We start from the raw sequence: 70,242 nt of genomic DNA, 5'->3' as shown, positions 1-70,242 counted from the left end.
AAAAAATACGGTTCAATATTAAGCGATATGAATTGTCTGGCGAAAGTGATTAAATATATTTTATTTGTATTTAACTTGCTGCTCTTGGTAAGTTTTTAAAAATGTTTTATAATGAATAAAATTTTTTATTACAAAACTTAATGAAATTTTAGATAACTTGCATTCTAGATATAACCAAAAATATAAAATAAATGTAAAAATAATTTATTTATAATTAAAATTATTTTTGTACAATAATATTATAACATTATTACATTTTCTATGATATAACTTCGATATATACAATTAAACTATATATTTTTTTTAAACAAATATATAATTAATTTATTATATTATTAAAAGTTATTTTATAAATAATAGTTGTGAAAGTGTTTGAATTTATTGATTTTGTATGCAAAAAGACCGACATGTGTTATTTTATTTTTTTATATAAAAAAATAATATTTGCTTATCATTGATGGGATTATTTAAAAATTTTTTAATTTTTTGTAGAAAGTGTAAATATATATATAATTTTCGTGGCAGAGATAAACATTGCTTCAAACTTGGTTCTCATAAATTTGAACAAAACCAAAATTAAAATATGTTATATAAAATTTTAATTTAATAATTATTTATAATTATTAACTTAGCTTAATAATAAACAATAATAAAATAATAATAATAAAATAATAATCACTATACTATAGAATTATTGACAGCCGAATTTTTCACATAGTAGTTGAACACCAATATATTTAATAAATACTAAAGGTGCTGTTAAAAGTTTTAGGTTTTCACTATAAAAAGATTAAAGTTTCGGTTTTATTCATCATTCTCAATTCTAATACAATTATTATAAATTTTTTTTTAGTACTTCTATATCTTTTTTATAGAAGGATTTATCAAGAATTTCAGAGTAAAATCAATTTTGGCTAGAGCTTCTTCATTACGCCCAAACCTCTTGCTGCGGAAGATCTGCTGGTTATCAGATGTAGACAATACGATAGGGGAGAGCAATTTGTACTGCAATTTGTATAATTTGATCAATACGATAATTAACTTCTGTTACAGTTCATTATCTTGATGAAAGAACACCTTATTCTTCTTATATTCTTTAAATTTCACTTACAAGTTTTGATTGAAGATGTCTTCTCATTTTACTTAGATACCTATGTTGAAATAGCTGTCAAAATCATAAACTTCCTTTTATTTAGATCAAACACGTTACTCACAATACAAAGAGTGTACCAACTTTAATTTTACATAAATTAAAGTTTAAACCTTTTGCTGATATTTTTAAGAGTTCAACAACGTCTTCCAACTTTAATTTATTTACATAAAAATTCGTTTTAAAGAATAAAATGGTTCATAACATTAGTCAGGCTAATGTAAGTGAAATTCGACCTTCGTATACCACTTCGTAGTTAGTCTGGGAAGAGCAAATGTATCCAAACCAATTAAATCAAGAATTGTAACGAAATATTGTTTCTTACCATTTAACAGAGCAACACAATATATTTTTTCAGTTAGTTTCTGGACATATAGATATTGAAAGCAATGAACTAGCATATAGTATAAGAGGATCAGAATAGGTTCCGTAATGGACATAAATAAGACCGATAATTTAATATATACAACGATGCGGAAACTATTTAGCTGTTTATATGGAGTCACCATTGCGTCTACGAATTGTTGAAACTAGTATCGTATGGCTTACATTATTTTAGGTTTCAAAAAGCCTACAGTGCGTGTGATTACTGGTGTGGAAGCCATAAATTGTTTTCCATATATCTCCTTGAAACTACAGCCCAAGTGATTTTATTATCTATAGCGAAGATATACTTATCGGATCTTTTTAACTTAATCTGGAAGCCTGCAAATGGCTTTACAAGAACAATAGATGTACTAAGCGGATATAGTGATACTTTTATTAATACGCCTTCTCTTAAGCTAACTTAACCTAACCTAACTGTGGGCGACTTTTTGTCATTGTAGTATGTAAGACTTCTATTAAATTAAGAATAGTGTCGTTCTAAAATTGTGCAAGCCATTCTTTTCCCTCGTATTCAGAATTTTAAATTTCAAATTCAGAGATCCCATAATACTTAAGCTGTGTAGAAGTTTTTTCAAATTATCATTTGAAGATGCCAATAAATAGTCCGTATTATATATATATATTATTGATTTTAACACGATGTATAATTTCTACATATATTTTAATTCATGAAATAAATTATTTTAAATAATTATCTTCAATGTTTTTATTTCAGATTTTAAGTTTATTTTTCATAATATGGTTTGGAATTGTGTTGGGTTATATGGTGCACGTGGATAATGACGTAGGATACCAAATATTGCCAATAGTTGTCATTGTCATGGCCAGTATATGTTTTATAGCATCTTTCCTTGGTTGCTTTGGCAGCATAAGAAATAATATTTGTCTATTAAAAACTGTAAGTATTTTTAATTATTTAAATTTATATAAAATGTTATTTAATTTTAATTTTCTTTGCAGTACTCTATCGTAATGATCATACTATGCTGTATCGAAGTAATCGTTATTATATTAATATTTGTCACACGTCAACAAATTAGTAAAACGGATGTTAACAGTAAAGATATGGCTAATATAATTGGGGGTATTAGTATAGGTATAGCAGGAATAGAAGCATTGGCTGCTTTATCTGGATTTTATTTAATTAAAAGTATAAGAAATAATCGTATTCAGACATCAGTTGAGGAGTTCCAAAATTATTAGGCCAATTTTTATTTCTTTAGCAACTTTAAAACAATAAATTCAAAGCTTGATTAGAAGATATATTATATTATAATAAATAATCACACAGATAGTTAAATTTGTAATTTTATTCTTGATTTTGTAAGCATTGGAAGTGATATGTATTACAATATAGAGGTACAAATACTATTACTGTATAAATAAAATATTTTATACAATTTTAAAATTATATTATCTGCTTATTTAGTATTTATTATTTAATTTTATCATACATTACTTACAAATAATTTTCGGACAAGAGTTAACACAAGGCCAACGTTAGGCATAGATTTCTGAAAAAAAAACTTAAAAAATGTATTTGATTAAGCATTGTACTCTCTAGACATGGTACGTGAGTTTTTTTATTCTCGAAGTTTAAATTTCCAGGAAAGTCTTTTGAGTTTATTACAGCTGTATAAGAAAATTAACTAAAGGTTATTTTAAAGACCATACATATTTATTATTATGTCAGGTGCAAACAATAACTCTTCATTATACTTCGTTCAGTATTAAACTATTGCATTTTGCTCTATTCGTCATCACTGAACAATTTTTTTTATTATAGTCATATTCAGAAAAATCTTAATCTTTTTCAAATTAGTGTTTAATTTCTCGTCCATCAAATCTTTGTGGAATATTATATACTATATAAGAGAAAGAGATGCTCCTGGTATATGTAAAGATGTTCCTGTATCTTTCTTGTATAGTCTGCATTCATCGGCTTCTTCAGACCAAATCTAACACAACCTACGAAAAACGTGTGGAAGATTGAGTTAAGCGCTGCTGTACTGCACTCCAACGGGTCGATCGATTGATTTATATATATTTAGTGTTTTATTAAATAATTCTAAATACTTTATCAAAAGATTGTATTATGCTCCTGATATTTTTAAGTTAAGTAGAAAAAAATAAACGGCATCTTGATGCTATAGAGAAAGTATGACCGTCTTTCTGTTGTAGAAGTAGAAGTTTACTAACCATGCTCTAAATCGTTGCATAAAATAAATGCAATATAATAATTAATGTAAAAGAATTGTTAATACGATATTGCAAAAATAAAAAAAAAATAAACAAATATGGTTAGTCAAATTATGTTTTTATAACTGAAAAGGAAGTATATTTTTCTTTATGAAATTTATCAAGGTTTTTTCAAATTGTCCGTCAATTTTCCAGAAACCTTTAATTACTGTAAAATTTTTTGATCAATTTTTTCTCTGGTTTTCGTATATCAATATCTTATAAGCGTATAAATATTTTTTAAACATTTTTCATTTACCAGGAACAGTTTTCCCACAGCTCGCCTTTGAAATTAATTACCTATTGTTGTTGACAGGGAAAAAATTATGAAATATATATCTGTTGTATATCTTCAATTATTTGAATAATATGTATAATATAAATAGGTATTATATTAATTATTAAATAAATGTTCAATATAAGTGCAATATTTAATTAATATCATTGGTTTAAAAATTTTTTTTAATTGAAAACATTGCCAATATCAAATAATAAACTTAGAGCTTTTTCATTAATCTGACATATTCAATAAAAGTTTGTGAAACTTTTGACACTTTAGATAATGTCAAATATATATAGCGAAATGATAAAAAAAATGTTTTAGTTAAATTTGTTAAGAGTTTAAGTTACAAAGTCAAATTTTAGTTTAAGGTTTCAGCAGTTCCACACGTAAAGATACTTCATGTATTTCGAATGTTTACTATCGAAATTTAGAATATTAGTATGGGTATGTTTAATGTATAAAAATCTTGTTATTGATAACATGTTTTGGTATAAAACATATTTAATTTTATTAAAAATATTTATATAAATATAATATATTAAACTAAAATTAATTAATTTTTGTCACTGCATACTATTTACAGCACAGACTTTATAATATATTCTATTAATAAAAACAGGTTGTACTTAAACTTTTACCTAAAAATAAAAGGTTCAGTATTTGATAAGTACATTGTGTACCTAACGTTAGCATAGACATAGTATATATTTCTATTACAGTCTTCATACATCTCTACGGCGAATCTCCGGCTAATACCAAGAAGAGATAAACTATATTCAAGGAAGTGAGAAGTGAAAGTGTTGAATATTAAAATGATATCCTTTCTGCTTAGCAATAATATCAAATTCTCATATTATAAAATAAAAATATATATCTATGGTTTTACATGTTGAAGGAGAAGTTGAACTCTATTACGTTCGATTGCACTTATTTGACGTAAAAATTTTTAAAAATGAACAAAAATTGTGAAAAGCAATTACTAATAAAACTGAAATACATTAAATTAAAGCTTCTTGAATTAAGCGATTATGAAAAAAAAACAACAAAAATACACAGATAAATTGTATCCACGGAAAAAAATGCTTGTTATCAATGATTGATACAATCACTAATTAATTGAAAGAGTTAAAATAGAAAATTAATTTTTGTGAACAAGGAAGCTTTTAAAAAGTTCTTCTTTAATTTGTTTACTTCATATCATATATCTGCAATAACTGATAATATTAAACAATTTTTAATTCAAGGACCAATAAATGGACTTCTGTGCCGCATATAAAATGGTTTCCAATATAAATGATCATGTGTGAATCTCGTTAATTTTCTTAAAATAATATTAGAACAGTCAGTGGAGATTATCTTTTTTTACTTATTTTTATAGGCTTTGAACTGATTTTGGATACCTTAATTGAGTAGGCCTTGTGGAATGCCTTAGCATGCATTAAGATTCCCGATGAAATTATTTTTGAAACTTCATAATTTAAAATATGCATTCGTTTTATAAATTAACAAAGTGTAAATGTATCAAGAAAGTATTGAAAAGAAAGCCCTCCATAATAATAATGGAAAAGAGATGGGCATTGTCTCAACTCGTTGTATTTGATATAATTAAAGATAAAGCAAATGAGAACTTACCGACACAAATTTAATGAAGTCCATTTAAGGTTCTAGGAGATTAAAAATATGCGGACTATATTTGTCTGCTAATTAATAGTTTTAAACATATGAAAAATAAACTGTTAATAATTATTAAAATTAAATTTAAAACATTAATCAATCTACTGATAATAATCAACTTTACATAAACAAATAAAAAACAAATATACTTTAATGTTCAAAAACATATGGGATATATCAAAACTTAATCAAATATCAAGGAGTAATAGTGGATATTAGTCTTCTGATAACTAGTCACATCATTACGAAATCATTATCAAATTGCAAACTCCAAATTAATTTTACAAATAAAAGTTGTATCTTGTACATATGATATAGCTCTACAATTTAATATTTTATTATAATTTACTTTAATTTTTTTAAAGTTTAACTTACTTTTCGGACTCTCACTTTCAAATTTATAACATTACTATTAATTTATGTTAATGTTTCTAATTTCAATTTTATTCTCGGAGCTTTCCAATTGACGATATATAGTACAAAAATATTATTAAATAATGATTATAAAACCGGAGACACCTGAGTTATAAAACAAATGTACTGGGGAAGTATTCAAAACTGTTCTATCGATATCCTAAAGAACTGTTAATTCTGATGCAGTTATTCTGCTATTCGTCTATAATCATTTTAATAGTACATCAGTATATAGTTTATAACATATTACCAATCAGAAATGCTAACAGATGACTTTAATGCAAATACCTATATTTAAAAAGTTTTGTTTAGTTTAAATTTCACTCTATATACCATATTAATTCAATTTGTATTCTATATCATTGAATACATTGTAATATTAATTTATAATCGATTATTTTTTTTACTGTCTTTAATTAGATAAGTGGTTTTCTGCAAATTATATTTGGATCCATTATATTGGGTGATTTAGTGGATACATATTCTCCAGATGGTTCGGTACACACAAGAACACTACCCGCTTTAATTGTAGTGTTAGGTTGTTTAATGGTTATAGTTGCAGTTTTTGGTTGTTACACCAGAGATAATGTCCTGTTCACAATACTCGTAAATATAGCTAAATTGTTTTTTTAATAATTGTTTTAATTTTAATAATAATTTAATTTTTTTCTAGTATATAGTTTTTATGTTTATATTATTTTGTTTACAAATTGCTTTGCTTGCTTGGAGTTGCAGTAGCAAAACATCATACCTAAATGCTATATCAGCGCTGTTAACACAAACCTGGAAAGATAATACTTTAGGAAATGGATATCCGATGAATGCGACTCAAATCAATGTAAGTACTCAATATATCTCATTTAATTTCTATTAATTTTTATTAATTAAATATTTCGATTTTTTTTAGTTCGATTGCTGTGGACTAGAAGGTTATACCGATTATGAGTCTAATAATATGGTTGTGCCACCTTCCTGTTGTGGTCATGATACAAATGTCGCATGTCCATTAACCGCCTATCAATATAAAATAGGCTGTGAAGATAGTTTTTTAAATTTCTGGAGTGGAAATTTCGAAATAACTAAATATGGCAGCATTTCTATTATGTTAGTAGAGTTTTTCGCGTTACTTTATTCTGTTTTATTGGTTAATAATTTAAGAAAAACCTTCAGCGATGATTTGTATTTAGTAACTAATTAATACATAATTACCTGTTATAGTTTTTAAGCTGGCCGTCCTTATAAATATACCATACAAAAATATATCATTTACTCATATTGACAAAATAATCAGACTTTTTAATTACTATAAATTATAGCATTAAATAAGAGCAACTAATAGGTTAACATAGACCTTATCTATAGGTTAGCATAATGTAAATATGAATGACCTTAAGTTTCGATAGAAATTTTTAAATTTCTTAATGCAATCATGTTAAGTAATAAAGCTTAATAGTTTTTTAATCATTGTTAGAATATAAAATGTTTGCCGGGGTTGTTTAAAATCAAATATTTATATATTATGTTACAACACATCTCTTCTTTTATGGCAAGAAATGAATTAATAAATAATATCAAGATTATGGTTTAAACTAATATCTGTTTTATTTATTTAAATAAAAAAAATTTTAAATATTTACTCTAAAAATTTCAAAACATCACGTTCCTCAAATGCTTTTATTTTATATATTCTCCTATAATTTCGATTAAGTTACATGACGTACCAATCCAGTGCATAAGACTCAATATTTATTATAAAATTTTTTAATACATATTTTTGAATAATTTTCTCTAACCCCAAAACTGCTGTATACTTAACGATTCCATTGAGAATAACGATTCCTCTGTCTATTCTTCTGTCTAGTTCTCCTACTTCTGCGTTTGGTCAGAATAGTCTACCGACTTATTGCTATGGTTTCCTGCTGTCAGTAAGAATAATAAGCATGTACTGTGTAGCATGTACTAAGTTTGAGTCTTAGTACATGTATTTTTAATAGGCTAACTAATAAGATACAACGATAATCAATGTAGGCCTTATAAACAAAAAGTAAATAATTTAGCGTACATATGTACGAGTTTGCATCTAATAAAAATATTTGAAGAACTGAAATTTATTTTTAATTGCCATATTAGACATAAACTAGATATGATAAAAAAAGATAATAAACATATTTATTATGAGGTGTTGAAAGTTCACCAGTTATCTAAATATATGCAGGCATGTTTTTTTATTTTCTTGGAGTTTTAATATATGAATTTATTTTTTTAATAAAAGTAGTAAAATATATATACTGACAAGATAGATACTGAATATTCTTTATATAAACAGTTTTATTGCATATAAATTATTTATGTATTAAATATATTTTAGCTATATATAGACTAATGCCCTTGCAGCATTTATTTTATAAGGAAACTGTACTATAAGTCAAATATTTCATTATTTTGTCAGTTCTCAATACAGACTGATTTATATAGATAATTTCAATTTACCGTGTTAATTACGAACATATGTATTATCGTTTCTATGATCCCTGACGTCTTCCTTACTTCTTTACAAATATTTTTATAAATTTAACGTGATTACATTTAGCTATTAGTAAAAGTCATGAAGTTTACATTAGCTCTAAGGGAGCTCACTAAATACATAATCAATAAAATATTAATATTAAAAGTTTTTAAAAAAACTTCCATCGATAAAATTTCTTCTAATTTTGTATATTACATATTATTATTTTTTTTTTTTTCGATATAACTGTTGTTTCTGTTGAATGAGTGAATGCAAAAGTATGAATGTATGTAAATATCAAGCTTGTTAAGAAACAAATTTAATATTATTAACTTATTTTAAATTTAAAGTTCTCGTTAATTGTGCATTTAGTTAGTTAAGGTAAGGTAATACCGGCAATCCACTTACGCCGATAGGCCCTCTGTGCTACCGTACAATTAAAAACCTAAGGATTGGAACCACTTAGAACTTAGAGGTCTTGCAGTTCGCCAAGATCTTTGAAAAAGAAAGCCCTTATAGTATTAAGGCGGCGCCGTACATGTGGCAGACAGGCGCAAAGCAGGTGGGAGGCACCATCTCACCACAACTGCGGTAGATATGGTTGAAAGAGAGATTTAGTTTCCTCGCATGGTTACCTAAAATACAATGATTTATAAGAAACCCTACCACAAGTCTGAAATCTCTATGGAGCATCTCAATGAGAGAGTTTTTTCATTGGAACGTGGCCAAACTGCATAGAGATGCTTGCATATCGGTGAGTCTTCCCATTTTTTATTAAAAAGTTTGGCACAGGAAAAGGTCAGTGCCAATTGGTGTGTCAATGATATGCCCAGATTATGTAGGTGTTCCGAGTGGTTTTCTCGGAACAGCACTCCGTCTGCTTTGTAATTGCCAAAAATATCCCTAACACCGGGAACCGAGATTAAAGAAATATTGAACAGCGTCGACATTTCATTTAGAGATGTGTACCAGTCAAAGATTGTTTTAGATGAAAATTGGACTAAGTATGTATATATTCCTATCAAGTATATCATCTACATCTATCTTCTGTTTTAACTTGGAATATCAATGATGCGTAAAGTTTCTTCAATAGATTGTAGATGGTTCTAATATCAGTTTGACGAAACTGCTTTGTTATTTGAAAAATTTTTGTTTGCTCTTTATCCGAAAAGCTGGTTTAAATAATATTATAGGTCAGGTTAGAATAGGTTAATCTAATTGACTAAACTGCTAATATTTTATATCAGTAATTTCTGCGTTCCCATAATGGAGTTCCCATAATGGTTATTTCTGAGATAAAGCAAAGTTGAATCCAGACCCAGCAAACCTTGAATCCAGAACTACTATAAAAACAAAAAATTGTAATAATTATACTTATTTGTTATTGAAATATTTTTTCAAATAGTATTATTTATCATATTTTTTCAAAAATGTCTTGGAGTTATAATAAAAATTTTAAGTTGTCTTCAAAGACTTATTCAAAGAATCAAAAAAGTTATTATAAATTAATGTGATCTTTATAAAAAGAAAAGTATTGGTTCCATCCGTGTATAATTGTATCTGATCATTTTAAAGATTAATATTTCTAAAATCATATCATAAATAGAGTTACTTCTTAAAAGCCGCAGTATAGGAAAAAAAAATAAATAGATTTTGGACAAAATATATTAATGATCATTTTTATAAATGAAAAAAAATTTGCCCTACTCCTCTGTGTATAAGAGCTTTTTTAAAGTTTTTTTCGTTCTCATAAAGATAAAATTGATAAGGAAAGTAACTAAAAAATGAGTTCAATACATCAATTTCAGGTATTCAGTTCAGTAATAATTGAACCTTGAAAAAGTAGGTTTGTGTATCGACAGGAAAATTTCCAATAAAGGTTTTAATAAAAGTATCTCAAATTTAAGTAAATTTTTTAAAAATTAATTTGCCGAAATAAAAAAATTATTTTTGTTTGATCCAAAATAAAATTTTTATAAACAGTAAAAATGGACTGCGGTGGGGTATTCGTTAAATACGTGCTTTTCATATTCAACATACTTTTTGTGGTGAGTAACTAAGTTTAATTCTGGATACTTCCGTGGTTGCGAAAGGCAGTTAGTTTACAGATACTATGTTATATAATATCGCACTCTAACCAAAATTAAACAATTGCTTCAATTGAAGAGTTTTTATTAAATTTTATTTAAGTTTTTATGTAAAAAAGTTTGCAAAAGTCTCAACTAAAAATGTGTGTTATCATTAGGCGTATGTAGAAATCTGTTTATTCCATTTTTTATTGATAGATACTAATACTTTTGTACGCAAACTTATCTTATCTTTGCCTTAATGTTAATTGAAAATGTTTATTTTTGATAAAAAAATGTTGTTAGTGTAAACAAATAATTTTCAGTTAGTAGAAATGGCAATTTCTATTGACTAATGTGTTATGTGACTAATACTCATTATTAATACTAGTCAAATTACTCGTACATATTTCCCAGCTGACGTCATAGAACTTCATGTCGGAAGATATATTTATTTGTTATTAGTGCAATTAATTCTTCGAATTAAAACGGAATTTCTTTGTAATTTTTTTTGATCAATGCGACAAAAATAGGTTCAAGTAGTAATAAAACCATGAATAGGAGTCATTGCACTTAAATATTACTTTCGTTTTTCTCTTTTCAATTGTATCTAATAGCACTTTTGATCAGTTTTTTTTATTAAAATTTAAACAAAAAATAAATTACATTTTGTTTAACTTTCTTTTTTAATCAAATTCTTGATTCATTTCTTTGATTTACTAGACTTTGATTTTAGTAAATCAAAGTCTTTACGTTAACAGTCTTCATTGACTCAAGCTTGTGATGCTTAATAACGATCAATTATAAATAAAATTATAATTGTCTTTTTAAGTTATATTTGTATTATAGATATTATAAATTTATATTATTATAGATTAATATTATAGATTTATTAGAACAATAAAGGATCTACGTTGTGGGAAATTACTCATATTTTCGACTCCCATTCATGCCTTCTGTCCCTTTTTCTTTAGTCAAAAAGAACGGCGATCATCCCTTTTCAAAGTCTGATTTACAATTCTTTTAAAAACATGAAATCTATCTAAAAATTCATATCAGAATATTTTGATCTTCACATTTCATTTAACAAATTCTACAGATTCCATGCAAATAATAATTTACATAATTACATAATTTACCCTATTTTATCTATTTTATGAGTACTTCATATTATATCCAACCGAAATTTATATCTTCATTAATTTTCAATTTTCTGGTCCAGTTCAGCCTGTACTTTCTTGTCACTGAGGTACTCTAATAATATTTTTGTTATATCCATGTTATTAAAAAAAATCAATAATCTTTGAACTCTGGGAATAATAACATTAAAGTCAAATTTTGATTTAAATATCTATTTATAGGTTATAATCTATGATCTTCCTCATTTTTTTAGTCATATCCTGTTTCTAGTCAGCTTTACTTTACGGTATATTTAGATTCGATTAACCGAGGTTCTCTATTCGTTAATTTAGTTGTTAATATTATTTTCTCTCCGGCAATACCAGAGAAGACGGATTATTGCAGTTTTATGGCGATAGGAAAAGAATATATATTTCTACCATTATTTAATATTATGTTGTTTTAGTTACAATAAATTCTCCCGTTGTTAAAAATTCTGTTGATGTCATCTTCTTTGCGATATTTAGAGCTCTAACGAGTATTGTAAGCGGCAATTTACCGTCAATGACAAGTGGGTCTGAGATATATACCTAGTCCCTCCAGATTTTCTCTTACTCAAAGAATAACGAAGGTATTTTACTCGAGTTGTGATTGACTAGCCTGAGCATAGTTCCATATCGACCTGTGATGCAATATTCCAAAAGAAGGAATATCATTTTGGATATATGGTATTCATTTTATTCGATTATTCATAGCTTTTATCACACGTATTCAGTGCATAAATAAAAAAACAACTGAACAATCATTAAATTAACTTTTATTCTACTTTGCTTTTTATCTACTACCTAATTAAATACTTTTTATTCACTTCTATACTTTAATTTATATGATTCGAACATAAATTTAAATAGTCTGCCACAGTTCTGCGGGGAGAAAGAGAGAGAGAGAGTTGTGCAGATTATAAGAAAGACTGTCATCTTAGCTGTTGTCAATATTTTTAATCGTCAAAAATTACTAAATCTTTTCGTAGGATCAACATTCCGTTAATGTACGTCTGTTTTTATATGGGAATACTAGGAAATCAATACGTATATTAATATGTATTTATATTTCATATTTCCCATACTATTACAACTGTTGCTCAGATATGAAATGGAGTGATGACATCCAGTTTAATATGACTCGTAGACATATTACCTTCGTGGTGGGCTTGACATAATATTTTTCCTGCTCAATGTTGGCAATATTAATAAATAATTTTATCTGTCACATAACATAAATAACAGTATTGAATACAGCACGACTGATAAATATGTATATTTCTTTAAATGCGATAAGAAGTGTTTGAGTGTTATTTAGGTAATATATTATTTAGAAATTATTTGCAAAAACACATTTGCAATAAAAACAATGTCTCTCCTCAAGTTTCATAACTAATAAAGTTAAATATTCACTTGTAAAAATAATTTTAATTTCATTCGTATATATGGGGTTTACTTATTTGGGTATTCAGATTCAGTATTTTTTGGTTCCTGTGCACTTTAGGTACAATGTTTTTTCACTCAACATTATTCATAAATTTTGGAAAAATATGAAAAGAGAGTTAAATAATGGAATATATTTATACTAAAGTGTTACACATACACTTATTATATCGATGATGAGTAAGAATTGCTTTAATATATCAATTCATGAACTTTGTTCTATTAGAGTTTTTAATTGCAATACAATATACAATCGAGTTATTCATATTTTGATATTAAAAGTTTTCGCATGGTAAAGGAGCAAGTTCAAAAGAGGAGGGGTTAACATATATATGAAAGCTGTAGATTGTGATATTTTTAATAATTCTATATCAAGAATGAATTGGTAAAATTACTAAAGATTACATATTCATATCTAAACAGGTTTTATTAAGATACAAAAATATTTTTAATTAAAGATATAATTCCAAATTATTTTCTTTGAAACTAAAACTAAAAATTTTTTTTGGATGTAAAAGCTACTTGAAGCTCTATAAGTTCAAGCATTTTTTAAAGATTTTAAAGCGTATTTTTAGACACGAACTTAGCGGAATTTAAGCGAAGAGCTATTTTCAAAAAACCATTTTTGCTTTATTAAATTCGAATTTATATAAAAGCATTCATTGACTCGGAATCTATTCGTTTGCTTATTATTCAAATCTTTCCATATTTATCTGAATAAAACAGTTCCTTGTAAGTAACGTGGTAAGTCACACAATAGCAAAGTTAAAGTAAATATTTGGCTAAAAATTAGATGCCTAGACTGTTTTTACCTTTTTGAGTTTTCGGTTGATTTGAACTCTTTGACTATTATTATTTCCTTTTTGATACATGTAAAAATTGTCACTTATTATGGTTGCATTCTTAATCCGATTAATTGCTTATACCTTTTACAAGCTATATAATATTTATGCTATATTATTATTTCTATAGTAAAGATTGTGTTAAAAATTACATGTATATAAACCATTTTTTATTTTTTAGGTATGTGGAATTTTATTAATAGTTTTTGGATCAATAATGCTTTCGCATATAGGCGAATTCGATGGTTTTGAACAGACTTTCCAAGCACATAGTGTACCTATAGTGATTGTGGTACTTGGATGTGTTGTCTTCATTATAGCATTTTTGGGTTGCTGTGGTGCTATACGTGAGAACTCATGTTGTACAATGACGGTAAGTATTAATGTATTATAGTAATGTCCAATTTTATAATATAAATTATTTATTTTTAGTATTCCGTCTTTATGTTTGTCTTGTTCTTATGTCAATTGGCTTTGATAATTTATGTGTGGTGTGAACGTGAGAAATTCTTAGCAGATATGAAAGTAGTTGTGTCAAAAATATGGGAACAACGTCAAACCGATCAGAAAGTCATGGATGCTTTGCAATTGAGCGTAGGTGTCATAAAGTTTGAATTTTATTTTTATTATAGTTAATTTCTTACAGTTCAACTGCTGCGGAAAGAATACCTTCTTGGATTATTATAATGAAACTATACCAAAATCATGTTGTGGACCTAATGCTACATCTTGCAGCAAAGTGGAAGCTATGCTTAAACCTGGTTGTACCACTGCCTTTGAGAACTTCTGGAAGAAGAATATAGATATCATACGATATGCGGGTCTTGGAGTTGCTGCTGTTGAAGTAAATAACTTTTATACACTTCTAATGTTTCCTTATTATTTACGTATTGCTTTTATTTTTCAGCTCATTGCATTTATATTCGCCTGCTGTTTAGCAAATCAAGTTCGTAATAATATTAGAAGATCCAATTACTAAATTTTCATTCATATTGATATCGAAAATATTTTCTAAACGAACAATTATTTTATTTATTCATAATTATTGTTTAAATTTACTAAATTACTAAAGTTGCTATATCATAATTCATAAAATATTAAAATTGTATATTTAAACGTGCTGACTTAAGTGGATTCTTCATATATGTATAAAGAGTATAAATATACAATTTTCAAATAAAATAAATCTTTTTCTCAAATAAATAACAACAAAAAATTTTGATAAAAATTTCAATTTTTACAATAATATTTTATTTATTTTTATTAATTTTTCTAAAAACCAATTACTAATGGCTTTTTCTTTAATGGTACGTTACAAAAATATAAAATATCATATGAAATTTTTTTTTTATGACTAATAAAGTACTATCTAGAAAGTATTCCATTGATAGTAGAACTGAGTATTTTTATTCCGAACAAGTTTCCAAAGAGAGTTTCTATCTTCTATTAATTAAGTTATTTATTAAGTACTTATTGTGATAAGAGTTCACATGATCATTATTCGTTATAAAAAGTTGTTAAATACATTAAAAAAGTATATTATTTTTTATAACACAACATCTCAAGGGTTTACATTACCACTTACCTAAGCTGACTTTGTCATATAGAAATAGGCACAACAAAGTTTGAACTTTTACCAAAACTTAGCGTTATTTAATACCTTTCCCTGAATACAGTGCAAAAAATAATACGTTGTCGATAATTTTTTGGTACAAAAATAGCAAAATGACAGATTTTGAAAATATTATATTCCTAGAGCCAAGTTAACAACGTTGCTGTGAAAATTGGGTTGTTATATATGAAGAAATTTTAAAAAATGATTTATTTGTTGAACTTATTCAGAGATATTTAAAATTTGAGTTGAAATATTGAAATGATATTTATTTATTCTATTTCTTGAGCATATTTTTTATACTTTGGAAATTGAAATTGTTTATAGAGCTCAAATTTAGCAAAATTGAACTACTCTATCTTTGAGTTCTTTATTACTAATGATAGCTCAATTAATATTTGCGTGCAAATTGGTACCGTTTCTAGATTTTTCTAAAAATAAACTTTTTCAAATAATCTATATTAGCTAAATTTTTTTTCTATAAATTTAAAAATAAGCATATAATTTTTATATACAATTGGAAAGATTTTTCAAAATTCTGTAAATATCACGCATTTTTATTCAGTTTGTTTATTTAAAAAAAAAAGCCATAGATTTTTCAATATATATTAATATATAACAACCCAGATTTTCATAATAACGTCTCCAGCTGATTGCTCATCAATATATTAAAAAAAAGTAAAAACTGCCCGAAACGATATTGTAAATGTTTGACGTTTGGAAATCAACTTTATCATATTTCGTTCACTAATGTTCGTAATGTAAACATAGTATAAGCATAATAAATTCCTTTTAAATGTAGGCACAAATAAAACATATTTAAGTTGTGGTAAAGGTAGGAAATTAACAATTAAAATATGAGTCTCTATAATAAAACATGTGTTTTGGTCAAGGGCAGAGAGACAGAGAGAGAGAGAGAGAGAGAGAGAGAGAGCACCAAATTGCCGTACCCATTCGTTATATGACTGTAATACAGATATTTTTTAAATCTTCAGAAAAATTAAAAATTCTTCTATAACTTTATATCGTGAAATTTGATGTTTTAGGTTTTATTGACTAAGATATAAAAAACGATTTCACAATGTAACTATCACAGCACAAAAGAGAATAAAAATCGTTAGTACTTCGAAAAATTTCGTTGATTTCGTTAAATTTTAATATGTAATAAATTTTAAGTAATATACATTCATACACAAAGCCAACCAAAAAAAGTTGTATTAACGAAAGTTTCCTTTATTAATTTTAATTTTTGTATGCATGCATTGTATTTAAATAATAAATCCTTATTAATTAAATTATATGTATTTTAAAATATATAAAATATTGTGTAGATCATATGTAGTATTATATTAATAACATGTGTAATTAAGTTTTGTTTAAAAAAGTAGTGTTACTTTTCATGCGTGCAACCCTGTTTCATTTTCATTCTCACATATTCAACTTCACTTCAACTAATATTGAAAGTGGTTTCTGCTTGAACAAAACAATTTTCGTTTTCAGTTCGTTTTTGTACGCAGTTCGTATCAGTTGTTGGACGGTTCGTTCAGGCGCGTTGATTAAAAGTTTTTAAACAAATTTTGAATTTAAAAGGTAAGAAAAAAAATTAATTAAGAGACTAAACTATTTTTTTTTTGAAACTATAATGTGGTACAAAATTATTTATAAAGTACAGATTTTATAAAATAACCTAAAAGCGAAATGTAAATTACAATCTCTGTCAAGGATGTATGGGAGTCATGCTTAAGTGCCGTTAATTGCAATAGAACATAAATGCAAAAAAAAAACTCTTCCGAAGAATAAAAAAAAATAAAATTGTGCATAAATATGTGTGAAAATTAAGAAAATAAAAAATAACAAAGGAAACAGTAATTTAAGTTTTTTTGTTTTAATTTTTATTGTCTGCCTGCAAGCAAGTGTCAATGAACGTGTGAGTGGAAGCTGGGAAAATACGACAAAACCTTTGAAAAACAAATATTGCGTTTTAAATATAATAAGAAAATCGTGCAACATGAATTGAAAATCTAGAAAACAATTATTTTTATTTAAAAATAAAGTGGTTTTTTATAATTAGATATGTATGTAATTGACTACTAAAAGGAATTTGATTAAATAGTGTATTTAATGTTTTTTTGCGCTAAATGATTTCCTACATACTTTTCAGTTTGAATTTGCTTCCAAAACGATTTAAAAATTTTTTAAATTGATTTTTCTTATAGAAGACTCAAGCTGGTGCTGAAATATAAAAGAACATCTGCCCTTAAAATTATTTCATGAAAACATCAATTTCACAAAAACAATTTTATTGTCTTAAGTTATATTTCTTTACCTGAGCAATGCTAAGAATATACAGAAACAAAAAAGTAAAAATACAAAAATCAATTTTAAAACTATAAAAATTTTGTCGTAAATTTTTTTATTATTCACGTTTAATTTTCATTTTTTATTGCTCTTATATTAATAAATATTTATTTAAATAATTCTATTTTAATTTTAATAATTTTATTTTAATAATTTTATTGTTTTTCAATTAAATTATTTCCGCTAAAAACGGTTGTGTGTTGAAATAAAATAAAAAAAAAAATATTTAGCATCCTTGCTTATCTCATTCCCCTTTTCGCTTTTATAACAACAAAAATCCATAATTTTGTTGCTAAACTTGTTTTTGTTTGTTGATTGTTGACAGCGAAATAGAACACTATTGAGTTTCAATTTTTCGTATGTCAATATGTATGGCAAAATGCGTTCTTCTCATTAGCATTCATTCACTTTTTGTAAAATTATTTCGCTTTAATCCAGAAAAAATCATATGATGTGACCTTGTCCTGTTATTGCATAATTGTACTAATGAGAAATGTATCTGTTTATTAAATGTCTGACTAATCCCCATATCAAAAGACAAGTATAAATATACTTAGAAAAGATAAGAACAGCATGGAAAATCTTATGCGATGAACACTGGGAAGAAGTGATTTACAAGGTACTTGAATTTCATGTGCCCGTGTGGAACGCAATAAGAATGAGTCATTTAAGTAAACAACTTGAGGATTTAATTGGTTTATGTTCTACAAGCTTAACAAAAAAAAAACAATAATTCATGCATGGCTTCCGTATTTTTCAATTAGCAGATTAAATTTTTATTAAATTTCCTTTGCTAAGTGCACTGGATGAGATTTAAATTATCTCGCGCGTATAAACTAGAAGAGATAATAAAAGCAATCAATATTTATTTTATTAATAATGAATAACAATTGTATTAATTCTACGTATAATCAAAATTCTACATATTGAATTCCTATTTAATCTTATTTAAAAGATTTAAAATTAAATAAAAATAAAAAATTAAAGTAAAAAATGTATTTGATTCTGTGGATGCTCATATATATTACATATATTACACAGTTTAAAAACAAATGCAATCTATTATATATGTATTTCACAAAGGTAATACACTTTTATAAATTCACCTAAATGATTCAATATAATTTTTAAACGGAACACTTATTACTGTGAAATGTACTCACAGTTATGTTTAGGTACTGTATTCTCCTAGTTTTATAAACTATTAATCGAAAAAACGCTCTAACATATATAGGTATAATTTAACTAGTTTTTAATGTTTTAATGGCTTAGATGAATCTAGCTCGCTAGGTATTAAGTCTATTTTTTTCTCTCTCCTGACTACTGAACTAAAATTTTCACAATGCTTCTCCATACATTTCTAAGAGGTGGTTTAGTAGGTTCAAATGTGAAGAGAAAACAAAATTTAGTCAAATTAGTATGCTTTGCATATTTACCCGGATTAACTCTCTTCTTCTCGCTTTGCAAGGTTCTTGCACACGGCTTACGATTAAACTACAGTAACTTTTCAAAAATTAAGTTGAGCCAATGGTTACTCATATATGACAGTCGTTAGTAGCGACAGACTAGTTTGGTTCTGCGTTGGGGATATATATGACCTCACATTATTGCTAAGATAAACTATTGAGAATATTCTGGACACAATGCTCTGTTTAGTTGATTACTTAAATTTAATATTGCCTTATTGTTCGCCCTGCCTTATGGAATCACATTAATATGGTTTGTTTAGCGAAAATCTCCAATTTTGTTACAACACATATATAATATTAACTATGTTTTATTTTAATCCTATATGCATTTGTGCTTAAAAAGGAATGCTTGCCATAATGCGGAACGTGGGAAAAAAATGGGTTTTAATAGAATATAAACATTTTAAGCAGTTGTTGGAGAACATTGAAAGAAGCTTCAGCTTATTTTGCTTTGGCAGAATATCGTGAAAATATATGCAATGAACATTCTGTTTTATTTAATCTTAATGATAATGACAGAACAGTTCATGTTGAGTTTTTCTGCGATGACTGATCTAAGATCTGGGTACCGCCCCGTGCGGCTAGAGATTATTCTGAGATTAGTTAGTGCTAAGTAGGGTAGGGTGCTCACTAATTATTGCTATATTCAGACATCAAACATTTTGATTTTGAGATCAATTAGATGAAGATATTTGCGAGTTGTTCACACAACTCTAAAAAGCATATATTGTTGACATTTTAAAACTTCCAATGTAGTTTTCACAACTGTACCGGTTTTATAAATTTCTTATGTTACTAAAAATATATGCCATTATTTCATTATTGAATATCAATTCCATCTTTGCTTCATATATATCTTCATTTAAAATAAATGAATTAAAATAACATCACTAATTTTTGAGACTTTATGCAAATTTATATGGAGAATACTGTATTAAGATTTTTAATAAAAGAAGCTGTGTCTGAGCAAAGTAGAACAAATGTTGATTAATTTTTTTAGAAATATGTAAACATTGTTATAAAAATGAGGCATATTCTTTTCCATATTTTTATTATATTATGTTATTAAATGTTATGTGAATTTTTTTTTACTAATTTTTATGTGCTGACCATAAGTATTTCTTCAGCCAAAATTAATAATCAACATCTAAAAATATTTCTCGCTTCACATTTCTTGTGGATCCCTTGTTAGTTACCTTGAAACTTTTTATATAATTATGCAAATTCAGTTGACTGGTTTTAAAGTTCATTTCACAAGAAATATTAAATTACAAATAGAAATTCAATATTTCTGAAATTTTCATTAAATGAAGATATGAACTGGATAGCACATAAATTTATTTCATTCATTTTAAGTTCTTGTAAATTACTTTAAATTTATATGTATTTTTGTTTTTCAGCAATTAAGGATTAAATTAATAAGATGGATTGTGGAACATCTACCGTTAAATATATTCTATTTATATTCAATACAATAGTGTCGGTAAGTAAATTAATTTAATTTAATGCATTAAATCGGTTACACATATTTTTTGGTTATTTTTGAGATACATACAAACTAAGAACTCAAATTTAAGTTAAACAAATTTATTTAAGATCTAAGTAGCATTATATAGATTGTGGAAAATTAGTTTAATCTATTGTTCTGAAATGTGTACAAATAGATGTGCAATATATTACTCAGGCGAGCAGACAAGAGGTATAAGCTTTAACTCCTTAACCCCCAAAAACCAATCATAGAATTTATTTATACATATGTATATTTATTATTAATGCATTATGACTGTTTAATAAGATAAAATTTTTTTAAAGTTACTTCAATTACCTAAAAAAAGTAATCAAATTAAATTTCTTAGATAAATACAATTTTTGCAGTCAGTTCATATGGGAGCTAAACCTGTCATATAGATTACCATTTTTTTTCTATTTCTTACTCTTATTTTTCAGTTAATGTGTTGAATTATAGGACCTCATTTATACCAGAAATCTGTCTATTGTTTGAACTGACACTTTATTTATTTCCCTGAACACTGCCCATATAAATTGATCGGCCTATTGTGGTTTTTGCCTTTTATAACATATATGTTTTTATCGTATTACCATTATTATCTAATATATATTTTATTTAAACGTTTTCTCTGATTGGATCATATATTTTTTATAAGATTTTCATTATAAAAATGACCAAATTGTTCGTGCCTACTTTTGTTAGCTTCTAGATTTCGCATCTTTTGGTAATAACGGATCTAATAAGGTTTTTGTATACTACCGTATTTGCTTTTATATTACTTTGCGTGAATAAAATAATATCTTAAATCGGCTTATACTTTATTATTTAAATCATTGAATCGCTGACTTTGTGCTCATTATACACTGGCCCTATCACTGAAGATACTGGATTCTTCGAAACAGTGTTTACCAATGATTATAGAATTAGTAGTTTTTTATCTTGCGTTATGTGCTTGTATTTCGTTTCTGTTTTTTATATTATTCTTCTCGTGGTTTTAAAATAAACAAATAATTTAATCATATTTTTATTTAAAAAAAATATAGATAACCGGTTTTGTTAATATTATTGTCAATATTTATAAATACATGCAATACATTTGCCAATTATTTCCATTTAAATTGCTTTGGAAATATTTTAAATATATATGTATATGTGCAAATACATAGATATGATGCAATTATATGTATCTATGTACTTTACCAATAATCGAGAATAATTTATTCTTAATGCTATTTGAAAATTCCCATTGCGCATACTACTCTTATGAAACCCCTAACCGTAATTACGTCTAATGAATTTATAAAGAAAAAAATCATGAAGCAATCAAGACGAGAAAAACTAAATAAAAGTTTTAAGAAATTTCGAAAAAAATGTTAAATGAATTTTATACGAAATACTAGAAGAAACTGTTTTATAAGAAAGAGGCAAATTAGATGGCTTAGGGTTGATAAAAAAATTTATGTTCACACAAGTAGGTACGCTTGTTGTCCAACATGTAGGGCAACCGGTAAGCTGTCGTCAAACCACTTGTGGCGTAATTTCACACGCTTTAGCGGCTTTTTTTGGTATTTTTATTTTATGTTCTGTCTTTTTAGATTATAAATTCTGAATCAACTTTCAGATTTTAGTAGTTTTTAGGACACAAATCACTCTGCAACATTTTTGTGTATGACTAGAATGATTTAGGGTTGCGTGTTCTATGTAAATATTTTGTAGAAATTATTTTTTGGTCGTAACATAAAGTTCTTTTTAGGTTAGGACGGCGGTGCTAACCTAAAAGTTGGGTTCCAACTTGTTTAGATTGCCGATTTTTAATATTTTTTTTTGGCTAAGTTAATCTATATAGGTATTTTTTTGTTAATTTATTGCTATAGAAGAACTTTTCATTTTTATATTTCATATATGTATGTAGTTATTCAAGCAAAAATGTGTCTTGATATTTTTATTAAACTTCAAACTTTTATTAAATTAAAAACTACTTTAGTCAAAAATAATATTTAGTCTTTATAAATTTATGTTTAACTTTAACTTTGCAAACTTATCAAACTTATTTAGCAACTCCTATTCTTTTCTCTCTTCTCTTATCTTATTTCTTTCTTTTCTTCTTATCTTGCTTTCATTTCAATCTGCTTTTATTTCACTGCCTTATCTCCCCTATTACACTACTTTATCCACATGTACATTTTTATATGTGTATATTTTTATATGTGTATATTTTTATATGAGTATATTTTTATAAGTATATATTTTTATATGTGTATATTTTTATATGCGTATATTTTTATATATGTATATTTTTATATATGTATATTTTTATATATGTATATTTTTATATATGTATATTTTTATATGTGTATATTTTTATATGTGTATATTTTTATAAATGTATATTTTTATATATCTATTTCTATATATATTTTTATATAATATAGAATAAAGTAAAATTTAATAATATAATATATACTATATAATACTTTAAAAATACTAATTTTTACTGATTATTGATTTTTATTATTTTTTTGTTGAGAAAATAATTAGGTGTTAAAAATATTAATTATTATTAACTATTAATTTTATATATATTGTTAAGAAATGACTTGAGTGTTTTGTTTATACATTTTTTATGTTAAATAATATATTTATTACTCAATCCCATAAAAATCCGGTTTAATTTAATTAGATGGGAAATTGGTTTCACATGTTTCTGTAGATTATACCAAAACCCGTCTTTCAACAAGAGACTGATACGCACTTCAGAAATATTTTGTCTGTGTACTTTTGTTGTCCAGACAACTTCATAAAACAAAATAAAACTTCATAAAATTACTGACATACAATACAATACTGTTTAGAATTTTTACTGAAAGTAGTAGAGAAGCGACTATATTTATATATAAAAAATGTTTGAATTTCAAGTTATATACTTTTATCGTATTTAGGTATTTATTTACACTTCATACATTTATATAGCAAACCATGAATTTCCGTTTATTTATTATTTTTGCATTTTCTTCAAATTTGATAAAGGGTATATTTTTTGTATTCCAGTGTTTAAGTTAATATTTATTTTATTTTACATTTAATCTCTCAAACACTTTTACTTTTGTAGACGTTCGCATTGCAGTTTCGTAATTTGAGCCCCATATTCCGTCCAACACTCTAGTTTTATTTTATTTGTTTATAGTAAACTAAAATTTTTATAAACATTACAATTTCAATAGTTAAATCCATTGCAGTATCTGCTGAGTTCTAAGTTTATTGAAAACTTAACGATAGTTTTGTTTATATAAAAAAATAACGCTGGAATGAATTTTAATATTGCCCAGCAAAGTATCTAACTAGCTTAAGCGGCTTCTTTAGTCGAGCTCTTCTTTTTGTTTTATTATTAAAGAATACTACAATTTCAAAGATTTTGTTTATATCTAAATCTTTTTGTTTGGAAATGTACATTTTTGTGATTGTGTTGAAGTATTCGCTTATTGTCTTTGCCTGTCTACCCATGATAATATATTGTATTTGAGCTGAGTTGCTCGCATTTGGGCGTTAAAAATTTTCAAGAGTAGCTGGATGACATCATCGCAACTTTAAACTCAGAATTAGCTTTTAAATCAGCAAAAAAAAAATAAATAAATAAAAGAAAAAAATCACAAAAATATTTTACACATCACAGTTTTTCTTTAATAAGAAACCAATTAGAATATCAAATGACTCTTATTTTTACTAGGAACACTATAATGAAATTTTGTGGTGCAATGAAATTTGCTGACTTTGACTGGGTTTAAAAGTGGGATTTTGTAGTTTTCAATACTTTATATTGAGGAAAAAAACAGACAAAAAAAAATTGGAGAAAACATTTTGTGGGGTCCTAAATACACTGGATTAATTTTGGGGGATCAATATTGTGGATTAACTTTTACTTGAGAACACAATAGATGAGTGATCATGTTAGGTATGTGTGTATAAAAGCATAGACCATAAAGCATAGATGCGAAAAAGTGTTATAAAACCCGCTTCAATCTGCTGCATTATTCTAGTAGGCCCAAGCACTACTAGTATGTTTAAGAAAGCACTGAATAACTCCAATAAATCGTTCCCTTATTGTGTTATTGTATGGAGATAGTGTGTTTAAATATTAGGTATATTTACGTTTAATCGTAATAGTAATAGTCTTTCGTAACAGTGTTAATAAATTTTTTATTTTTTAATTTAGAATTTATAATTAAATAATAAAGTAGTATAAAATGCATTTCAATATGCAATATTTTCAGTATTCATGGCTAGCAAAATGCTTCATACATTTCGCGTCAATATTTAATTTTCTATTAATAATTTTAACCTAAATAAAATGATTAAAAAATAAATAGTGAAGTACATATTATTCATTATTATTTTTGTACACATATGCATATGTATGTGGAGTATGAGGAGTAAATATACATATTTTTATAGACGATTCATTGTGTATTTTGGTGATTCATGACTCAAAACGTGTTAAAATGTTCGTAACTTTTAGTGTTAAGTTTTAATGTTAAAAAAGTTGCTCATATAATTTTATTTATAAAAATTAAATCACACACAAAAAATTAAATATCAAGATCAAAGTAGAGATTGAAAACTTCTTAACTTTATAATTTTTTTTTTATTGATTTTATTTATTTTCATATATTATTCATGTTTCTATATATAAAAATATGTATAATGTATTCTTAATTCTATTGAAACATTTTCAAAAAATTTACTATTTTATATAAATGATGGATGTGTAAAGCTTTTTTTTTTAAATTTTATAAAGTTGAATATTTATGAAGCTTTATTTCTGTTCATTTAAGTATCAAATTTAAAATTTGCGTGTATTTTTCTTATATAATTTTTTTAAATTAAGATTTGTTTTTTAAATTAAATTTTTTTTAAATTAGATTTTATTTATAATTAATTTTTTTTTTTAATTCAATATTTTTTGAAATTGAAATTTTTTTTAAATTCAATTTTTTTTAAAATTATTTTGTTTTTAAATTATATTTTTTTATTTATATATTTTTTTAAATTATTATTTTTTAAATCATATTTTTTTTAATTATATTTTTTTTTTGAATTTAAACTTAATAAAAAAGTATTTTTTTCGTTTATTCAATATTTTAAATTTTGTTAAATATTACAACAATAACACGTAGAACCAAAGCTAATAACAAATTAATTTTTTTTGCGAAAATACCTTTTAGTATATTTATTAATAATAAAATGTTTACATGCTACATTAAGTTGGACTAAGATGTGCCAGCGATCCTAAGAATCCATTCATTTAGACCTATAAGATTTTATATGTTTATTAATTTAGCGATAACAAAAAGTCACTTCATTTAGACCTATAAGATTTTATATGTTGATTAATTTAGCGATAACAAAAATTCACTTGTTTTTATTTCACCTGATTTCATCGTTATATATATGCTTTATTTATAATGGTTAGGATTATATAAAGTGTTAAATGATTTTTTTTTCTGAGTTTTCATCGCTACAACTGGAATACCGATTTTTGAGGTGTGTAAGCAAATGTTAAGTGATAACACCTATAGGTATCAGAAATAATATCCCATTAAAAGAAACCTATGTGATTTTTTATATTTCATGCCCAATAAATATTGTTTAATATGTTTGATTTGTCTCATATTTCATCTTTGTGGCTATAACTTTAAATGGGACTATGTGTTATTTTTCTTCTATCTCTATCCATACCCCTACTTATATAATTAATGTAAAATTATTTGCAACTTAAAGAATCCTAAAAAAATTTTCGTATACGAAAAATTTACTGATTTTAATTTCTTCAACCTACGGGCTTTAAGATCTTTTGTTGTATTTGTGTTTGAATTCATAATTCTGTCATTTTATTCATTCTTTCCATCAAGTCGTTATGTATCATTTTTTCAGTTTTAATGAATAGTAATTTGTTTAATTCAAGTTTTTTTTTTTAAATATAAACTCAAATACTCTTGGTATTAATATACGAGTAGCTTAGTACAGTTGAATGTATTGTCATAATTCAGAATTGCTTGAAATAAATTACAGAATAATTGTCATACTTTCTGTGTATAAAGAATTTATGATACTTATATGTTGAAAAAAATATGAAAGAATCTTGTTTATGTGGAGAAAGTTTGGAAAAAAGTTTTAATGTTCCAAATATACATATTTTAAAGTAAAAAACTTACATTGCTAAAATAATTTTTTTTTTTGTTTTAAAACTATCTTAATCGTTCCTATATTTTACTGTGACAATACTTCATTTATACATTTTTGTGAGTTTTGATAGAAACCATCGGTTTTAAATGATTTTCTATTGATTTATGCCATCTAGGGTTATGTCTGCAGTAGCATATCGACTGAAAATTTACATCCAGAATTTAATCAATTTTTTCTTCTTATTGTGTGTCATTTATTTTAATATTTATTTATATTGTAATATCTAAGGGTTTAACTGTTATTATATATATGAAATTTATAAGAAATTTGTAGGAACAAATATTTCCAGTTTAAAGTTTTATATATAAATATATATATTATAACATATGTGAAACATTAAATAAAAACCACTGTCAATTGTGATTCTGTTTGTTCCACTGTAAAAGTGTGGATCAACGTTTATTCGAACTTAAGTCTGGTACAGTCGTACTCAAAGTTGTTTTCAATGAAATAAAAAATGTTTGTGATTATGCCGCGGAACGTGAACAACATTTTTTTTCAATTCACTTTTATGAGAACTGGAAATCCACAACAGACACAAAACTGATTTAGAATATCTGTTACTCCTCCTCTGTTTTTATTTTTTATTTTTTCTTGTTTTATTATTTCTAGCTAAACGTGAAGTAATTTACTAAAACGAAAATTTGTTAAATAGTAAAAAATTTCATTAAATTTTATATTAATGAAATTTTAATTATTTGATTTATAATTTTAAATAAATGTATAAATTTGGATTTTTAGAAATACTATTAAAAATTTAGTGTGTCCATCGTATATCCAATAGTTGTAAAAGAAGTCTTGCAAAGTATAAAAGTTTATTTTTCTGACATCATCACAAGAGTTAAACTATTCGATACAAGTACCAGACTTCTCTGAAAAAATTATGATGAATAGTAAATAAACCTATAGATTGATTTATATATATTATAATTATTAATATTAAAGAAATCTTCTGTACAGCCTTTTATTTACTTCATCCTACTTTTAGATTAATAGAAAATCTTATAATTGGTGTAGATTTGGTTAATTCTTTATCCTTAACATTTTAATTTCTAGATGCTAGATAATTGGTCCAGCGCCTATTTACGATAAGATATGTACATCATATATGACCTGTTGTTTTTTGTATCCTCATATATAAAAGCCTTTAAGAATTATTATCATCTAAACCTGTTTTTGTGTGTGTTCGGTAGGTTTATGGTTTATAGGGCATGTCCTTAGTTTAGTACAGATTTTTATGATTTTTCTAATCTCTTTACTTTAATGTCAGGCAGATATTACTTATTCTGTTTGTCGCATGTCTTTTTGGGTTTTGCGGAAGTAAGTACGACTGTTTTCTTCCTATTTCCATGCTATTGTTAACTTCGCAGAATGTTCGGGTGTTTATTAAGGGATTGCTGGTGTTTTATTTGACTATTTATTTACTTAATAATTATATTGAATAAACACTCCGCATTTTTTAAAGATTATTGTATAAACTTATGAGAAAAATTTAAAAGTTTATGAAAAAAATTTTAACTTTTCCACTCATTTATAAAATGAAAAGAATTTTTAACATTTTCATTGCATTTATTATCTGCTTTGAATTGAAGTTGAAAAGTGCCAATTTATCTTTAGTATAAATAGATAGTATGACACTGTGACACTTGGTAAAAGGATTTTCACTCATGTAAATATATAATGTGTAAACCTGTAACAAATTGACATTTTTACTTGACATGGAACTGTTGCCTCTAATAATATACTCACATATGTCTTTAGTTAATGAAAGCACTGTTCCGATGTGTTGAAAATGAATCTAACGCTAGAAGGACATTTGCGAAGTGAACGTGAATGACACAATGAGTACAAACGTTCCTGTGGCACGACATATACACATAGATAAACTTTCACTAGTTATTACATTTTAAGATTGCCAACTAACAATTATTTATACGTAATTTACGCGATTTACCGATAAAAAATTGTCACTTACATTGAGATAGTATTGTATAGATATATATTAATTATATAAATTTGTGAGTATAATTATTTTAGAAATTCTTACTTTAAATTAAATTGTAGATTTAATACATAAAGAATAAATTAATGTTATGTAGATTTCTAGAGAGTACTTAAAATTAAAATAAATCTAGTGTAAATTCCCTTAAATCACCAGTCAAATTGAACGATCGGGCTGAAGAGGTTAAATTGTTCCAATGATAAAAACAAAATTTGAATTTAAGATTATCCATTTAGGAAGACTTGTCTTTTTGATGGAATTATCTTTAATGTATTAAAATTAAATGGTGCTAAATATGTCAATAGATTAGTGTCAATTATTATTTTTACTTTGTATTATATACACGATAATATATTCATTCGTTTAATAATTTTGATGTACTAAAACTTCAGGCGTTGGTACCTTTCAAAATCCCTTCTGATGATGCAGTCAGTTGATTTATGTAGGACTATGCTATTGAATACTATGGTTTGAAAAAATTTCGCATATAAATTTTAAACTTCGTGAGAAAATGTATTTTTGCCGAAAATATATGTTGTCACTGATACTCTAAAAAGTAATTGAATGGACGTAACAACTTGCTTTAATAATCCTAGCAATCTGTTGCTGGATTTCGTTGAACCAAAATTCTTTCTTAGACGTTTCTGCTTAGTACGTGTGTTTTATATTCTTCTGGAGACGTATATGGGCTTCCACTGTGTCTTCTTCCTTGGACTGCCGTTTCAAAAAACTTTTTGTATCTGTACCTTGATCGTTCGTCTTACTCGCTGTTAAATTTTATCATCGTTGGTGAAGTTTATACAAGAATTGATCCAATCGGGTCATTTTGAGAGTTAGTTTGTTGTTTGGTGTATCTTTAGGTAATACAACATTTATAAATTAAAATAAAATTTTATTTCTTGTAGTCTAAGATTTTTCGTACGGGTAACTTCGTTATGCTTTCGTTACTATTACAGTGGCAACCCTGTTACGTTTGCACTAAATACAGGTGTTTTACTTGCTTTATATAAACTGCTGTGCCCAAGTAAATATGAGCTGAGGTAATTTAGTACAAAAGTACATGAGGAACGAAGAACTGACTATTTACACAACCACTTAATAGCAGAGCAACAATTGTATTTGTAAATAAGGCACATACCGACTGTTGTGGTTGTTTATATATTTTTCGCATTGAAGTGTTGATAAAAAGAAATTCCCTCCTAATTTAATATATTTAAGTATTGTTAAATGCACGCGAAATTAAGTTTAGGGTGTGGTCGTAAAACATGTAATGATAATTCCCTTTTCTCATAAAAACCACCACAAGCCCAAAATAGGCACAAATTCAGATCCAAACTATTTTTATTTATTCTACGATAGCAGTACATATCCTGTATGTAATTCCGTTGTAGTACTCGTCTACTGTATACTTGCGGCTTTCCAGCATTAAATGATTTGTAAGTGAATTTGTCAGCGTCGAAAGTAATTTCCTATGCCACCATTTTTCCAGAATTTACTGTTATTATTTTTCTATTGTTTTTCACATTGATGATTATTCCTACGGGCACATCATTGGCGCCAGTAGCTGACATCAGCTTCCGAAAAATGTAGACTTTTTCAGTTTTACGTTTACGTTTACTGGATTTATAAATTTGTCGCATTTCACATTTTGTTTTTTCCCCCCATTAAAGGCTCAATATATTTTGCTATGCTGCTTCGTTTTTATTGAATTGAAATTTTTGGCTTACGTCATTGTTGAAAAAGTATCTACAGCATCACGTTTCATTCATACATACCATACCAGCATTGTATTGCTGGTACAGTTGTATCTACAGATACAGAGAGACGCTTCGAGTAGAGAGGCAGAGTACAGGCACTGTTGTGCATTGCCACAACAGTGTTTTTGTTATGCCCCAGATTTTTGTGGAGCAACGGTAGTGAATGTATCTACAAACGTGTATTACATAGAGTACCAAAGCTTCAAACAATACAATTCTTAAGTATTAATGTTTATGAGAGATGTATGTGTATGATTCTTATTTGTTTTTCACATGTATCCACTGTTAGCATATCTGCGGCATTTAAGGCATTAACCGAAATTCTGTATACTTTCACTTTTGTTTGTGTTTTGCATTGAAATATGCAAAATACGTGTTGGCATTTGTTTTCCATTTTTGTGTTTAAATTTTAATTTCCATTTTATTGAATGCATTTATCCATTTTCTACTCTAAACTTTTTATTTAGTTTTGCACAAAAGAACAATTAAATTTCTGTGTGCAGTGAAATAACTTTCAATTTTATTTCATTTTTTGTCTAGAAGTTGGTAATAAAAATTTTTGCACGCTTGTGTGCTTAACATTTATTGTATTTTAATAGAACAATTGTTTTTCCATCTGAGTTAGGAAAATTCTCAAAAAGTTTTCTAAAAATATGTTTTCCTTTCAATAGCTGGATTTTAGACATAGGCCCCCTCTCTAAGTACTCTGAAATTTTTATTAAATGCTTCTTTATATTACAAATTTTTTTTAAAAAATAAACATTTTTGAAGTTTATAGATGTTTATAACTGGTAAACGTCTCTTTTTTAAGAATGATTTTCTTTTCTAAGAAAGATGTTGGGATAATTAAAGATGTTGGTATGTTCTAACTACAGTAGCGATTATCGTTATAATCTCCCTGAGTGTGAAATATGGATTGAGGATCCAAAAACTACTTAATCTGAGAATTTGTATCTGAAACCATTGAGTATAAACTTTTGTTGTTACTGTTTTCTTTACTTAAAACATTTCTGATGGCGAACGATTGATCAAGAATATAGCAACCAGTTCATTTGTAGAATCTGATGCCTTGATGTTCTGTTGTTAGTATAACCTTTGATGTTATAACCAGTGTAAGTATAATTCATGTTGTTATAATACTATTATTGAGAAGAGTTACATTTTACCGGAATGTTGAGTGATATTTGGTTGTTATAGATATGTAAACATTGTATTATGTTTTTTAACATATAATATCTATGATAATAATATAATTTTACCCTATTAATCAAAATTTATTTTGAATTATTTTATCAACTGTTATCGCTACACTTATGGGGTAAGGTATCCTTCTGCAGTAGAACAGAGTTGGACTGCGTTATCACCTTAACAAAATGGGTCTGTCTGAAGTGATAGATTGTCACCTCTGCAGACGAGACTTCCAGTCATATTCTCTCTGACTGCCCAGCCTTGATTTGGGCCAAGAGGAGGTCGAGAACTACTTTCTCCTTCTGACATTAGGAGGTCCTCAACTGATGACATTCTGGCTTTCATTTGGAAGGCGGAATGTCTTCTGCTCAGGATTTCTTGCAGCACAAAATATCAACCATGTTCGTTGTGGTCCGCTCCGTTGGTAGCTGGTACCCTGTTGATTCCTTTATATATTGCGAACAACTTCGAATAAAGTTTCGTATGTCTGTTCGCATGCGAAATTCTGAGGTTCCAAGCGGTTAGTAAACTAGTACTCTGTTTTTAGCGTCCACAATGTAATTATAAAAATAATTTTATTATAAAATGTTATCGTTTGAGTGGTATTATTAGTTCTTTTTGCATTGTGCATATATGTTTTTTCGTTTGATAATTAAGCTACCACTCCACGTATTTGAACCAACATAGTACTATGTTTAAAATTGAAACTCTTTAATGTACTGGATAAGTACTGAATTTGAGTTTTTTTAATTTTTTTAGATGTATTTTAATATTTGCCAAATTTAAAATAAATCTAAATATTTTTGTTATTTGCTTTGAATGTACATAAAATAAAATTCTTTAGAAGTTTTGAATCTGGTAATTATTTTAAAAATACTGAAAGCTAATTTTCAATTGATTTAATTATTTTTATTTCATAAAATAGTGGCACAAATAAATTTTTTATATTATTTTAGTTGGAAATATTTCTTTAAAACTTACTCATTTTTTTTTTCTGAAAATTTTTCTGTGAAGACACAGTAGGTTAATTTAACTATAAAATAAAAATTTAATTATTTTTTTTTTGACCAAAAATCCATTTTATAATTGTTAAACTTAATTTTATGTGGAGTTGTGGTCAACGATCAGTTCAAAAATTCAAAAAAAAAAATGATAAGAAAACTTGATAAAGCTTGATAAATTTAATTTTGAATAAATTTTTTTTTGTTACCAAAAAAATATTTTTGCATATACTGAACTTGACAGTTTCAAAAAAAAAAAATAATTATAAAATTTCGCATGTTAATAATAATAAAACAATTATAAAAATCAGTGAATTGTGAAATATTTTCAGTTATTCATAGTTAAATTTTTTTATCATTAATTTGTTATTTCCACATTTACACTGTAATTTAATGCAATTTATAAAAGTACAAGTTCAGAAAGTTTTTTTAATAAATCTATCTGTTTGTTTGTTATACTCGTATGCAATTTTAAAATTAGCAAAATGCATTCAAATAAATTTTTATACTGTTTTTTTTTTTTGTTTTCTATATAAGAAAAAATTACTATCGTATGATATTTGAATTTGCATAACAAAACGAATAAAAATTTTAATAAAATTTATAAGCAAATACAATTTATGAGCAAATAAGATTTATAAAATTTTTACTAAAGGTAATAATAAGTTATTACTACATATACGTTAAGGAATTCAAGGTAATAAGTATAAAAGAGATATTTTTATATATTTATTTAGGGGCTATATTGTAGGTATATAGAAGGAAAAAATAATATCACTAATCAACTTTAGTCTCGGCTGGCAAAGTCCAAACAGTCAGAATGCACTGCATCGAAAAATAGAATTCATACTCAAGATATTTTACTATTCTTAAAAAAGTACAAAATATCCCATAAAGGAACGACTATCACATATCAAAAATATTCAGATACTGTATACCGAAAAGAGTGCAAATATAACTCTTCTTACATCAATATTAAAATCACACAATCCAAAGCAAAGAAAACAAGGTTGGGTTTCAAATTTACTCAAACATAAAGGGTGACATACATAATACCAGATTCTGCAATTATTTTAAATGGCTGTGGATGCGCTAAAAATGTTATGAACGTATTATTAAAAAGATATATAATAAAAACTGATACAAGATTATTCAACGCCTCACATTCTCTCTATACCTTTATACATCGTGTTTGGCGCCTGGATATTAGGACATTGTGACTGTGACTACCAATATAAACACTTGTAGATGACTATCACTCATTATTGCAGTCATGCACAATATTAGTTATTTTTTAGATGCTCACATATCAATCAATCTATCTCTATATAACTATTAGATAGGATTTTGACTAATGAGCGGAGGAATTTCTAAGAGGAAAGTTTACCAAGCTTTCACCTACTGTGGAAAACCGGTAATAAGATTCTGTAAGACCACAAATAATTATCTAAAATTGAATCTTCTTGATATGATATGAATCTTGACGAAATTCTCAAACAAAATTTCTTAATGTAATCAAAGAAGCTCTTGAATTAGAAATGCATGTATTACAATAACCCATTTTACTTAATAAAAATTAAATCACTAGTAGAACCCATAAATGGTCTACTTTAAGTTTGATATACAGATTTACTATTAAAATTTAAGACTATATATTTATACTATATATTTCAAATATCTGAAGAAAGTTTTCATTGGAATTAATAAGTTATTATAAATATACTAATCAGAACCTTTCGTAATAACCTTGGTAGTGAGTTGATGTTTCTCCAACACATGTACAGTAGCATCGTTGCTACTATTAGTATCACGCAGTAAGCTGTTCAATATTGTTTGCGAGATAACCTCAAATAATTGGTCTGGTTCAAGATTTGGTTTCCACAACATTTCAGATAATGAATATGCCTGACAGTTGGGACTTCCACATATAATGTAATCCGGTGGATAGCTTAGACAACCAAGTAAATCCATACCACATATAAGAGGTTCACCTGTGATTGAATTAAGTCCGGCTATGATAGTCTCAACATAAAAGGGTTCAAAACGATATTCATATAAGAAATTTGATGTAAGATTGGCAAAACCTTCAACTGTCATTTTTCGTATTTGATCGCATTCAAAAGACTTCTTACGATTAAGAACAGTATTACGAACTCTCAAAATATCTGCTTGCAGTCCAATCAATCCCATAAATAGTTTTTGATCAACGCGAAATATTTTTTCAAAATGTACCGGCATCACATGGTCAGATGTACCCAAATGATGATCCGTAGCTATGGCTACGCAATCCTTGCCGTACATGGCAACTACACAGCCGCTAGCATAGTCTAGTAACGCCATTATTTTGATATTTTATCACTTAAAAGTAAAATTTTTTTTTATAAGTTTTGAATTCTTAAAAATTTTATTAATTTAAATATACAGTCTTTGTTAACTTTGATAAAAATGAAGTAATTAACTTCAATGCTGTATTGAATATATGTATTTTTTTAATTAATTACAAGTGGAACATGAAGTTAATTAGGGCATGTTCAGCTCTTGGCTTTTAACCCTAACTAATTGAGAAATGTTATAATAAAGTATTTGTGAATTAAAATGAACAAAGGCAAACTATGGGAAATAGAACTCCATGGTAAAATTTCACAGACCAACTTGTTTCGCAACAAGTTGAGTTAAGTATAACCTAACTAAGAATAGACTAATGTGACATATTATATTAGTAAAAATATAACAGAAATTAAAGACTTCACAGGGAACAGAACAGTTTATTCGTGATAAGAAAGTTATGGAAAGGGAATTTTAGTTGTTAAAACTATTTGAATTTTTAGTATAATTTTCTGCAATTTTGGTGCATTCATATTAACGATTATTCAACTTATGGGAGATCCATAAGCCTCCCTAATGGTATTCGTAAAATCTATAAACTAACTCTTTGTGGTAGCTATCACTTCTTTTTTTTAAATTCTTTTTCATAAAAGAATTTTTTAAAGTGTGAGAAGAGCTAGAAATCAGTGAAGACTAGATTTGAGTTTAATACAGTCTAGTTTAGTCTAGTCTTAAACTTATCTCTTAAATAAGTTTTTAAGCTTTGTGAACAAATGAATAATATTTTTTTTGCAGTTAACTGGTCTGTAGAACCAAGTCCCATCAGAAGTATATTATATATGTAGCTACACACACAGTTCTAAATTGGCAAACCTTTATCTTATTTTCCTTAGTTATAAAAATCTGAATCCTGTTGTAACACGATTGCTGTGAAAGTACTGTTCCCAATAGAAAGTTGTCTTAGGTAACTCTGAAACCTCTCTTACTTACTTCCTGCTGTCTTTCTCTTCTCGTGGAGCATAGGGCCGCTTTCTCAGATAATGCGAAGGGACTAGGGAGGGATATTTTTTAAATATATGAATTATATGGCATTTTTATTTCGGATATAAATTAGTTTATGATTTCAAACATAAGTTACCTACAATTGGGATAGATAATCGAAAAATGCGTTTATATTAATATAACTGCAGATATTCAAATTACATTGCTAACGTGATATAATCGATTGTATAAAATATAATATATACTAAAATTGCACTATGCATGGTTTTTATACTATCTAAACTTCGTGCTTTAAATATTGTTTAAAAGTGCATTCCCTTTTAAAAGAAACTTGTAAATAATTTTAAGTTTGTATAACCGTATGTATTACCGACTCTATATGTATATATATATATATAGTATAAATACTTACATATATAACTTGCTGTGTTTTGGTCGTTTCTGTTGTGAAAATATATAATTACTACTACTACTACTACTGCCCACTTTAAACCTTTCCCCATGAAATGAGTTTATTTTTATATTGTTTGTAACTGCGTTGCTGATGTTATTGTTTTTGTATACAATATTTTTTTTTTTTTTTGTAATTTTCATTTTAACAACAGCAAAACTGACCTATTTATCGTGCCTTTAACAAGTCTCTTGATTAATTTACTGCACCAAAAATGCCCTCGAAAAGGGGCTTTTATGGTTCAACTTTAGTATCGCTCAATTCATAATAAAAAGGTCGTTGCCGGGTTATCGCCTTGATAGTATTTTTTTTTCAGTTTTAGTGTAATTTTAATTGTACCCTGTCGAAAATGAAAACACTTTTCTAAAACATTTATATACACTTTTAGCACAGAAATTGTGTACACTTTTAGAAGTAAGTTATTAATTTGCATGTGTTCCTATATAATAGATGTTCAAATATATACTTACTTGTATTCACGGTTCATTATTATTTGAAGATAGTTTTGTTCATGTCAACCAGATATTTATTTATTTTTACTTGCATTTGTTTTTACATAAATATATATATATATATATATATATTTCTACTATAATAGAAAGTAAGTAGTAGAGATATTGTCTGTCAACATGAGCTCATGCCACATATATAATTTTACTCTATATGCATGCAAATTTTATACAGATTATATTTTTCAAGTAATGAAGTTCTTTTTATCACTTATCAACAATTATAAGATGACATAATACCTAAATATAAATAACAATATATTCTGGTAGCTTTGTATGTCCTTGACAGCTGACAAACCCATTTCATTATTTATAAGTATTATTTAAATAAATTTAATTAGACTTAATTTTATTTGAATAAAAAAAAAAATACGTGCTGAAATATTTCTTTTAATTAAATGTAATAAATGTTAGTAAATTTAGTTGGCGTTTCTATTGCTTAAAACAGTCGAAAGGCGTTGCCATCAGTTACGAATATAACCCAAAATACGTGATAGAGTAGGTGTAGTTGCGGGTAATTGAAGAAATAATTAAGATTATGATTTTAATAATTGTTTTATTTAACGTGCAAAGCAAATAATAAGTTTTGTGAAAGCAGCGAAATCTCTCTAAAGTGGACACGTATGGGACTGTCCTGTATTCGGAAAACTGTTAAACTGGAAACTGTTAAAAGAGATGTCTGTTTATGAGAGAATCCATTTAAGAGAGCTTTTAATTCACTAATAAAGAAATTTTATGATTTGCTTTCAGTTTTCATATATAAAAAGACGATTTGATTGATTGAATATATATTTTGGGGGTTTATCTTATAAGTTAATAAGAAGAAAATGTTTTTCTTAATGTTAGGTTAGTAGTTGTGGACACTTTTATGTAATTCTCACGATTACTTAGCATTATAATTAAATTATACATTGAAAAAGTCTTACTGCATATTGTTTGGCCTAGCAATTTAATTCATATCTAAATACTAAGTTAACCTTTTCATTCCAAATAAATTCATATATATGTATTGCATATGTAATTAAATAAGCGAAAGTCAAAATTGCTATCAAACAGCACTAAAAAACGACTGAAATACGTATCAAAAACAAATGCAAAATTGCGAGTTAGTTTACACAACTAAAAGATGGATAAAATAAGTATCAAAAACAAATACAAAACAGTTGCATAAAAAATGAAAAAAAATTTACTGTCTGGTACTAACATCCATATCGCACGAAGAACTCAGATTCCCTATTATAAAAATTATCAATAAAATTTAGACGTGTGAGAAATAGGCTTTAGCTAGCAGTTTTTTTGGTGTTTTGTGAAACAGTTCTTGTTTTCGTTTATGATAAGTATTCTAGTTAGTATTAGTGCTGTTAGCTTGTAATTTTGACTTATACATATATTGATTACATATATTGTGCATACATACAACTTTATTCGAGAGACATTTACTTGGTAAAATTTTGATATTGTAGGACATATATTTTATAAGTAGTTTTATGTCAATTTAAACATAATATAGCATAATAAAAACTATTTAAAAAAGTAATCCTATTATTAAGCATTAAAATTGCTAGCTAACAGCACCAAAAATATTGAATAGAACGTAACACTAATACTACTTAACAGCAGTTTACTTCTATTTCTACCAAGATTTCTACCGAGTAATGTCTGTAAAATGCAGCTGCTTAAAGATTTCTCATTTTCAAATTTGTTGAATATTTAAGATATATGAGATTGAAAGATCGGTGAAGGGTATTACATACTAAAATTATAGTGAATCGTGTTTGCTTGCAGAGTTCATAAAACGCATAAAAGATTACGCATAGGAAACGCAGTAATTATTCATGCCTTAGCAGAAGGCCTCCACAGTCATGGCTTAAAACTGTGACTTAATTTTATATTGTAAATCACAACTGAATAAAAAAAGTATATTCATGCCTGTTAGTTTAATGTTTTACTCATATTTTCTTTCGTCTGTTAACCTGTTGCATCAGTGTTACATATACTCACTGGTTACAATGGTGCTGTGATGACAAAAAAAAAACAATAAAATTTCACTTTTGTTTGGATTGTGGCTTTTGTTACCAAATCAACTCCATTAATATTTTCTCCAATTGTTTCACCAATTCGATCTGTCAATGCTTGAAGGCGGATGTCACAATTCAACAAAATGTAGACTCGTTTTTCTTCGCATTATTATTTATATACTATATGCAAATAAATAAAAAATCTTCAAAAAATATTGCATATAAAATATTTCATCAATTCAATCAAGTTTTTGTGAAATATTATAATTATTTTTTTTAACATATATATATATATATTCTTTTATAAACTTACCATATACTTACATACATATTTGAGACTATTTGAATATTTATTTTTTTTTATATTTATAATTATTTTTTTTCAAGTAAACATTTATTTTGATTAATTTTTTTTATTTGTTTTGGAGACGCTATTTTGTATGCGAAGTGAGTAATTTTTAGGTTAGGGATTTTTAAAAATCCCCATAGTTTATGGCATTAAACGTGCCTAATCGCAAAATTTTTTAATCGAAAACTTTGCTTACAATGTATACGAATTTCAATACAATATCACCTGGTACCTAGTAGGTACTACCTACACATACCATAAGTGAACTCACTTGCTTAAAGATAAGTGCAGCAAATTTTCGTTGTGACTTCTGAACGCTTCGCTTTAACTCGCGTTGACTTTATATATATAAAATGGAGGTTTTTTTTTATTTTTTTGTATTATATATAATTTATTTATCGTCATTTGATCAGAATTTAAATTACTATTGTAACCTTACGAATGGCAAATGGCGTGCTAAAAATGATTGATTTTATTTAAAGAAATTAAAAACATGAAATTTAAAATAATTTTTTTTAATTATCTGTTTAAGTAATAAATAATAATTAGAAATTTAATATTGTTCCAATGTATTAAAATTTTTCGATAACATATTTAGTTATAAATTTTAATTGACTCATCTATTTATATAATATTTTTTTTGTATGAAATATAACTTTTTTGTCATTATAAATATTGTTTCAATCGGGATCGAATGTACACTTAATACACTTAATATATTTATAATATTTGAGTTTTCAATACATGCCATCGATATAGTATGAGGGCATTCTTCATAGGAAAATGAAAAAAGAACTCAAAATTACATAGTAACACACAGTCTAGAGTCATTAAATCCAAAGTGCAACCATTACCTCAATAATGATAGATATAGTGGTAGATATATTATCTTCTGAATACGTTTAATACAGTAGTATTACTTAAAGTTTTAGTGTTTGAGGGACATCAGGGTAATAGATGATTATATTGTAAAACAAAAGCGGTGATCATGCGCTTCATTGATCCTAAGTTCTTCTGTATATTAACTTCAAAATGTTACTAGAATAAAGTCATCAAGAAATAGTGTAGTTTAACAACAAGTAACACAATTTGGCTTCCCAACAGATGCTAAGCTGGGTAAACTTAAAGATTTTGTCATATATATTATATTGGAAATATGTTTGGTCTTTTCAATGCTGGTCGAATTAGTGGATCAGATATTGAAAGGTTAGAGCATGTTCTTTGTGACAATGGCTTCACCACTCCAAAACTGTGCACCAGCAAACCCTAAACTGTGTTGAAATTGATTAAAAGCCTTAACATACTCAGTTATAATGAAAGCTATACAAACTACAACTCTTCTGATTGCAGTGCATTCTGTAGTAATGTGTCCAAGAGCTACTTGACAGAAAAAGAATTGAAAAAAACTTTCACAAGAAATAGTGAACTGTGCGGAAACCAATTCACGCACCAACTGGAACCTTATGGATTTATATTTCCTTGCCATTCAGGTGGCACGATTCCTGCACCTATGGTATACCCAGGCTAGCTCCGATTGGCACCTTATACACATCTTAATCCTTTCACTTATCTTCATTAGCTCCACAAACATACATACAAATTAAGTACGGCATAGGGTCAGTTGGCTAATGAACATTGACTCCGAGCTTCAACTTTGACAGGGCACGAGTTCAAACCTTGGGACTAGCAGTCTCAAAAAATTCTTTACGAATAATGAACTATAAGCACTAATTTCAAGACCACTGATGATTCCTATTTGGCAATACTCAAAACAACTGTATGGTCAGCAAAAAATTTAATTGATTGTTGTGGTTCACTACTTTTTAGAAACTCTCTATTTATTTATTGTCTAATGTAGGTATTATCTCAATTTTGATCTATTGAAATGCATTCTTATTGACTACATCGAAGTTACTAACTATTAATGTTGTTGTTGTAACCCGCCGGGACCTGCTTGTGTAGTCCCTTTGGGGGTGGTCGAACGGCACTTGGTCGTCTTTGACGAGTGGCTCCGGGACGTAGACCCGGCCGTTCTTGGAACCACTAACTATTAATCCTTAAATCCGATAGACTTTTTATTTTCTTTTTACTTATTAAGCATTTTATTATACGTATAAAAGTTGATTAAAATTTTGAATTTTTTATTTTTAGCTGGTTGGCATATTGGGTATTGTTTATGGAGTTCTTATACTCAATAGTATTGGTACTATTGTCGTCGATGGACAAACTGGTTTCCCACCGCAGGCTATTATGCCAATAGGTCTGATAACAATTTCCTCAATTGTTGTGTTCATATCCTTCCTTGGCTGCTGTGGTGCAATACGTGAATCTGTCTTCATGACAATGACCTATGCTGTCTTCTTATTGATTTTGTTATTACTGCAGTTAACTATCATCGTATTGTTGTTCACGAATAAGGATAAATTTTTAGATGCCATGGGTGATGTTATCGACAAAGCTTGGGAACAAGACTCTCGTGAAAATGGAATATTTGATGCTATACAAAAATCGGTAAGATATTTTAAAATATTTTGTGGTTGTATGATTTTGATGGTAATTATATTCCATTTTTTTTTAATATTTAGTTACACTGCTGCGGTAAGAATGGCATAACTGACTATATTACTAATCTGCCAAATGTACCAAAAAGTTGTTGTGAGGGAGGAAACTGCCTTAATCCACTTAACGTCTACGGTGGTTGTCGCAGCAAATTCCAAGAATTTATGTCTGGCAGTACTGACCTCGCTAGACACGTTGGCTTGGGCCTTATTGTAGTTGAGGTAAGTGTAAATAAAATATTCTATTTGTTGTTGTTTTATTGAGCTTCTGTCAAGCGTGTAGTCCTTGAATTGAAATCAATGTGAATAACATACATTTTTGATTTGATTAATTTCGTTGTTAATGAATTTATTTATGTCCTTTCAGCTTGTTGGCTTCATTTTCGCCTGTTGCTTGGCTAATAATGTGCGCAACTACAAACGACGAAACGTCTATTAAGAATACTCAAATCGAATCCAAATAAAAAGCCATTCTCATTTTTTGTAATTTTGTCGTAACGCACATAAAATAATTATAAAAAATAATAATAAAAAAAAAGAAGAAAATTCGATACAAAAATTTAATACAAATGAAATATATTTAAGCTATAGTGCAGGAAATTTTAAAACATTGTTAGTTTATACAAAGAAATAAAATTTCTAAATTGTTAAAGGAAAAACCAAGTCCTTATCCTTAAAATAAATGCACACTAAATTAAAAGTCAACAAATAATAATTTATAATGTATTTTAACAATTCTTTTGTAACTTTACTTTACCAAACAATCATGCATAAATAATTAAAAAAAAATATATATTAAAAATTAAGTGTGTACTACGAGTGCATAACATCGAATATAAATTAATGTAAGGAATATTACATATTCCATATTAACGAACAATAATAATGTTAATCCTTACAGAAACTTCATTTATAAATGTTTATATACAATTTATTTACTATATTATTATTGATATTATATATATATATAAATTATATGTGTACAAGTATTTTCTACTAAATGTTGTAATATGTTAAATAATATTATGACTCAAATATTTGATTGTTAGGACACAAACGAAAAAAAAAATATGTAGACGTTTTTATATTTTGAATCTCCTTTATACCTTAAACATAATGTAAACTTTTCCAAAATATTTAATAAATTGAAGATACCATTAAACTATTATTACAAACAGGACATATGTGTTTCAAATTACATTTTCTTACTTTCGAATAAGTTTAGTAAATGTGTTGTTAGAACCAGGTTTTAAAAGGTTTGCTTTAAATTATAGGCTTTTATAGTGTTTTTTAAGTAAAATTACACAAAAGAAGAATCTAGTAAAAATGAAATATAAAAAAACAATTTTCGTTTTGTTTGCTATTGATTTAGGAAGACCAGAGTAGTAAAATTATTCAATAAAATTATTAAGTCTAGTTGTATCGAGGACAACTGGTATATATAACAAAAGGTTCCACGCCATATAAAATAAATGTCCACAAAAATTTTGACCGTTTGATCGAAATCCAATCTACAATATATCTTCATTCATATGTAAACTACAAATCAAAGTACACAGGGACAGAGAGAGAGAGAGAGAAAGAGAGCAAGAGAGAGATAAAGAAGGAGAGAGAGAGAGAAAGAGAGAGAGAGAGTAAGACTGTAAAGTTCTTCCACATACAAAATTAATCATATAAAATGGGATATCTTCTAACTACTAAGAGACCATTATGATGATATGTGTTAGAAAGATGAACTTTGGGTAGAAGAAATGCTGTTTTTTGAATTTTTAAAATTGCTACAGATTTCCTGTTTTATGTTGGACATTTCTACGTAAGTTGTCTGTGCTTCTCTCTTTCTTTAAATTATTTTTTTTACAAATGATCTCACAAGTCCCACAAATATTGTGTATTCCAAAGCTCAATGCTTTGAATTTCCAAACAACACTAGCAAAATATCGGGTAGTTATGAACAGCTGGAAAAAAAATTGCAATGTACTTAATTGGAATTCTTCACGTACGTTGATACTGCGAAGATTTGTGAATAGAATTCCAAACTAAAATCTATTCAACGTAATTAAGTCCATATGTGGTTGTGGTTTTTATAGTCACACATCCATTCACTTTGTTCAGTTTGTTTGGGGGCAACGAACGGGACTTGGGTATCTGTAAAGACAGGTACCACCGGAGCATAAACCTAGCCGCTTAGGGTTCTAACATTCTAATATTTTAATATGAGAATATTTTAATTCCAATATCTCACTAACTTAAGCCCAATCAGTTGTTTCGTATCATTTATGCATAAAGATCACAAAATCTGGAACTAAATTAGATTTAAATCTTGTTTCGTATATTTATGCTAACTCTATGTCTAACTCTCACTGATTCGCAACATTCTTTTTGTAAGTCAAGATTATAGAAGCGACTCGGCCTACTTTCCTTCCACTTGTTTATAAACACTACTAAACGGCATGGACATCTTGCTAGAGCAGACTTTACTATTCTTAACGCCCGCATTCTGAATATCCGGTTTAGAATAGACGTATTTCTATAAAAAAATTTTAATAATCAGGTAGGGTACTTTAAAACACTGCCATGGAATCATAATAAATCTTTTTAAACATTTTGGTCTCCTTCAAGCAATTAAATGATTAACTCAAATCAGTAACATCAATGAACTTATTCTTGTATGACTTCTATAGGGGTGTATTTTCTTCGTTTTGGAAATGAAAGTATGTAATTGTCTATCTCATAGAAATATATGTATGCAAATTCTAATTCATTCCAAAAAGTTTAAATCAACTGTGATTATCTTAACTAAATCCTTTATACCCAATATTAATATCGAATAAAAATCACTTTTCACCTTTTCATATTAAGGAGTTGGACATAATTTACTTACCCTTAATGGGCATTCGTTGTGACCTAGTTTCATATTAGGCCTTATGGTTACCGCAATTGAATTTTTTTTTATTTTGTACCCACAATTACCCACAACTCAAAGGGCCCCCAAAGCTCTACAAGAAATAAAGCTATTTTTGACAGGACATTAGAAAACATTACTAATATTCAACTTTTATTTGTACACCCTTGAAAAATTGATTTCTATGTCAATGATTTTTTTTGTCGTCAACTATTATTCGCTTGTTAAGCCCTAAATATTCATAATGACCTGATATTAGCTGGCAGTTAGTACCATTTAAGTATATTGTGATATACACATATTTATAAATGAAATACACACATTAATTAAGATAATGAATCTATTCTTAAACTTAATATATAGAATTAAAAAAAATCCATAGAATTTAAAATACAGCATGATAATTACATCAAATCGTTAATATATTTTCCATCGAACCAAAGTTTTTGAACGGTAGCGGTGTTATTATTATCTTAAAGACAGTCCCAATCACAAGAGGTATGTAGTCCTATAACTCGTTGTAATCTCACTTTTTCAGCTGTTTGGTTTAGAAATCCCAATAATTTTTTATCCGTTTTAATCTCCTAACGAATTAACTCTTTCACTGGCGAGATATAACAAGTGCTTAATCCATTCCTACATGCACTGATCTTCATGGCTTTTAAGAGAGTTGCTACTTGTGTCAACTAAACGTAGCTATTTGAGCGTGAGTTTAATTTTATTTTCATTTAAAATAATATGAGTAAAAAGAAATTTTATTAGAAAAAGAGATCTTTTAAGTATGAGTACCCGTAAAGGAGTTTTCTCTTTATACATATATAAAGAATAAGTTGTTTCTACGTCACATAAGTTGTAAATGGCAATTTATGCCCATGTTCCATGAAAGTCTCCATTCACAGTTAATGAATAGTCTCAATATTCTAATCTCGTTTAGGATTGTACCAGCCACATTTTAAGAAAACCTGCAACGAGTGTGGAAATATAAGAATATACTATCTTTAACAAAAGAGAAAAAGGAGTTGCGATGAAATATAACTCCTAAATTATTAAATTTCGATTGACTTTTCAGTTGTTATATTAATATTTCCTTAAAACAAAAAAAAACGAAAAAATTAAAATAAAATAAATAGAAATACCATGTAATAAATGGAATTAGAATTTAATATTACATCTTTTATCTTAGAATTTTCTATAATTACAGTTTAAGATACTACTGGCTTGTACTAGTAAGCAATCTTTTCATCTAACGAAATTATTAAACTATATCAATTCCTTTGACTCCATTGAAAGAAAGAAAGAAAGTATAATAAAAATGCATTAAACTGAGTGAGAATTATTTTTTTTTCAATAGACATTGATATCATCTCGTGCTGATCTAAACGAGGTAAACAGTAATTCGCATACTGTTTAATAAATTTATATGCTACATAACTTTCATCATTAGAGTTTAATATACTGAGTTAGGTGTTTTACACCCAATATATTTATTTTAATATATGTAAAGATTGCATTTGTGTATGACATTTGACGAACAATTCGATGTATTGTAATTTTATTTATTATATAGTTATTTGCATTCCTCATAATCCTTACTGCAGAAGTTGTAGAAACTTGCAGGGAAATGAAACCATTAAACAACTTCTCTTTGAATGTCCGACTTTGGCGTGCAGAAGAAATGTGTTTTGAAAAGTATTTCACTCACAGCTTATCAGACTGTTCATTGGTAAAGAAGAAAGACTTCTTAGATAATCTAAATTCAATGGGATGGATTCTAAGGGGTTCTTGTGAGAAACGTGTGGAAAAACGGTGGAAATCGCTCATTGAGGTAGATGGAAAGAACTTTATTATAATAAAACGGTTTTTATCGGTTTAAAAACTTTGCAATGCTACTCAAACTGTATATATTAACAGTTTATAATTAAGCTTTATGCATTGCTGCTATAACATAACAACATGGCGGAGCTTTTGTTAAGTTCATGTGATTATTATTGCACTAGTAGGAAATTCAAGTGCTGCCGATTATGCCCACTAGAAAATAAATGTTATAATGTTGTAACCAATACACAGATATGAGTACAAAGTATAGGTAAGCGCACTGCTTTGCTAATCAGGCTCATCATTTCAATAGAATAGTAGCAAGAAACGCGTTGTGTGTTGAGGTTCGAATTTCGGTTCGGTGCGGAAGATACTTTTCAGTTTGGAATTTGAAAATATAAAGTAAAAAGCGTGCGTATGCGTGTCATGAAACTATTAAAAGAAAAATAAATGCTAACCAAACATATGTAAATAAATTTTAAAAATTATTTACATGAAAATAAAATATTTTCTTTTTTTTTTAAGAACTTAACAAAACAATTTGCATTTTTAAAGTTTATTATGTAAATAAGAAAATTTTTTCAAAATAAAAAATTAAATTAAAATTTAGTGAAATTATTTATTTCAAATTAAAAGAAAATCACATCACACACAAACTTTTACCTCAAGTAGTAAACAACGAGTGTTATAGTTTCTTAACCGCGGTGCAACAATTTCTACACAACAACAACAATAACCAGAGTCATTGCAGCAGCAACAACAGTGGATAATAAAAAATTACCATTAGAAGTGGAAGAAACAAAAGAAGAAGCACACAAACCTGAATTCAAGGAACAATAACAACAACACTAATAATAATAACAACAACAACAGTGAATCCAAAATCATTTCAATATAAAAACAAAAATAAAAGAAATTTTTTTTTGCTGAAATTTTTGAAAACTTAAAAATATTTGTGCGCTTACGTAGCCAAAGATCGAAAAAAAATAATCCAAATAAAAAAAATAAAAATAAAAAAATTTTTTTTTTGATTTGTGAGACAATTTAGCATAAAAAGATTTCTCAATTCAAACAACAAAATGACATCAACGCCAACGGTCAAAAAGTTTGTGCTCGCTTTTGATTTGATCTGTGCGGTAAGCAAATTCTGTTGTTTATTTTTAATAAAACAAAATTTAAAAAAAAATTAAAAAAAAAAATTATAAAAAATGAAATTTTGCACATTTAAAATATTTTTAATTTTTACAAAAAAATAATAACACAAAAAAAAAAATAAATGAAAACTAATATTTGCTTTCGTGCTCTTCCCCAATCTACAATCCACAAACTACCGCAATGTTGTACTGAAGATTGGGAGAGTAAACAATGGCAGCCAGCAACACATCGAACGCCGGTAAACAAACTCCGACGAAAACGGATGTGCAAACAATAAATTAGTCGAACGAATGCTAAACAAACAGGCAAACGTGAGACACAGCCGGAGCGACGGAGACGAATGTTGAGGCATTTAACCATAAATCGGGTCACTAGATACGTTCTATGGTAAATAGGCTTAACACTTAACGGTAACTGTCGCTTTTGGCCTACGGGCGTGAGGTGTGTAAGCCGCCAAAAGCAAAGCAAATTTTTTTCTGAATATTATTGAATGACAGAAAACGCAGTTCAGGTGTGGGCAAACTGTGCATGCAGTGGAGCAACAACTGTTGCAGAGCTGCATGTAAAGTAGCAAAATGTGCTGCAGAGTTGCATGTAAAGTAGCAAAAGTGCTGCGGAGTTGCATGTGAGGTAGCAAAAAGTGCTGCAGAGTTGCATGGAGAGTAGCAAAAAGTGCTAAAAAGTCACATGAAATTGTTAAATTACTAGAGCTGACCAGGCAACGTATTTATTCTCACCGTGTGTAGATTGAAGCAATATCGAAATATCTATCGTCACTTGTAAATTATGTGTATAAAGATAAAGATCAATTTGTCTAATGTCCACAATAATCTGAACTAAACTTCATACGAAAAAATCAAGAAATTTTCTTAGCCTATCTAGAGTAACTAAGGTCGTAGTTCGTATAACCACTCACTGATTATTTTGTACGCATACTCTTAAATTTAGTATAATAATTCCATTTTATGAATAATGTAGAATTCATAGATGTGAAAATGAAGAAAAAGTAGTAAAACATCTTTTCTAAAGGTGCCACAGTCTAGCCAGAAACTGAGCGAAGTTCTTAAAAATTATTACTTGTGTTCTTTTACAGAAGTGTCCAGTGCTACTAAAAAACTGGAAAATTGAAAACTAGAATGCGCTTGTTTAGGACTTCAAAATGGTATCATGTTAACATTTCAAGCCCAAAAGGATCGTGTGATCCATTGTGATGTAATGCACTCTAACTGCCAAAGTTATTTAACTTAACTTAATAGGCCATAAGTTACGTTAATAGACCTTCTGTATTAATACTGTAGCGCTACAACTATACAGACTATAGCTACTCTAAAACATTGTTTCCAATGAAACGGTCTTGCATTTAATATATTTTTCCAAATTAATTTAGCGCGCAGAATCGTTGAATACCTTGTGAACTTAATATAATCCTAGTTGAGTTGAGTCACATTATCAATCGATATTTTTCTATACTTCTATATAAACTTCTATAGAAACATTTCTTATATTAGACACTATGTTAGATATAGATATGTCGTAAACAAATCTATAGAATTCAACACTGACAACGATTTATTAAAGTCTACACATTTGACTCGATTTAGAGAATTAAAACTGATTTGAAAATCGAAATTTGACAGCTATAGTTTGTTAACATATATTATCAGAGTTTTATATGCTTTTAAATACATATGAATAGACTTGGTAAAATTTTTTCTAACATTACATTACTTTATGATACATTATTATGCTTAAATACATAATGGACTACAAAATGGTATGAAGGAATAGGTCCGATGCAATAGTCGCTCTATATTTATTTGCCACTAATTCTAGCTGACCTTATAGAGAGATTGTATTCGGTAAGTTTAAATTATTTTATAGATTGGCGTAGCAGATATAAGTCATTAATGTATACAAATTTTTTTGGTTTTGTCGATTGAACCTATTAGTACCTGTGTGGTTATTTGTTAATGTACTTTAATGGACATCCATTGAAACAGCCAATTTTTTATATAACATGCTTCATTTACCATTTTTTAATCAAAATTTATTTATGAAAATTATCTTAGGATAAATTTATAAGATAGTAGTTTTAAAAAAATATTAAATTTATCTTAAATAATAATTTAAAAAAAAATTATCTATACTTCTGCTTACATTTTGATATATAAAAATAATTCAAAAAGATTTACTCTAAGTAGCCGAAATTATGATAAATACTATTTTTTTTTTTTTTGCAAAATACGAAGATAAGAATTCTTACATATATTTGTGTTATTTAATATTCTGAGTTGAATGACTGTCTTCATGAAGTTCACTATCTTTATGGAGATAAAATCTTCTATTGCCATTTAGCATATTTTATTGTGTTCTCTTACTAGTGCTGGGTACAATCTCTTTTATGTTTTGTATGTATTTACATAAAATGTTCTTATCACAATATACCACCGAAATCGCCTTGCCTTGTACTCCCCATTTAATAATAGGTATGTGGAATGGTATACGAGTAACAATATGTCAAACATAAATCTCTATCTATTGAGGAAACAGTTTATAATTATTTTAAGATCAAGTTTTTGTGTGTTTCTTATAAAATCTAAAAAAATAAGATAAAAATCTTTAGTCAGTTACAGCAGAATATAATTGATTTGAAGAGTACTGCATATTCAAACTGGTATGTTCTAGTATCACAGAAAGTTCGGAAACTAGAGTTTTGAAGAGTCCTCTAATTGTTTGAGATATTGCACCCCAAGAAAATCTTATACACTTTGCTGCGATTAGATGATATTTTACTAATAGGTAACTCTATTTAAAGTTGGTGTTACAGGTTGTTAGGAAGCTAGTGAAGAATGTCAATAAGCCCGTTGCATACATGCCGTAAAAAAAGTTCGCTACGTGGTAGTAGAAGAAGTTGATAGTGATCCTGAAGCGCAAATAGAAATAAAAATAAAAATTAATATGCTATGTTTTATAGCAGTATTTAAGTAGTTTTAGCAATTGATATATACCTGAAGTGCTTTACAACTGCACTTAAAGCAGTCAAGTAGGTTTTATATGGTTTATGTTCCCGATAGAACTATCGTTGATATAATCTAAGTAAAAACTATTTTATACATGTAAAGATTAATTTGCTAAACGTTTATTATAATCATATGAATGGTTTGAAAGCTAATACGTAACGAATATATATACAGATACACATTGATTACTATAGGATGTATAGTTATATATGTATATATATGTATATATATATTTATTTTATTACATAATTGTGCAATGAAAAACATATATTTACTTCATACATGGAAAAATCTAATAACTTGTAAAAATTAACAAGTAACTTATTAGTCACACTTCTCTGGGAATGTAGAAGGTGTGACAGGTGAGTGCTCAATGCTAGTCACTGTTGCAATTGTTAAAAAATTAGTAATATATACCACTCTCTGACATTAAGCATTATTTCATCTGGAAAAATTATGTCAAGTTTAGATAATTTATCCGCACTTTCTCTGTTAAATACATGTAACTTGAGGTACAAATTAGATAAACGTTATCGCACTTTTATCTCTTTAGATGACAAAATATTATTACTTCTGATATCTACTCTACATCTGTAGTTGATTTGATATATATGACGTTGTTCGATGTCATGACACTTTTTCTCACGTCATGTAATTTAATCATATGAATATATTTATTGTTTCATTAATAAACAAATTGGCTCAAGTACTTTTTATAATTTTGGAGATAATAGCAAAGGTCAGCATAGCAGAAAGGATATTAATAAGTCATTCACAAAATATTATTATTTTGTATTTAGAATTCTAATAACATTATGACAATATTAGTTAACTTGAGGTAATATTGCTTAGGTGTGCTGATAGTTAATTATGAAGAATGATTCATTGGTGACGCAATAACTAAGCTGAACTTATAATTTTTTACTTACGATACATAGAAGTCAGTGTCATGTAATGTTTTATAATGAAAAACTATTAAATAAATCTACGAATAATTTAATTTTTATTTACATTATTTGTAGCAAGATTTTCAATATAGTAATTATCAGTAACACAAAATTAAATATGTGAGTAATATATTTGCTGATATTTAAAGCTATGAAGTTTGGGTTTCCAATAGTCGTGTGTCTTGCTAAGATAATTTATATTTTGAAAGACTCTGAAAAACTCAACTTTTCCTTTTGTGGGTTTTTGATTTCTGGAACAAAAACTGATTTCTGAACAATCTTCTGCAAAAGATTTGTAATTAATACTGAAATAATGTCATCTGAAATTTTTTAAAACTGCAATTATAAATTTGTGTTGTGTCGGATGATATAAAAAGTATCTGCAATTTTCATTGATATATTTTTGAACGAACATTTTCTTTATTGAAAATTAATATCTAATTTTAATAAAGTAGATATTGTCCAGGTAACTTAAAAACGTTCAATGTTTGGATATCACATAAGTTATAATAAAAAAATTTCATTGACCGAATAAGCATTAGTGAAACGCTGATAAAACGCTTCACAATCGAGCCATTTTTGAAGCGAAACTTTATGGAGGTTGAAAAACTGATTAAATACGAGAATATTCAACGCAAGCAGTCATGATCACAGTTAAGTTACTCTCCATAAACGACTTTCGTGACTGACAAACAAGGTTTATAGAGTGTTTGATAGGATTGGAAGAGAATTGTCTATTACAAGCTGCTCCGCTTGAAAAAAAAAAACAAGAAAAAGTGACCAGTATTGGCTAACAGAAAAAAAGTTATATTCCCTAATGGCAATGCCAGGTCACACATATGTTTGATGACTCGGAACAAAGAATTTTGAACCGCCTGTTAACTCTTTGTTTCAATCTCCACAAAACTGTCTTAATAGTAAAAAATTAGCCCACTGAATTGACGCTTAAAAACATTCCGGAAAATTTTACACCAATAAATCAGTAAGTTGACTGAATCTTTCACAACGATTGGAGTTGATTTTTAGAACGCACGAGGATGAGGCATTCTGTGACTCTATTATGGGTGCCGGGATATGAGAGGCACAAAAGCAATGAAATAGCGTATGTTGTGGCCAAAAATGGAGCAAAAGTACATTTCGTAGGCCCGGAACCTTTCTGCGGAGTTAACAACAGCTTAAAAACAGCCTGGTCGCAAAAAACAAAACATAACTGACTTCTGGAGAGCCCCAAAAAGCCACACGGTAGTCAAAAAGGCTTATTATCCCTGAACATACAAAGGCTAAAAATGTTCTAAACTTAAGAAAAGATATCAGATTCTACACGCAACTGCTAACAGGCCACTGTAGATTGCGACACCATCTAAAAAAGATTGATCTAGCAGACAACGATTCTTGATGACTTTGTCAAGAGCAACAGCAGAGCAGAACAGCAGAACATATTCTATGGGCTGCCTAGCCGCAGACTTAACTATCTAGGCTGTGGAGTTTTGAGCCCTAAACACGGAGCTAAAATACGGCCTACAGTTATCACAAAATTCTTCAAAAGTTTAGAATTGGACTAGTTAGGCGAAAGGCTGCACAAAAGATCTTTAAGGTCGCAGTGTATGCACGGCCTATCCATAATAATAATAGGGTTGGTTATTCTAAAGCAAAGACCATATATGATTCTCATCTTGTATGATTGCTACTCACAACTTTTCTGCAATTGAAATGTGTTCACTATTGAACCCTTTCAACTTAATGGCATATCGAATAACAAACATTTTATTAAATGTAAATAAAAAATTAATGGGGAAAATTTAATAATAAATTGTCCAATATATATAATCGCGTGTCTGCGAACACCTGCGCTGAGGTATTGTTTATTTCTGTATGAATTTTTAAAATATACTATACCACAAATTATGGGAAAAGTGTGGAATATTTCACTGGCCTGCACTCATAACAGAAATTCAATAAATGTAGAATAAATATACGAAGAGAAAAAACTAATACTTTTTACTTTCTTTGAGTTTGTGTTATTAATAAATTGAAAATTATTTAATTAATTAAAAATTCTAAAATAAAAAAGCGATTAAATTAATTGCTGACGTTCTATGACTTATGAAAAATTCGGTTATTTCAGCAGTAAATGGGCTATTTTATCAGAATTGGTAGGAGAGAGTAGAGTATGAGTTCCATGTGCCGCCCGAGTAGTACGTATCTTATCTAAAAATAAGCGTCTTTTTTAGTTAATTTTTTTCTTCTAATTCTTCTAAGTTTTCGCATGTTTTATTTGTTTTTATTTATATATTTTTCTCAAATGTTTGATATAAGTTTATGCTAACAGAGCTGCCAACTTTTGAGAAATTTCAATGAATTCAGTATAGGAGAACCAAATCTACGTCTTATGAAAGGCGTGTGATCGTCTCTCATGCCTGCATTGTGTTGTGCCTCAGTGAAATAAACAATTTTATTTGGTATAAAGACTGTCATTGAATGTAAAGTAATTTTATTTAATTTAACAGTGAATTACTCTAAATTGCGGGTAATTTAAGTGTACGTAAATATGTAAAATAATAAATAATAATGCCAGCAATAGGTCTTGCTTGCGAAGATACGCAAATGTACAGGTTCGCAATGTCAAGGCATTGAGTTTTCATACTAAAAGTTGCTTTCTGTAGTGACTTAAGTTAGAAGATAAGCCCTGCTTAGCTTAATTACACTGGAAATCGAAAATTGTTTGAGTTGCTGGCGGGAAACGTATGAGCTATCACTCACTCAACTCTTGCGGGTGTAACCAGGCCTCCGTTGAAAATTCACTGAATTTTCTATTTTATTTTTATTTCACGTTAAATATATCACAAAAGTCAATAGCGGTTGTAAAGGTTAATTTATGGCGGATGATTTTATTGGCATTGGCTCTGTTATACATACCGTGAAATGAGATAAGAATATTGCATTTCTGTGAAAATTACAATGTAACGACATCATCAATAACAATTGCAATTAAAATGAATTTGAAATTTCAACGGAAAATAGTATATAAAAATACTTAAAATGAATAGATGAGCAATTAATAGATTAAATTAATTAATGAAAATTATAGTTATGCAATAGATTTTTCAAGCTCATATTTTTTAGCAACCATTTGGGTAAGTATGGCTCAGTACAATGAGAGTAAAAAGCAAACGCGATATAAGTTTAAAAAAAACAACACCTATTATACGGAACTGTAAATCTACATTGTGATATCACTAATATGATAATATGCATATAACGTGATATAACAAAATTTAATATATAATAAAACTAAGTATAAGCACGCCTCTATCTCATTAGCTACTAAAGTTAGGTTTTAGTGAGGATGTTTTTTTGATTATATCGTAGGATCAAAAATGACATGTAATTTCCTGTCGATGAGATAATATGAATCTGTTTTAATAGCCTTTCATTTAATAGCCTTTTCGATCATTAGATTTTATAAATTATGTTTCAGTTTCAAATTCAAAGTACATTCATTCGAATATACAAAAGTTTTTCTAACAAAAAACCTGTATCTGGGTCAGTAGTTTACTTATCAGCTATATCTAAATCTGAAACGAATGAATAAAAACTTGTATATAAATATCATATATAAATATCAAATATCATTTGAATATCTGTATTAAAAACTGAGAAAACTTATATCCCATTGTTTAGTTTGTATGGTAAGTATATCTAAATCTGAACCGGATAAATAATAAATCTGAACCGGAACATTCTGTATCATATTTTATTTTAATACCTTTATTAAAATGGATAAAATTTATATCGCAGCTTTAAGATATAGTGTTCCAAATTTGTTCAATCCGCTAAACTCAACTTAGCTTGTGCAGTTGATCTAGCGTATAAATATGTATATACCATATACGGAGTATCTTTCAATGCATTACAAAAATCTTGACGAATTTACACTTTTAACAATTTCTTGCGTTCAGTATATATACCTGACCGCCCTTATAAAAATAGTAATTTATAAATAAAAGTAATATAACGATCTTATTTACTTTATCAATATCAAAAAATGCAATATACTAGCAATGTAAGCCACCATCACGCCATATCTCATTGTTGCAAAAGTAAACGTAACCACACATTATCTTATTGTAGCTCCCGGAGTATAAAGATCACAAAGACAATGAAAGGGCTATTCTGAACCCTGGCAAAAGAACACGTAGTGGATAATGGTATCTGTTTTTTAAAGTTTTAAAATAGGTTTAAGTTGCACCCTCTTATTAGAATAGTAGTGAATATTAGAATAGTAGTGAAGAAGAAAAAACTCAAGTCATTTCTGTTTCTTGGAAAAAGGTATTGCAGTGACAAATCCATTTTTTAGTAAGATTAAGAACTTATTATATATTGCATGTAACCTACTACCATATTCATAATCTGATACCTGATTTTTCTTATCACAGTTATCAATAACATTCCAGATCAGATGAGAGTAGTTTTAAAAAAATTCAAAGTATTTCGATTTTTTATTCTTCTTTATTTAAATAGTCTTTGACTCTCTAATTCTCCGATATGGTTATATGAGCTCAATAAATCCTAATAACCTAAAGTCTAATATTACAATAAAACTTAAATAGATTTATAATATTAATATTTTAATTTGAAACATTGTTCAAAAACAAAAAAACTAAATCATTTTTTTAACGATAAGATATCGATTTACACTTTTGACCCATTTATACGTCAATTATACGAGTATGTGCGGTAGATAGAATTTATTGACTTGCTTCTATTGACCACATATCATCAAATCGAAAATTATTGAATTGATAGTTGTAATCATTTTGTATGAGTAATTTATTATTAAAGTTTATTAAAGTATGTATTTTAATAGTTGTTTAGAGGTGGGGTTAACTATTATGGGCTTACGTCATGTTCCGGACTATTCTTTGTACTTTAAACCGTTTCTGTTTGAGTGATTATATTCTTTTTGCCTTTTTTAAGCGTAAGGAATAGTAAAAATAGTTGAAAATATGAAACTGATGTACTCTGAAGGACATTTTTAATTGCAGTGGAAAATAATTTTAAACTTTTATGGAGCAATTATTTCTGAGGGTGTGTATAAGTCGCCTTGGTTTCCTTTATTATATGCGAATAGTCAATTATAGACTTATGTGGTTATTAGTTGAAAAAGCTAGTCATAAATTAATACTAAATTGTACAGTTGTGATAGTACTGTTATACATGGTAAGGGGTCGTACGAAATAGTACACCCTCCCTCTTTAATAGTTAGTCAAAAATGTTACTTAACTATGAACAGAAAGCCCATGAGATAACAACCACTTAAAGTGCGATGGCTAACAGTGAAATTATGGGATAATATATGTTACAGATAATTTGTGCAATAAGCACGGATGATTTGTAATGTAAGGACATTTTTGTTTGTGTTATGCTATATCCTGGAAGTATTTAGCTAATATTATATTTTAAAATTGCTCATATGATGCTGGTTTCAATTTGCGTAGTAATAAAAATAAATATTATATGAATTACAGTAGCTTGATAAGGGGACGAGCAGAGATATCAATTCCCGGTACCTAAAGGTGGTTCGGAAAATTCCAATTTTTAATTTGATCAGCTTCTAAGAAAAATATTTTTATTTCATATTTATAGCGATATATTTATTTTATGATTACGTATATATGACAAGAGCATAACTTTTCTTCGAGGGTGCGAGAAAATTATTATATTACAGTCGTCAGTTATGCTTGCTCTACTACCGATACATTAATAAACCCACTGTTAGCCAGCACTTTTAGCTAATAGCTTTACTTCATATTTGTAGTGCAGTTAATGAGCACTTTACTAATTATAATAAATTTTTTATCATTGAAATAGACAAATATGTAAAAGTTAAAGTTTATTAAAACATTTATAATGTTTAAACAATGGTTTTCTTTAAATAGTTCTTCATAATTTATAGATGCCCGAATAGATGCATTAAAATATTTTTCATCTTAAACAAATATGTAAAAATTTTAAATACATAACAGAGAAGAGATTAAGCCTCTGTTTCAGAACAGCCCGTCTTCGCAGATAACCAAGTTTCGATCGCTTTTCCGGAAGAAAGTTGGAAGAGCAGATATGTGCTGCTTTTAAGTTTTGTTATAGTTTTATGTGTACTCCTATGGTACATCATATTACTTGCTTTCAATCTAATATGCAACGTTTTGTCAAATTTTTATGTACATGCTTTTAGATCACCGTTAGGTTATGGCAACAATAACAGGGAATCATATTGAATATAAAAAAGTAAGTCATCCGATAAATATATTAATACTATGAGCAATGTTAAAGGGAGTTATCGAAAGCTGCAATGATGAACACCCAATCGTTTACTAAACCAATCTTTAAATAAAAAACAGATAACGGAAAAACTAGACTTCTAGTTTTTGGAGCATATTTGGAGACTAAAGTAAAACTAACTAAAGTAGTCGACATGCAGATAACATCGAAAGGAACAGAAATGAGTGGTTATCTATTTCTTAAGAGTAATCAGTTATATGAATAATTAATGAAATAGTTGAAAGTTCATAAGCACTGCAATTGTATTACAGAATTTTTTTTATTATTAAATTGAATGAGAACTACAATCGATACTATAGTTACAATAGGACTCGGAAAAATAATCTGCATTCGTGAAGGCTACAGATAAATTCGCTATTTTCGAGCAATCCTGAAATTTTAAAAAAAGATACTGTATAATTCAAAATATTGTACTGCATTTCTTTTAATTCTTTCTAGTATCTTTTTCTTATAATAGGATATTTATCGTAATGTATTTTATACATTACTCTGTGCTTGCTTGTCTATATACAGTCAGTAAAATTCAAATCATGAAGTATAATTCAACAGTTATTGTATATTAGTTTTATTATTTCTCAAAATTTTATCTTAATCTTCTTCCCTCAAAACTCATGCTATTAATATTAGTACGTGCTTTGCTGGTTGTCAGGTCATGTTGAGACAGTATACTGGCAGTGAATTTGCTGAGATACTCGTAACAAACGGGTCCATTATATCAATCTGTGAGCCCAAGTGTTATTCTCAAATTTGATTAAATAATACATTGAGAACATTTCTAGATTGTTTATTGTTTAATTTCACTAAATCCATTTACTGTCACTAATACTAATGCAAATATATGTTCAATTGAAATAAATTCAAATGAGCAATGAGATTCGCCTTTAACTTTAAAATTATTTGCGAATTTGTATATTTTTAGTTAATTTAAAAAAAAATAAAATTACTATAAAAAAACTAGTATTAGTACTTGCCAGTATGCCGAATCAATTTAATTAATTCAGATTACTCACTGACTGAATCCAAATGATTCACAGGTGAGAGCAATTAAATACAATAGATATCGTTTGTTCGACAAGTCTGAATAAACTATGTTTGTGTATGACATCATCTTTGTTAAACAAAACATCACGTCACTAAATTCATATTCTTTATAGGAGAAAAAATTGAAAACATTAATATCAAATTTAGAACAAAAAATATTAATACTTCAATGTTAATTGTATCTTTTTGTTGTTTATGTTTAGTGTATTTGCGAACTAGTATAAGAATTTAGAATTTTAACTAAAAATACTCGTATATATTTAAGTATTTTATGAGTTTTTATAGAAAATTTGAGAGATCAATATTAATAAGATTTTATAAAAATGTGCATGCTAAAAATATTTATAATTCATAATCAGTAGGTTTGATTATACCGGCAAACCCTGGTGGATCCACTTAGGCCTTTTGGCCCATTGTGTTAACGTATATGTAGATTCTTTGACAAAGCCTTAAATTCTATTTAGTGTCAGGTCTTGTAATTGATCAAGATCCTCAAGAAAGGGGGCTCCTTAAGTGTTAAGTCACCGCCGTGCATGAGCTGGGCAAAAACATCGTAATCAGTATAATGCAATAATAATATAATTAATAATACAATAAAGCAAAAAATTCAAACTTGAAGTAATACTCAGTATTCATAAAGGGGACATAATAGATTTCTAGATCGTAACAAAGAATTTTCTAGTTTCTTTGAACGTGGTGTGAAATTTTCCAATTTAATAATAATAATAAGTGTACATATTATTAATATATGATCTTCTGACAATAAATAAGTGAAATAAGCTATAAAAATAACTATAAAATCTATTAAGTTTTTGTCGTATCCACATTATGTTTAAGTGGTTTTAGTTTAATAATTTAAATTAATAATTATTTTAATTATGATAATTAACACCATATAGAATTTATTTGAATAATTTAACTACTTCTTAATAAAACGTAGGAATAGAATAAATATATAAAGATTATATACATACCATTAAACACTTAATATTGAACACAAAGTAAATATTGTAGTATCTTTAATAATTTTTTTATCTTGTTAATATCATAAAAAAATGTTTACATTTTCATGCATAAATTCTGTCTACACACGCAGAATGGAATATTGCTCAACCACAGCCAATCCCTGCATGTCCTTGAATAACACAAGAATTCTTGGGGTATCAAATTAGGACAATATTATAGCGTTGAACTACTTTGGTGTACGCTTGTTCCAGATACATTATTCCACTAATAAATTTTGTATCTTTCATTTTTGTGACGCCATTTTAGTCGGTCATTTTGGCGCCAACTTTTGTGTTTGTTATTCGTTGGCTGCTCTCGTCGTTGCTTTCGGAATATGTTTGAGTGCGCTGTCCTCTGTTGTGTATTTTTAGATGAGTTGATATGATATGACATCATGTGATGCTCATTTGAAGAGTGTTAGAACAATGTTGCTAATACTACTAATGTATTAATTGTTCATATATCGAAATGAAGTCAAATAAATGTATTGTTATTTTATTTATTATATGATATGTACTCGTATACTCAACAAAATCTTTTTTTTTTTTAATTAAAATAAATAACTTTATAAGTTTTAATAAATTTTTTTTAAATAACATTATAAGTTGCTTATAGTTTGTGTTATGTCGATATCGAAAATTATTCATAGTAAGTATTTACTTACAGCATCGCAAAAAACTATAAATGCTAGTCAATACTTTCTAGAAAAAATATCTACACTTACCAGTATTGTTGTAATTTAAGAATTCTTTTAGTACTATTGGAATCGATTACTTTTGCTTTAAAAAGAAACATCATCATATTCAAATCAACTAGAAATTAAGTGGAGTCTATGAGTATAGCTAGGTTGCTGAATAGAGGTCCCGAGCTCCATTAAAAACAAATCACTCCACTGAAAAATTGTATTGTGTTATCATCAATTAAATTTTACTATAAAAGGTTGTTTACATTAAAATATATCTTTTATTACTACCCATGAATGTTTGAACGTATACTCGTATAATGTATATTAGGCAACATAGGGACTATTGATCTGATTTAATTTATTTATTTTATTAGATATTGATACTCATTAGCTGACTGTTATATCTTTGCATGTTTGCAATGCAAAAACTACATATATAATTAATTACTTATTTAACTTTAGTATGTCGTGATTAAAAAATAAAAATTTAAATAATAACCAAGTTATTAATTAGTTTTTTACTCTTTATGAAAATTAATTTAAATAGAAATATATTGTTTTTTTTAAATTAAAGGGCATTTGAAAAAGTTTTAGCAATTATATTGTAAGTAAATGATTTACTATATATAGTATATACTTGTATAAAACAATATTAAAAATTTGTTCGTTGCTGTTTATTTATTGCTTCAGTAAATAAAATTAAATAAATTATAATTGAATTTTAATAGTAATGAGATTTTTTTACTTTTTGATATTACGGATTTAGTTTCGAAAGGATCTTAGTCATTTGCAAGAGCTCCCCGTGAAAAGTACCTTAAGCTTCATTAAACTGGTAAAATAGTGTCAAAAACATAATGAGCTAACAGAGCTAAATAGATCCATACGATCATCGTAATAACTTTACCTAATCTACATTTGTTGGTTTATGTTCAATGAACATCATTTGTTTAAATATTGCACAGTCTGTCTCCAATCGAATTAAACTAGCTCCAAAAAAGTTTTTAACACACCGATATCTATGAGTAAATAAAAGTAAGTGAATAAAGTGAATACTTACTTCCACAATTTGAGCAAATTTTCTTCACATTATGTTGTGATTTGACATACTGGATACTGGATACTGGAAGTCACAACCTAACGAATTTTGTATAAAGAAAAAATCCATTCTTGAGTTGAGACAGACACTCTGGTGAATGATCAAAGAGATTTGAGAGTTTAACATTGTAAAGATATCAACATGATAAAAGGTGATATTTCCAATATGTACCGCAAAGAACCGTAAGTGTGCTGCTTGGAATTCACGAGAATACCGAAAATAGAGAAAAATACGCATTCAACAATGTAAGATGAAGAATATATTTTACGTTTTCTTCGATTCAATTGTAATTGATCTCTGTAATTTCATCAGAGTAAGTCAGACAGTGCACGTAGGATAGAGAGATCGGAATATTGACAGCCAGACACGTTAGTGCACTAAGCCATCGAGCTAAGCCATTATTTTTACTGCTCATGATATGCTTACGTTCAACTTCTGGCTATTCTGCAAACTCAAAGCGACGATGAAAAGAAATAATGTCTTTATTATTTAAATCATCTAAAAGGTTTAGATCGACATACTAAAAATAATTTCGTTGGATCAGTATAAAAATTGTTTCGAAATATTGTGGTCAGTTGTTGAATAAAACTTGATTATAAAGACTCTGATATATTTGTGCGTTATATTTTAGTGAAATATTTTTAAAACTTTTATAATAATTAGTTTAAGCGGAAGAAAATTGCTGAGCTATTTAAAATAAATTATAATAAATGGCCAATTAAAAAATTTGAATTCCAAATGTAAGGGAGATATTTTTATTTTATTTTATATTTAAAATCGTTAGTATATATCTTGTACTAATACTTATAATTAATTCATGACTACATATAGTAAAAATAAAATAACAATTTTAAGTGTCAAAAGGTCAATAAAATCTTCAAAGCTGAAAGAAATTTGATTTTCTTTGCATATAACACCATTTTATGAACTAATAAATCGAGTTAATTTTATACTAAGCATATTTAATATATCTAGGTTGTAGTGTTTCTAGATCTCCTCTAAAAAATTCAAATACCTAATAATTAATTTGCTAACTAGTATATATTACTAGTATATATCTCAAAGGCTTTAAAAAAGGTTAGATTTATTATTTATAAACTTATTAATAATTTTTTTTTGCATTAATTATTATGCATTAATTCTACTAATTTTAATTTAACGTGTAGTTAGTGTCATACATTGTTATATAAATAAATTTTTTTAATTAACGTGAGTTCACATTTCATGGGATGCAGTGCTCGCAGACATATTATCTGGCAGCTTTTATTGGCTATATGTGTTAGATTATCAAATAAAAATTGACGGCTTGAGTCACTTATTATTTAATTGCAAATGAAATGGAAATTATACCATTTTAACTTAATCATTTTAATAAACAATAATGCTAAATTTACTATAATGACTTTGGATAGAATTCATGACAATAGGTTTCTTTTCATGAGTGTATATTAACTAAAGTAATTAGAAAAATTATAGTTTGTTTTATTAGTTTTGCATATGTAAATGTATATTTTACATATATAAATTTTTTTATATACAAAACTCTAAATATCTCAGCTTAATGTATTTAAGCATCTAAAATTAAATATATCGTATTTGAATTAAACATTTACAACAAAAAACAATTACCATTTGTTAGATAACTTGTACATATATATCTAACCAAGTACTTTAAAGATAATAATACATTTTTTTCTCCGGCCTGTTTTTTTACTTACATTTTAATTTTAGATACATATTGACATCTCCATATTATCTGGAATGTGCAAATCTATTTAATGACTTATTCTTTCATATGAAATAATTTTGGTTTTAGTAATCAAAACTGACATTTAGAAAAATTTCACTCACATATACATATATATATCAATTAATATGCAATCATAAACTTACCTGCTTCAAGCTTTAAATAAATTAAAATATTCACATATTCATAATCCTCATTACGCCTGATGTTCGATCTTGACGCCCTTCAACAACAATTCCATTGCAAGAGGATATTACCCAAGAATATATGCATCGGCGATGAATTCTTGTACAACTGTTTCAGATCTCCCGTTTCTATCAATGCCGTTTGCTAATGCTAATATTTGACGTGACTAGAGTCTCGGATTGATTTCTCCTACGGCAGATTGAAGACGAAGAAAGACAGATTATTCGCTAGACAAAATTATTAGAAATGCCGGAGCTTGTGGTTTTGCAATTGATACGATGATAGTTCAATACTTTTTTGTGGAAACACATTAGAACATTTGGAACAATTCCAAAGACAATTGAAATTGCACTCCTTTAATAGTATTTGGATAAGAATTAAATTTGTATTACTGTTTTTGATTATAATCATAATTTTTTATATTATTTGTGATTATTTGGAAAACAAATATTTCTCTACATAAACTAATCTTCTTTACTGATTCATATAGACTGTTAACTATTGGTATAGTTTGCATATTTTATGTTATTAATAAGCGTACCATTCACTTGTACTTCTTGATCCACGTTGGTATCGAATCTTGTTAGATCTTCTCAGAGCGTCAGAATTCACCTCTATCTTACTCCTTGAAAAACAGATGATCTATCGATGATGTTAGCATTGATGTTTATAGGAACGTTTTGTTGCAGTTTGTTAGTTGTTGATTTATTCATTCTGATTTATCATTTTAAAATAATTTAACTAAATTAATTTTTTAATTCAGCTTGTTTTACTCGTTAATCTTGTTTTTAAATTTTTTTTCTATAAATTAAAAATAAATAAAAAAAACACAATAACTAAGTTTCAAGATTTGAAGATATTAACACAAACAAAAAAGCCAATTTCTGTTATAAACAAATATTTGAGGCATTATTTCATTAATTAAAAATGCACAAAACTAAAATATCTTAATATTAAAATTTGCAAAATTTTTAATACTTTTTGTTGAAATAAATTTCTTATAATCAACTTTAACACTTAGAAAAAAAAAATAACTTGAAGTTGAGAGCAATGTGTTCAATGTTTTTCCTTTGCTGAAAGAGCCTAAAAATGGGGTGCCCCGAATGGATACTGCCGCAGTGATATTAAAAGAAAATTTATTATTCAAAAATTTTAAAATATTAATTTCAAATCGCAATGTTTGAAAAATTGACTCATCTGCCCGTTTCGAGTAAACAGAATTTTATCTCAATAACATTTTATATAAAATCAGTTCCAAAAATTATGATTTATTATCCTCACTACAAAGAAAAATAATAATAATTAAAAAAATATTTTATTAATATAAAAAAAAATATATATGTATACAATTAATCTTTTCTTTAATATAAAATTCTATGATTAATCTATCAATAGGTAATATTCCGCAAATGATATATAAAATATTCTGTTCAGAGACAGAAGTAACTGCATGAATGGATCATACATCTATATAAATTGATGGGCTATCATTTTCTGATTCAAATATATCTTTTACGTCTACCAGGTCTATTTGTGCTATTTAGAAAACATATTGGTGTGAAAATTGTACGGTTACTTAGCGCGTTCAGGTATTTTTTGTTAAGCTTTTGTGGGGTTATCATGCTTAATTCCCGTTATTGCATTTGCTGTTGATCGGAGAAGACACAAACTTTTTTTATGCATTGTTTCATTTTATCAGATTTAGGCTAAAAGTTTATGGATATTATTTTCTTTTAATAATATAACGTTATATTAACAAGTCAAATTATTTGAATCATTGTACTGTGAGTTTGGAGTCAAAAATGTTGTCAACTAATTGGGATTCGATCCAATTTAACTTCCTACTGTTGGTCTGATTATCTCGAAATAATATATAAATAGTTTATTATAATTTAAATACTATTAAACCATTTCAGAGTATTAACAAATTTATATTATTATTAGTAGTAGAAGACTTTAATTATTTTATCGCTATTACAGATATGCTTTATAATAATATGTACAACAGGTACATAAAATCAATAGATAGATTAATTGATTATTTGAGAATAATATAAGTTTATGTTACAATTATTATTATTATTATTTAAGAGTTCAAGAAAAGAAGTTAAACAAACTTCGATGTGTTAGAGATAAAAAAGATGGTTTATGTTCAAATTATTTTATTGTCCTCACATAAGCCATTATAAATTAAAAATATGTATTAAAACAATCTCTCTTTTCAGCTCCTTGCCTTGGTGCTTATATCATTTGGCATTTATATACTATGTTCCTACGATACAAATGAGATTGGTTCCATGACAGCCTATGCTTACATAGGCATTGGTGTGGCAACATTGGTCATATTTTTATTGGGCTGTCTTGGTGCTATAAGGGAAAATGTTTGCTGTACTGTGACGGTAAGTAACTCATTCAAAATTAACAGAAATTAAAAATTTGTAATTACTTTTTATAATTTTACTTGCAGTTTTTGGTATTCCTATATGTGATAATATTAGCACAAGCAGCAGTAGCTTTTCTTTTGATAAGAGGCGAAAATTCTGTTGCATCAAACTTGGCGAATTCTTTGGATACAGCTTGGGAAGAAGAATTGAAGAGTCCAGGTGCTATGTCACTATATGAAAACTGGGTAAGTTTACTTAATAAAAAAAATCATATCATACATTATTCTATATATTATTATTAATAGTTCGATTGCTGCGGTCGTGCCAGTCCTCAGGATTACATTGTCAATGAACGTTTGCCACCGGCCACTTGCTTCAAAAATAACGACAACACAAAGACTGAGAATTTAATCACGAATGGTTGCCGTATAGAATTCGAGAACTACTGGATCGATCTGCTGCATATATTTAACATATTAGCCTGGATTATGATTGCCTTGGAGGTAAATATAAAATTTTAAATTTATTCCAATTTGACTATAAGTAATTATTACTCTTATTTTCTTGCAGTTCATAAGCAGCATTATAGCCTGTTGTCTCTGCAACAGCATACGAAATGATAATAGGCGTGCCTACTTTTAATCTTTTTTCTACAGATAAATTATTTTAAGAAAACTATTTATGTTATAAACTAATTTAATACATTGTAGTTTTTATTATACTACCCTTTAAGATTTTAACCAAAAATTGGTATAAATGTGTTGTGCGAACAAGTCAAATGTTAAAATAAAGCTAATATTGAAATATTTTATTAAATTTAAATCAAATTAAATTTGTTATTAACTTCTAAAGTAAAATTAAATTGAGATTAATTCAATTACTATATATAAATATATATATGTATATGCATCTGTTAAAATTTTTTTAAAATTTAACTTAATATTAATTATGCATAAATTAATATTATTGAACAAAATATGATTCTTTGCATTTTTAGACATAAATTGTTAGTTTTTATTTAAATTTAGTTCAAAACTTATTTGCGGAAAAATTTTAATATAAATTTTATATGATTCGGAATTTAAAAATATTATATTTATTTCTATACTTTTATATATATTAATGTTTTTTTTTGGTTTTTTATTGGCAGCTCATATAGATTATAGCAACGAATCAAAAATGAAAATACGAATACAATAAATAATGTGAAAATTGCTATTAAAGTATTTAATATAAAATATATATAAAAATGTATATTTTTTTGTTTTAAAAATATATGTATTTTATATCTATAAATAAATATTTATTCATAATTTAAAAATAATTAATATAAAATTTTAAATGTAGCAACACAAATAGAATTGTTTATGTTTAAAAACTCAAACTTGTTAAAAAGGTAGCTTCATATTTATATTTGTTTAACACATGTGCTAGTATTTATATTTTTAATAAAGCTTTATTAGTAAAACAAAGTCTGTTAATTATTAAAAGAATACTTCATATTAAGTTTATTACCATTAATTAACAAATAATTGAATGTAGACAAAAGAAGAGTAATATATGTTGAATGATATATTATCGTATGAAATAAATATTTACTAAAAATGATATATATATGTGTTAGCAGCTGATAAGCAAATAAAGTAAATATTATAGAGTAGAATTAATGTTAAATGTTCTTAAGTTTGCAATCTTAGAGACAGAGTAACCTTAACCACAGCTTTCACTGAATATCGAAAAATAGTTGTTGAGTACAACTTTTAGTAGAAAGATACCAGCTATTAATGCGGAGTATATAAAATCATATGTGGCTCCTGCAACAAAATATACATCGGACAAACAAAAAGATTCTTATCAGTAAGTCTTGCAGAACACTTAAAGGAAGTAAGAGAAGTACCGAAAAAAATAAACCCTCATACCAGCTATTAAGATCGACTCTAAGTCCTAAACAAAATTAAATTTAAACTTATATTAATGTACATATTAGCTAATATTTTTGGCACAAATTAGCCAAATGGCTATAGGGACAGGTGTCAAATTTTTTAGGGCATCACAATGGACCCCATGGTCTAAGTGAGTCTTCGGACGGCCCCAGTAACCTAAGCTAACTTAGTAGGTGGTACTTAGTAGGTGGCAGGTGCTTAAACCTGTATTCGCTTTGTATATGTTTTGCAATATATAGTATAATATGACTAAAATTTGGTACATTAATAATGATTTTTAAACTAGTTGACTTAGTCTTTTCTGGAGTATCTATAAATTGACACGTGTTACACTTCTAATTGAACAAAAAACAAAATTCAAATTCTTTTTCCGTCACCATCATTTTATAAGATTTGAATATTGTTTATATAAATAAATATATTGGAAATTAAATGTTTTATTAAAATCTGATAAGTTTGAATTTTATAATTTGTACATATGAATTAATTATAAAAAGCTTACGATTAATATATAAATATAATGAACAGAGAAATCAACATCAATAAGGTGATGTATCGAAAGAGATAAAATTTATAACGAAATACCTATAGAAACACTGTTTTCTTTGTAACCACTTTTGCATTGTAATGAAGTTTTTAATAAGCTTTTAATTGAGGTCACATGAACTAATACTATTTTTTTCAAGTACTGAGAATGATCTTTACCATATTGATATCAGGCTATAACTATGTGCAGATACTTTTTAACTTGACCCAGGTTAGTTCCCATACATACCGATCCACACCTATGGGATGGGTACCATATTATGCCATATTTTTTGCGAATGTCTAAAATAATGTTGTGAATTATTATGTAAATATTACTCTTTTATGCTATTACGCTTTGGTAAATACCATACTTAAATTCTGAATGAATATTAACATTTCGGGGTCGCTTTGCCCCACCGTGAAATTGCCACAGTTCAAAGTGGGAAAAAATCTATCTTTAGAAGGTCATAACAATATCACATTAGTTTTCAGCTATATATGTTTATATCCTGCGCAGATAGGAATGTTTTTTTTTGTAGATGTGCTAATAAGAATAGTAAGCTTATTTACTAAAAATATTTCTTTTATTCTCTTTATTCTCTTAATTTTAGGTTCGAAAGCTGTCCTCGAAGCACTTGATGTGCAACAGACCAAAATTGACAGCATATGCTATCTTCCTGTTTTTCATCTTAAGTAGGTGCAATCTTATACATCAAAGCCACAAATAGCCAACTTGCATTTTGAATATCAGAAAGTGTGATTCAGAAAGTTTGATTCAAAAATAACATCGCTAGAACTACGTCTGTGGTAATATATACCAATAAGCTTAGTAGTTTATCACTAAGAGATAATCACCCTGTAGATATTTCGATGGTCTATAGATCCCAAATCTAGTCAATAGTACAACTAGTTATGGAAGATAATGAGTGCATTTGTA

At 27.3% G+C, this 70,242-nt stretch overlaps 4 protein-coding genes across 4 annotated transcripts; all 4 read left to right on the top strand.

Annotated features, from left to right (window-relative positions):
• LOC119674033 (CD63 antigen-like) lies at window positions 1-7,370 on the top strand (the record flags this gene model as incomplete). The annotated part of the gene is given in 6 exon segments (XM_038085155.1): window positions 1-87; window positions 2,253-2,435; window positions 2,498-2,728; window positions 6,567-6,752; window positions 6,820-6,984; window positions 7,054-7,370. Coding segments are annotated over 6 exon segments (1,116 nt in total). The 3' UTR covers window positions 7,345-7,370.
• A 3,191-nt stretch (window positions 7,371-10,561) lies between these two features.
• Window positions 10,562-15,308, top strand: LOC119678678 (23 kDa integral membrane protein-like). Its single transcript, XM_038090649.1, has 5 exons — window positions 10,562-10,700; window positions 14,345-14,536; window positions 14,596-14,757; window positions 14,810-15,007; window positions 15,071-15,308. The coding sequence occupies exons 1-5, from the start codon at window positions 10,641-10,643 to the stop codon at window positions 15,140-15,142; spliced, it is 684 nt and encodes a 227-aa protein (XP_037946577.1). The 5' UTR covers window positions 10,562-10,640; the 3' UTR covers window positions 15,143-15,308.
• A 1,920-nt stretch (window positions 15,309-17,228) lies between these two features.
• On the top strand, window positions 17,229-43,692 carry LOC119678677 (23 kDa integral membrane protein). Its single transcript, XM_038090648.1, has 5 exons — window positions 17,229-17,365; window positions 21,003-21,085; window positions 42,106-42,465; window positions 42,540-42,734; window positions 42,880-43,692. Exons 2-5 carry the CDS (start codon window positions 21,026-21,028, stop codon window positions 42,949-42,951), a joined length of 687 nt encoding a protein of 228 aa, XP_037946576.1. The 5' UTR covers window positions 17,229-17,365; window positions 21,003-21,025; the 3' UTR covers window positions 42,952-43,692.
• A 4,513-nt stretch (window positions 43,693-48,205) lies between these two features.
• LOC119684573 (23 kDa integral membrane protein-like) lies at window positions 48,206-67,629 on the top strand. The gene is made up of 5 exons (XM_038098636.1): window positions 48,206-48,365; window positions 66,676-66,849; window positions 66,918-67,079; window positions 67,140-67,337; window positions 67,405-67,629. Exons 1-5 carry the CDS (start codon window positions 48,309-48,311, stop codon window positions 67,474-67,476), a joined length of 663 nt encoding a protein of 220 aa, XP_037954564.1. The 5' UTR covers window positions 48,206-48,308; the 3' UTR covers window positions 67,477-67,629.
• The last annotated feature ends 2,613 nt before the right edge of the window (window positions 67,630-70,242 follow it).

The sequence above is a fragment of the Teleopsis dalmanni genome, chromosome 2 (assembly GCF_002237135.1).
Source record: "Teleopsis dalmanni isolate 2A chromosome 2, ASM223713v2, whole genome shotgun sequence".
Taxonomy (NCBI): domain Eukaryota; kingdom Metazoa; phylum Arthropoda; class Insecta; order Diptera; family Diopsidae; genus Teleopsis; species Teleopsis dalmanni.
Note: the sequence above shows the minus strand (reverse complement) of the source record. Positions and strands in the feature narration are given on the sequence as shown.

Excerpts from the sequence above, each read along its gene's own strand:
- LOC119678678 (XM_038090649.1), top strand. The coding sequence starts at position 10,641 with ATGGACTGCGGTGGGGTATTCGTTAAATACGTGCTTTTCATATTCAAC. Across the intron at positions 14,758-14,809 it reads TGGATGCTTTGCAATTGAGC|TTCAACTGCTGCGGAAAGAA; the intron begins GTAGGTGTCATA and ends AATTTCTTACAG. Across the intron at positions 15,008-15,070 it reads TTGGAGTTGCTGCTGTTGAA|CTCATTGCATTTATATTCGC; the intron begins GTAAATAACTTT and ends TTTATTTTTCAG.
- LOC119678677 (XM_038090648.1), top strand. The coding sequence starts at position 21,026 with ATGGATTGTGGAACATCTACCGTTAAATATATTCTATTTATATTCAAT. Across the intron at positions 21,086-42,105 it reads TATTCAATACAATAGTGTCG|CTGGTTGGCATATTGGGTAT; the intron begins GTAAGTAAATTA and ends TTTTATTTTTAG. Across the intron at positions 42,735-42,879 it reads TGGGCCTTATTGTAGTTGAG|CTTGTTGGCTTCATTTTCGC; the intron begins GTAAGTGTAAAT and ends ATGTCCTTTCAG.
- LOC119684573 (XM_038098636.1), top strand. The coding sequence starts at position 48,309 with ATGACATCAACGCCAACGGTCAAAAAGTTTGTGCTCGCTTTTGATTTG. Across the intron at positions 66,850-66,917 it reads ATGTTTGCTGTACTGTGACG|TTTTTGGTATTCCTATATGT; the intron begins GTAAGTAACTCA and ends TTTTACTTGCAG. Across the intron at positions 67,338-67,404 it reads GGATTATGATTGCCTTGGAG|TTCATAAGCAGCATTATAGC; the intron begins GTAAATATAAAA and ends ATTTTCTTGCAG.